Source organism: Neodiprion lecontei, chromosome 6 (assembly GCF_021901455.1).
Source record: "Neodiprion lecontei isolate iyNeoLeco1 chromosome 6, iyNeoLeco1.1, whole genome shotgun sequence".
NCBI lineage: Eukaryota > Metazoa > Arthropoda > Insecta > Hymenoptera > Diprionidae > Neodiprion > Neodiprion lecontei.
Genome location: NC_060265.1, coordinates 451639 through 516945, shown reverse-complemented (window position 1 = coordinate 516945; position 65307 = coordinate 451639). Strand labels below are relative to the sequence as shown.

At 39.8% G+C, this 65307-nt stretch overlaps 14 protein-coding genes across 22 annotated transcripts; 12 read left to right on the top strand and 2 right to left on the bottom strand.

Annotated features, from left to right (window-relative positions):
• Positions 1 to 8841: 8841 nt before the first annotated feature.
• LOC107219498 (myrosinase 1) lies at positions 8842 to 11914 on the top strand. Of its 2 annotated transcripts, XM_015657740.2 has the most exons (8): positions 8842 to 9452; positions 9524 to 9630; positions 9707 to 9840; positions 9905 to 10238; positions 10299 to 10635; positions 10747 to 10903; positions 11234 to 11475; positions 11566 to 11914. In XM_015657740.2, the coding sequence occupies exons 1-8, from the start codon at positions 9409 to 9411 to the stop codon at positions 11720 to 11722; spliced, it is 1512 nt and encodes a 503-aa protein (XP_015513226.1). In that variant the 5' UTR covers positions 8842 to 9408; the 3' UTR covers positions 11723 to 11914. The 2 variants fall into 2 exon arrangements, with proteins under 2 accessions (XP_015513226.1, XP_046598895.1); XM_046742939.1 differs by lacking the exon at positions 9524 to 9630 and having other exon boundaries at positions 8845 to 9452; positions 11566 to 11909.
• Positions 11915 to 12075: 161 nt separating this feature from the next.
• On the top strand, positions 12076 to 14607 carry LOC107219668 (myrosinase 1). The gene is made up of 8 exons (XM_015657963.2): positions 12076 to 12250; positions 12331 to 12431; positions 12511 to 12644; positions 12731 to 13064; positions 13178 to 13514; positions 13595 to 13745; positions 13827 to 14068; positions 14184 to 14607. The coding sequence occupies exons 1-8, from the start codon at positions 12204 to 12206 to the stop codon at positions 14341 to 14343; spliced, it is 1506 nt and encodes a 501-aa protein (XP_015513449.1). The 5' UTR covers positions 12076 to 12203; the 3' UTR covers positions 14344 to 14607.
• Positions 14608 to 16054: 1447 nt separating this feature from the next.
• On the top strand, positions 16055 to 18555 carry LOC107219660 (myrosinase 1). Its single transcript, XM_015657949.2, has 8 exons — positions 16055 to 16135; positions 16362 to 16462; positions 16532 to 16665; positions 16766 to 17099; positions 17225 to 17561; positions 17653 to 17803; positions 17875 to 18116; positions 18215 to 18555. The coding sequence occupies exons 1-8, from the start codon at positions 16089 to 16091 to the stop codon at positions 18381 to 18383; spliced, it is 1515 nt and encodes a 504-aa protein (XP_015513435.1). The 5' UTR covers positions 16055 to 16088; the 3' UTR covers positions 18384 to 18555.
• A 580-nt stretch (positions 18556 to 19135) lies between these two features.
• Positions 19136 to 21710, top strand: LOC107219438 (myrosinase 1). Its single transcript, XM_015657666.2, has 8 exons — positions 19136 to 19227; positions 19291 to 19391; positions 19463 to 19596; positions 19681 to 20014; positions 20128 to 20464; positions 20559 to 20709; positions 20795 to 21036; positions 21136 to 21710. Exons 1-8 carry the CDS (start codon positions 19178 to 19180, stop codon positions 21299 to 21301), a joined length of 1515 nt encoding a protein of 504 aa, XP_015513152.1. The 5' UTR covers positions 19136 to 19177; the 3' UTR covers positions 21302 to 21710.
• A 920-nt stretch (positions 21711 to 22630) lies between these two features.
• Positions 22631 to 25656, top strand: LOC107219543 (myrosinase 1). Its single transcript, XM_015657797.2, has 8 exons — positions 22631 to 22830; positions 22904 to 23004; positions 23070 to 23203; positions 23309 to 23642; positions 23767 to 24103; positions 24190 to 24340; positions 24419 to 24660; positions 24757 to 25656. The coding sequence occupies exons 1-8, from the start codon at positions 22781 to 22783 to the stop codon at positions 24914 to 24916; spliced, it is 1509 nt and encodes a 502-aa protein (XP_015513283.1). The 5' UTR covers positions 22631 to 22780; the 3' UTR covers positions 24917 to 25656.
• Positions 25657 to 26195: 539 nt separating this feature from the next.
• LOC107219505 (myrosinase 1) lies at positions 26196 to 28736 on the top strand. Its single transcript, XM_015657748.2, has 8 exons — positions 26196 to 26335; positions 26410 to 26510; positions 26588 to 26721; positions 26799 to 27132; positions 27228 to 27567; positions 27658 to 27808; positions 27908 to 28149; positions 28247 to 28736. Exons 1-8 carry the CDS (start codon positions 26283 to 26285, stop codon positions 28407 to 28409), a joined length of 1518 nt encoding a protein of 505 aa, XP_015513234.1. The 5' UTR covers positions 26196 to 26282; the 3' UTR covers positions 28410 to 28736.
• A 5355-nt stretch (positions 28737 to 34091) lies between these two features.
• Positions 34092 to 36601, top strand: LOC107219449 (myrosinase 1-like). 2 transcript variants are annotated; one of them, XM_015657676.2, is made up of 8 exons: positions 34092 to 34245; positions 34309 to 34412; positions 34491 to 34624; positions 34692 to 35025; positions 35113 to 35449; positions 35540 to 35690; positions 35778 to 36019; positions 36124 to 36601. In XM_015657676.2, the coding sequence occupies exons 1-8, from the start codon at positions 34196 to 34198 to the stop codon at positions 36251 to 36253; spliced, it is 1482 nt and encodes a 493-aa protein (XP_015513162.1). In that variant the 5' UTR covers positions 34092 to 34195; the 3' UTR covers positions 36254 to 36601. The 2 variants fall into 2 exon arrangements, with proteins under 2 accessions (XP_015513162.1, XP_046598461.1); XM_046742505.1 differs by having other exon boundaries at positions 34126 to 34245; positions 34312 to 34412.
• Positions 36602 to 37157: 556 nt separating this feature from the next.
• On the top strand, positions 37158 to 39579 carry LOC107219675 (myrosinase 1). 3 transcript variants are annotated; one of them, XR_006904818.1, is made up of 9 exons: positions 37158 to 37292; positions 37352 to 37452; positions 37531 to 37664; positions 37728 to 38061; positions 38138 to 38474; positions 38556 to 38706; positions 38795 to 39036; positions 39111 to 39306; positions 39378 to 39579. XR_006904818.1 is itself a non-coding variant. In XM_015657976.2 (8 exons), the coding sequence occupies exons 1-8, from the start codon at positions 37246 to 37248 to the stop codon at positions 39250 to 39252; spliced, it is 1488 nt and encodes a 495-aa protein (XP_015513462.1). In that variant the 5' UTR covers positions 37158 to 37245; the 3' UTR covers positions 39253 to 39579. The 3 variants fall into 3 exon arrangements, 2 of the variants coding, with proteins under 2 accessions (XP_015513462.1, XP_015513472.1); XM_015657976.2 differs by having other exon boundaries at positions 39111 to 39579; XM_015657986.2 differs by having other exon boundaries at positions 37174 to 37292; positions 37361 to 37452; positions 39111 to 39579.
• A 987-nt stretch (positions 39580 to 40566) lies between these two features.
• Positions 40567 to 43838, top strand: LOC107219525 (myrosinase 1). Its single transcript, XM_015657774.2, has 8 exons — positions 40567 to 40716; positions 40782 to 40882; positions 40959 to 41092; positions 42038 to 42371; positions 42449 to 42785; positions 42868 to 43018; positions 43092 to 43333; positions 43405 to 43838. Exons 1-8 carry the CDS (start codon positions 40649 to 40651, stop codon positions 43541 to 43543), a joined length of 1506 nt encoding a protein of 501 aa, XP_015513260.1. The 5' UTR covers positions 40567 to 40648; the 3' UTR covers positions 43544 to 43838.
• Positions 43839 to 43969: 131 nt separating this feature from the next.
• Positions 43970 to 46730, top strand: LOC107219510 (myrosinase 1). Its single transcript, XM_015657756.2, has 8 exons — positions 43970 to 44499; positions 44560 to 44660; positions 44742 to 44875; positions 44940 to 45276; positions 45352 to 45688; positions 45762 to 45912; positions 45996 to 46237; positions 46319 to 46730. Exons 1-8 carry the CDS (start codon positions 44453 to 44455, stop codon positions 46455 to 46457), a joined length of 1488 nt encoding a protein of 495 aa, XP_015513242.1. The 5' UTR covers positions 43970 to 44452; the 3' UTR covers positions 46458 to 46730.
• Positions 46731 to 47166: 436 nt separating this feature from the next.
• On the top strand, positions 47167 to 50308 carry LOC107219484 (myrosinase 1). Its single transcript, XM_015657723.2, has 8 exons — positions 47167 to 47662; positions 47743 to 47843; positions 47939 to 48072; positions 48155 to 48488; positions 48579 to 48921; positions 49000 to 49150; positions 49221 to 49462; positions 49534 to 50308. The coding sequence occupies exons 1-8, from the start codon at positions 47610 to 47612 to the stop codon at positions 49661 to 49663; spliced, it is 1488 nt and encodes a 495-aa protein (XP_015513209.1). The 5' UTR covers positions 47167 to 47609; the 3' UTR covers positions 49664 to 50308.
• Positions 50309 to 50963: 655 nt separating this feature from the next.
• LOC107219637 (myrosinase 1) lies at positions 50964 to 55884 on the top strand. 4 transcript variants are annotated; one of them, XM_046742504.1, is made up of 8 exons: positions 50964 to 51095; positions 53081 to 53183; positions 53313 to 53446; positions 53518 to 53775; positions 53837 to 54020; positions 54108 to 54502; positions 54573 to 54820; positions 54994 to 55325. In XM_046742504.1, the coding sequence occupies exons 2-8, from the start codon at positions 53090 to 53092 to the stop codon at positions 55202 to 55204; spliced, it is 1524 nt and encodes a 507-aa protein (XP_046598460.1). In that variant the 5' UTR covers positions 50964 to 51095; positions 53081 to 53089; the 3' UTR covers positions 55205 to 55325. The 4 variants fall into 4 exon arrangements, with proteins under 4 accessions (XP_046598460.1, XP_015513408.2, XP_015513416.2 ...); XM_015657922.2 differs by lacking the exon at positions 50964 to 51095 and adding an exon at positions 55383 to 55884 and having other exon boundaries at positions 52844 to 53183; positions 54994 to 55246; XM_015657930.2 differs by lacking the exon at positions 50964 to 51095 and adding an exon at positions 55380 to 55884 and having other exon boundaries at positions 52844 to 53183; positions 54994 to 55246.
• A 2795-nt stretch (positions 55885 to 58679) lies between these two features.
• LOC107219630 (UDP-glycosyltransferase UGT5) lies at positions 58680 to 61461 on the bottom strand. The gene is made up of 5 exons (XM_015657909.2): positions 60958 to 61461; positions 60512 to 60879; positions 60165 to 60387; positions 59618 to 59837; positions 58680 to 59531 (listed from the first exon to the last, which is right to left on the bottom strand). Exons 1-5 carry the CDS (start codon positions 61421 to 61423, stop codon positions 59234 to 59236), a joined length of 1575 nt encoding a protein of 524 aa, XP_015513395.1. The 5' UTR covers positions 61424 to 61461; the 3' UTR covers positions 58680 to 59233.
• Positions 61462 to 62143: 682 nt separating this feature from the next.
• On the bottom strand, positions 62144 to 64557 carry LOC107219457 (UDP-glycosyltransferase UGT5-like). Of its 2 annotated transcripts, none has more exons than XM_046742503.1 (5): positions 63834 to 64557; positions 63364 to 63734; positions 63045 to 63267; positions 62702 to 62888; positions 62144 to 62625 (listed from the first exon to the last, which is right to left on the bottom strand). In XM_046742503.1, the coding sequence occupies exons 1-5, from the start codon at positions 64315 to 64317 to the stop codon at positions 62331 to 62333; spliced, it is 1560 nt and encodes a 519-aa protein (XP_046598459.1). In that variant the 5' UTR covers positions 64318 to 64557; the 3' UTR covers positions 62144 to 62330. The 2 variants fall into 2 exon arrangements, with proteins under 2 accessions (XP_046598459.1, XP_015513171.2); XM_015657685.2 differs by having other exon boundaries at positions 62702 to 62921; positions 63834 to 64554.
• Positions 64558 to 65307: the final 750 nt, after the last annotated feature.

Genomic DNA, 65307 nt, shown 5'->3' with positions numbered 1-65307 from the left:
GGTGCATGGTTCGTTTTTGGAATTCATTATTCAAGCTCCCGTACACAGGCGTGTGTTCAGACGCTTGGAGGCGCGAAGGCGGGCCCATGCAGTTCGCTTAAGTAGCGTAATCCGGGCGAAACAGCCAAAGTTGAGTCTCGACGAATTATTATAGGCGAAGGAGAGGCGAGTCGACGCCGACTGAAGCAGGTACGACAAAACTTGGCTGAACTAGATGTAAATAAGGTTTACATATTCCGGTAATGCGCGCGGTACACAGAAGCACCCTGCCACAGTTGACTCTGCACTGAATTGTAATTATGCAAAGAACCGGTTCAGGGGAAACGCCGCTTCGGGATACGACGAACGCTCGACGCGTAAGTGTCGAATACCACGCAGAGAGACCTTACCGACTCTCTCTTCATTCTTATCGAACGAGCCGCACTCCGGTCATCGGGAAATTCATCCCGTTGATCAAAATTCACCGCCATACGATCCTCCGTTAATTTGGGAAAAGTGACTGGCCGAGAAGTTGCCAGATTCGTGCAGACGAGCGGGGAAGGTTGGTTTCTCGTATCTGAAAATATCGGCGGTAGTCAAGATTGGTAGGAGATAAAACGGCAAATCCAATTTAATTCGAATTCCCGTGAGACGAATATATCTTATATACCCTCGGCTCGATGACGGGAACGGCATAAAATCCAACGAAGCAAAGGCCGGTAGGGAGCTGCTGCAGGCAGTCCCTGAACGTTTGACGAGGTAGCGGAAGATCCTGATCGGATGACCAGAAAATATGATCGTTTGAACTATAGACTCGAATGAACAAAGGTGACCCCACTCAGGGGAGGGCTGATCCTGCCTTCCCTCGTCCTTTCGCCTCTTACTGCGTGCCGTACCTTTGCCACCATTGACCCTCCGGTCCCGTTTCTTCTTTTTCCTCTTCTTCTCCTTCTCCTTCTTCTTCTCTTTACCCTCCGCTAGGTCTGTCTAGGATGGCCGACTTGGTCACGATAGAATGAACACTCAATATAGGCGAGGCAATAACGCGCCAGTTGCTGTTCCGCTCTGAGATTAAAACGATCCTCCCCAGTTCTCCTCGACCACCATCATGCCGGCCATCCCGGTCCTCGTACCTCGCCAAAGACCGCCTTCGTATGTGCCGCGCGTGTCGCCATGTGCCGCAAACTCAAAGGAAAAACCACACCTAATATCTTCTTCTTTGTTTCTTTTCTTCTTCTTTTTTTTTGCTCTCTCGTCTGTCTCTCTGTCTCTCTCTCTGTCTCTCTTCCTCTCTCTCGATCTCGCTACCTTTTTCTTTCTTCGTCGTCGGACCGTCTCTCGCAGAACATATTTGCAGAACATGTGGTCACCGAGTGGTTTATTTCTCTTGACGAGTACAACGAGGAGAGTGCAACCTGCATTTTGAATTGTGCAAGTGAAAGTACTCGGGCACCGATTGATATTTTCATCGAATTGTATTGGAAAAACTTAGATATCGATATCAAGCTGTAATTTCGATTACCACCTTCAGCGTAAAGTTCATTATTGCGTTTTAATAGTGAAGTAGATGATCGTGCTTGACGCGAATCGACTGAGCAGTCATGTCGTGTGATATTGAGGTGTCAAATCCCATTAATAGCAATTCCTGCACGCACTTTCCATTACCAGAAATCCCCCCCCTCCCCCCTGAAGTCAGGTGAAATTATCTGCAATGGAATTGGAGGATTTTTTCAGCGGCGTACCTGTAACGAAAAAAGTTATTTCACACACGGGTGGATCAGCAATAACAGTTTAAAAATCTGAACAATCGTCGATCCAAACCCGTATGTGTGTGTTAAATTTCGAAACGACGAAAGCAGAGAAAATTTATCGATGTTAAACGTTGCGATGTATGTCGGGTTGAATTATAAATTCTCACGCTTAACGTCGGCGTAATTTAATAGCCGTTCCGGCAGCTTGTGCCTGCGAATAATACCCACTGTCATATAATGATACGAGGACGGTTATAACTGTGAAATGAAATTTTCGTCAATGTCTGCATGCGGCAGCCAACGTCGCAGACATCTCATTGACGTTAGTCAAATGTTAGCGAATATGCGGTACGAAACGCTTCACCATCAGCCGCAGGTTCGAATTTCCTTATGAACGATCCGTCGGCGTCATCCCTAGCATATTCCTTATAAAACAATTATGCCGACTGTTCCATAGCTTTGACGAAAGGTTTCGATTTTCATTAAAACAATTTGCATTGCTGATCGGTTATACCAGCGAGGCGCGTGTGCCACCGAAATATGATTAGATTATTCAGTAATCTCGTCAAGACTTATGACCCGGCTCTGTTATCAAGTTTGTTTGTTTATTCCCATCTCGAATACCGTTCTTGAGATTTTATTATATGACGCCACCGTAAAATAAGCAAGATTAATTGGTACCCACTTAAGATTTTGTACAACGATCGCGAAATCTCGAAGAAAAAAACAAACAAACGAAAAAGCTGATTAACGTAATACCGGCAATAAGGTCAACCCAATTTTCGATCGACGTAATCTGATACTGCTCGATAAGACGCAGCGTGTTATCGAGGAACCGTGGGGCATAAAAGTGTTAACGGATACACTTCGTTTATATTCATTTATTCGTTATTGTTATCGCCCAATTGGTTTTTTCTTTTCCATTGTCATTGCCCCGGTACATAATTAATACTAAGTCAAAGAGCGTAACGTAATTTTAAGAGATAATAATTCAATCTTGGTGAAACTGCAAATCCGATTTATCGATGAATATACTGTTTATCGAGTGATATTTATTTGATATTGAGATAAGATGGAAACAATAACCAGGTGCTCAACCTCAGCCATGTGCGACAAGAAAAGGGGACTATTTTCGGAACCTGGGACGACATCCTTCAAATTGTCACCCTCCCTACAAATCAACGCGTCGTAAGAGCGTTGAGCTTGAAGCGGCATCCGGTGACAGATTCGGGTCAAGTTCACGGTTGGTACACATAAACAAATGTAAGCCCAAAGTGTTAAATGTACTCGAGAAACGATGTAACTTGTGAAAAAAAAACTGCGAACGTTCATGTAAATGTTTTTCACAACATTTCGTTTCAGTGAGTGATCAGCAAGCCACTTGGGGCCAGGATGACTAGAAAGGGTTGGCCTGGGTTTGAATTAAACGACTGATTTAAATTCCGTTCAACACTAATAGTCTCAATTTGCATACTGAGGTTGGCACGACACCTCATGGAGGAACGTTGTACAGGGTACCCAGTGCACGATGTGGACTCGGGACGCATTATATGCTGAAACGTGCGGATCTGCCGGTCAATCAAATTAGTGGCCGTCCAGATCCACGTGCGAGATCCAGGCTGCTTTATATCAGAAACGAGAATTCGGCCGTCGTGCGTAGATGTGCGGACACGAATAGTGCGCATTACCGTTTCATCACCGTTTTGTTTATCAAGGAAGCCGCCTCGTTGACCGCGACAAGTTGTTTCAATATGACGATCAACCGCTGGAGCTAGGGAGAATTAATTGCTTGATACACAAATATTGCCATCGATTTCTCAGCACGTGCCCGTTTACTGCACTGCAAGTAGTTTCTTTACGCGGGGGTTGTAAAGTGGGTTGAAAAGAAAATAATCTATCTCGATCCTAAGGGGAGTGATACAAGTTTTCAGAATGGCTCGAGCAGGACTTTACGCTAAAGGTGGAAAGACGCAGAATCGTTTTGCGTCCGAAAAGCGCTCTTTCACTTCATTTTTCACCGAGGAAACGCTGCACTGCGGATCTCGGAAAAGTTGGAAGCGTCGAACAGTTGTTTGTAAACCTCGTCGCGTATTTTCATATGGAAATCAGTGAAAGTAGGTACCAGGTCGGTATGACGCTCTGCTTCGAAAATGTCACTCGGTTGTGTCGCCGTGATGTATTCAGCAAATACGAGCAAACTTCTGCGACACACGATACGAAACGAACTCGTTTACATTATACTGAAATTGTTACTGTATTAGCACCTAGCACCTCACGTCAGGACGCAATCACCATTTTTCAACGCGTCGATTTTTCATCGCTCACTTTCGCACGCCGTTACCACCCTCGTCAGTTTGCTGTAGTGGCTGAAGAAAGTCTCCGGAAATCAGACTCGGCAATCACTCCTTGTACCAATTTGTTATTATTGGAATCTCCCGAGGACCGGGTCTTTTTAAAAATGTTCTTTCCTTCGATCTTCGGGCCGGTTTTCTCGTGGCTTAATGGTACACCTAAGCCTGTTTTAGATTCCCGGATTAGATTCTCAGATCAGATATTAGCGTGATTTTTTACTACCGTACCAGCAAATAGGATTTGAAAAATTTCTGATTCACAGAGCGATTCCGATTTTCCCAAATCTCTTCCCTTTTGCCTTATACATTCAGTTGGCCTCTGAAATTCAATAGAAATTACGAATTTCTCCAAATTCTAAACGATACTATACCCATCGATTCGGTTGGACGTAAAACGGAGCGAGAAATGAAAGAGAGACTCCCAATTCTACGAAAAATTTCATGCCGCGGAACTTTTTCCTTTGAAAGCTCAACGTTGCACTAGGTGATAAATGCTGGTTGGTCTGGGAGTATGGGGGATGAATTTTGATCCATGACGGCAGAAGGCAATGTATAAAGTTTCTGCGGAGCTTGAAATACTTTCAGCAATAGATATACGTAGTCACCGAATACTCGCCTACATGGAAGGAGATTTAGTTGCCGATAATTGTGTTTGATTTAATGTTGTTCGAGTTTCGTCGATTCCTCGTAAACGTAATATTGAGAACCAGCTCAAGTCTAAAGTTAGCGACCTACCTACGGAATGAACCGCAACCCCAGGCTGCACTGTAAATATATATATACCTGTTTGAACAGGGGGTAAAAGGCGATACCAACAAAAGTCGGTTCGTTATTGGTTTTCGGAACAAGCAAACCGCCTCGGCCAAAGTTTTCTCTCTAAAAACAACACTGTGTGTTGAACTCTCATCTGACGAGTAGTGACGGTAAAATACCGTACAGACTGTGCGGAAGTCGAACGGTGCATTATTCATTCAATGCTTGGTTCTCAGTGTCAGGTGGCTTTTCTGATTCGTAACCTTCGCATGTGGTCAAATGGCTGAACCACACGAAATGTTGGTAGTCCTTGCTGGACACGTAAATGGAATTTAAAAATGACGTGGCTAAAACCGTAGGCCGAATGTTGTGTTATTCGATAAAGTGTGAAAGTGTTGGGTATAACGAAACCCGGCATCGGGGTAAAATACGGGAAGGCTCTTTGATCAGAAATTCCAGGGTGTACATCCGAGGTACTTTAATGTGGTCCGGAGAGCAGTCATTTATAAAGGTAAGCCGACGTTAAACGCGGGTCCCATATGCACGGGGACTGGCATTGCTCCCCCAGCGGTGCATGATTAATACGTGAGCGTGAATCGCGTACATCGGATCGGACAGTTTCTTTTTCCATCTGGGAACGAAGCCAAAAAACTTCAGATCCACCGCATGGCGGTTCTGCAGTTTTTCTTCTCGCACATCGAACCCGGGATCGGGTTTTTCCTCCACCATCCGGTAACGGCTTCTTTTCTACAAACATTTGTTAGGGTCTCAGAACAAAAAATGGAGAGAGTTACGGGAAAAAAAAGGGGATGAATAAAAAGAATCGCCATGGTTCTCCGGAAATATCGTAAAGAATACGACGAACAAAACGATGCCATATCTACGCTGCTCGATGTTGAACAGCTGCAGGCATGTGTATATTTTCGGTGACGAGTGTTGCAAAAAAATAAAAAAAAATAAAAAAAAAAAGGAATCGTTTCGGTAGATTACAACGTTAACGTGAGTAACAAAATTGGCAACTCTATTAAACTGTCTCCATACCCATTTTAGTGTATCCGCCGGCGCCTTATTTGGCTGTGGTGAATTATCCGTCCAAAACTTTCTCTTGCACATTTCCCATGAAACCACACTACAGATGCCAAGGAGAAAAATCTCCAAACAACTAAAGAAAGAGGCAGAGCTCGGTAAAAGGGTGAAATTTTACAAGCTTGAAGCGATTGAACGGGGAATACATTTCAAAGAATTTAATTTTACAGCAATAGCGTCTATTCAAATCGAGGATAAAGCGGAACTCATAATATACCAGAATAGTCTAAAACTGTAGAAAACAATAACCAATTCCAAAATCCTAGTAGACGATTATCAGAGCATATTTGATCCTCACCGAACGAGACAGTATTTCAATTACCGCCAACGGAAGAACTTGGCGTAAATAGTGTAACGCAATTCTTGAACGGCGTACTTTAAAAAAAAATTTACGTTCTAAATTTTAGTCCAGAAAGTCAGCTCTGTTTCGAACTTGGCCGCAACTCGATAGTAATTCAGTGTCATTCCAAAATTTAGGTTTTTATTTTAGGTGTCGGTGTTAGATTTCACCTCAAAATTGTGTTGCGTATTAGTTTAAACTAATACCTCAACCCAGACCGTCATAATATATTCATGGCTGTTTGTACAAGGAGTTATGAAGTAATATGCTTATGATATTCGAAAGTAAGAGGAAATCGTGAATCTCCCATTTCTTTGTCTCAGAGCTTATTGGAATTAATTTCGAATCTGTTTATCCAATTACATCGAGAATAAGGACGATAGGGATGATAATTTCCTCCGCCTTTATAAAATTGTTTTCATTCCTCCCACGTTCGGTATCTCCAGGTAAGAACACACTGGCTCATATTATACTCTTGGTAATCCCTAATGTTCCGTACTGTTTGTTTTTTAATATAAAATCATAAATCCTTACGCGTCGCTACACGCTGGAGTTTTCATAAATTAGAAACGAGGGAACGTAGGTTGATACTATACGAGGCATTCCACCCAAACCGACCTACTTCTGAACTTCGTTTCATCATCGGCGATTTATTTATTCAATTTTTTTTTTTTTTTATGTATAGTGTAGTCTTCAAAAAATCATATTTGACCGAGTTTTAGATTTCTTTGGACGACAAGTATAATTCTACTGCTTCCAAAAACACGAAAACCCAATTATCGAAACGATGGCCAAAATCGATTGGCTTCAAATTTTTATCTTCAAGTTTTTGTGAAAATACAAAAAATTTTAGATAAAGATCAAAGTGGGCAAGCTATTGATTTAGAAGCTACAGGCGTAATAAGTAATTCAAAAGTGAGAGAAAACGAATGAATTTTTCTCAAATAGTTAATAGAATTTATATTTATTTTGATTTTTCTCACTTCCGAGTTATTTGTTTCGCCCGTAGATTCTAAACGAATATCTTGTCCACTTCCATCTTGGTCTTAAAATTTTCGTTTTTTACCAAAAAATTTGTAAGAAAAATTTAAACCCAATCGATTAAACCTGTTCATTAAAAAATTGGGTTTTTGTGTTTTTGCGAGGAGTAAAAATCATACCCATCGTCTAAAAAATTGAAAACTCGGTGCAAGATGATTTTTTCGTACACTCTGCACCATACTTAAATATAAATGAAATCCCTGATGGTCAGGGTCAGGCGTAGGTCGGTTTGAGGTGGAATGCCTCATATACATACATATACACCACTCCGTCTGCAAGAAAGCAATTTTCAGATCCCGCTTTTCCCCTCCGTTAAAATAAGGGAGAACAAGGTCTAAATCTTCGGTATTCGGCTCTGTTTCAACTCGAGGAATACAAAGAAACTGTTCTTTTTTCGTCCCGTAACGACTCTATCTATTTTTCAGCCTATATATTCGTTGCTTTGTAGAATGGAACGATCGTTCAGAAAATGATATCGCTCTAAACCATCTTCTTTCCCGACAATCGTAGACACTCGGTTGAAACTAATGCAAGTTTTATAAGTTGTAGTTGAGCGACTAAATAAAAGCAGCTTTGCCAATGAACCCCAAACATACTAATAATGTTAATGAGAAGATAAACCAATGAGTAAAAGGTTGCGCGATTTCACGTACTGGTATACAGGTATTTGAGCAAACTGATTCGATGTCACGTCGTCAAGGCAAGCTAGCCTCAAACTTCACCAAAGTCATCAATTTAATTCCATTATAAGTTTATGCGTAACATCATCGTCTTCTGATAAAGTATTTCAGATGTGGAATATTCACGACAGTGAGCAGGGTATCAGATTTAACGGTCAAAGTTCTTTTGGTGTCGAAGGTCAATAGATAAGTTATATAAGCATATATAAGCAGAAATTATTGGCTGCGGTTTCAATTCTTTGGCGGGGGATCTCCTCAAAGTTGTATTTTATTGCTAGAAAATAAAAGAATAAAATAAAAATAAACAGTTCTGAACACTAAAAAACAAGACTAAATTACAAGAGCAAGGAAAGAAGAGAGGAAAAAGGTATGACTTACTACGTTTCTTGGAAACTAAATTGTAATATAAGTTGCTTAGATTATACGGGTCCGATCTAAGGCTCTCACAGTGTTGTTACGAATCGCAATATTACACATCTCCAAAATCACCCTTTTTCTATTCTATCAGTTATCTACAGTCGGCGGCTTATCACATCTTCAGTGCCGAGGAAAAGCTATCACTATTATTCGGAGAAATCCTATCCCTGTCATATTTAAATTCGTGACCTCGAAGGGGCAAAGCATTTCATGTCAATGAATCACTACAAGCCTTGCTAGAAGCACTCGGCGATCATCACATCAATCATCACAGCTCTAAAATTCAATGATCTGAAGTTCATTATGAAACTCAACCTGCATCGCTGCATTGAAATAAAAAATCAGTCAATCAATATTCGTGCCACTCTCAAATACCTGTGAAGTGGTTGGCAAAAGAATTTATTGAATTAGTTATGGAACAAGATTTTGTTGGCCACTTGTGGTTCCCTCGTATCCTAACGGCATCAAACAATTCACCGAACTCCAGCATCAACTTTTGCAGGCAGTCCTGAGATGGAAAAGTCCTTCATTCGCTTATTGAGTAACTAACGAGGGAGTGGACAGCTGAAAATAGGCTAGAAGCTTAGCTAACTTGACAACTTTACCCCTCTCAAAATCTGCTTGAGAATGGGATGCTCTCTAGAATCAGCGAAAATTCACTGATTCCCAGCTATAAGTATACCACTGGAGAAACCAGTGCATATACCCTGGAAATCAGGGAAATATCAGTGAAAAGTTACTGAACCGTCAGAGCATATGCACTGATTCTTCCAGTAGTATACCAAACAGCTGAGTATCAGTGAATTTTCGTTGATGCAAGTTAAGTAAGTGGGATGCTGTGGTTGCATCATATTATCAAGGTACTGGTCGTCATTTGTTGGTTCGCTCGTGATAACTTATGTCGCACACAATCACGTGACGATTCATTCGTTCGAATGAAACAACTCGCCTATCGGAAGGTTTGTGATTAGTGAAAGGCGCATTCCGAAAGAGTTGGCGAGCTGTTCAACATGAAAAAGAGTTTCATATTTGTCTTCCTGGTCCTAACGCACAGGTGAGCAATCGTTGTGTATTCATTTCATCAGGATATCATATGGCGAATGAAGGATAATTCGGTTATTACAGATTGTCAACGCAAGATGACGAAAATGTGTATTTAAAATTTTCGACTGGATTGAAAATCGGCGTCGGCGGAGCAGCCTACCAAATCGAAGGAGCTTGGAATATCAGCAGTACCTACTTCAAATCTCATTGACGTTGCAAATTGGTTAATTTTTTCGCATATAACGTGATTTTCGTTTTCACCAGACAAGGGTGAGAGCGTCTGGGACAATTTTGTGCACAACATGCCATGGAAGATCGAGGATCAGAGTAACGGCGACACAGCCTCCAACTCCTATCACAAATACAAGGACGATGTGAAAATGGTCAAGAGGCTGGGTGTAAGTCACTAGAACGTTGGAAACTGTTGCGGCAAATTATCTCAAAGACATGTCAATTTCACAGCTCGACTATTACCGACTCTCGATAAGTTGGGCTCGCGTACTCCCGAATGGATCAGCAGACTCGATCAACCAAGAAGGTATTCAGTACTATCACAATTTGATTGATGAGCTAGTGGCCAACGGCATAGAACCTATCGTGACCATGTACCATTGGGACCATCCCCAAGTTCTGGAGGATATGGGAGGTTGGATGAACGAGTCGATGGCGACGTGGTTCGCGGAGTACGCGGAAGTACTCTACAGAGAACTGGGACCAAAGGTCAAGACTTTTCTGACCATCAACGAGCCGCAAATCCTCTGTTTCCAGGGATACGGCAGCGGCATTATGGCGCCAGGTACGTAAAACGTAAAAACATTTCCTGGAAAATTTGTACGGGCGCTTCTTCTAACTTTAGGTAGAGATTTGGGCACTGCCGGAACGTATACGTGCGGGCATAACATGTTGAAGGCTCACGCAAAGGCGTATCGTTTGTACGATGAAAAGTATCGCTCTATCCAAAACGGAAAGCTTGGCATTGTCTCCCATTGCGATGGATACTTGCCTGAGACTGAAGGTGAAACGTTACCCTTGGAATTAGCTTACCAATTCAGATGCGGCTGGATATCTCACCCTATATTCGTTGGCGATTATCATCAGGTAATGAAGAGTAGGGTGGCCCAATTGAGCAGGGATGAAGGCTTGTCGGAATCTCGACTTCCACAATTTTCCCCCGAATGGATACGATACATAAAGTGAGCAAAGATAGATAAGTCAAAAAAAAATGTCTAGACGAAAGTCTACGTTTTTCACGTACTTCACCGTTTACTTTTAAACTATTAATAATTTTGGGTCATTGGTTTCAGGGGCACAGCGGATTTCTTTGGTCTCAATCACTACACGTCATTCCTTGTGGGGTTTCCAACAACTACAAAACAAAATGGTTCGTTTGTGCTTCACGATTCGGGCCTATTAGTAAGAAGTGATCCGAGATGGGAGGCGGGATCGTTGAAATGGATTCATGTAATGACTCACTGCTCTATTAACCATTTGATATCAAACAATTTGCTACTCGAAAATGCCCGCATAGAAAAGTATATGTGCGGAAAATTCATGAACACATGTATTCTATTCTGCAAATTGCGTGATTCACGTAATTGGTAAATGCGGATCATATGATACGGATATGCATGTCGTATACATGATTAAATGTATGTGTCATAAGATGTATCGAATTTATGTCCAAAACATTGTTAAGAATATATTCAGTTGTCATATGCATTCAAAAACATTTCCGGAAATTTTATAGCATTGAGTAAAAGTCATTATAGAATGTTAATTTTCAAATTTCAGATTATTCCAGAGGGCTTCAGCTCGTTGCTGCGAAAAATTAAAAGCGAGTATAACAATCCACCTGTATACATTACAGAAAATGGATTTTCGGACAATAATAAAGTGCAGGATCACCAACGAATAAAATATCACTACTTGTACTTAAAGGAGCTCTTACAAGCCGTAAAACGTGACGGTTGTAACGTTCAGAGATACACGTTCTGGAGTTTATTGGACAATTTTGAATGGAGTAGTGGTTACCAGTGAGTGAAAATCAGTTTTGAAGTTCAGTACACCACCGAAATAGTGGGCCTATATGGATATAATGTCATTGAGGGTCGTCTCTCTTCCAGGCACACCTTCGGGCTTATTAACGTTAATATGACCAGTCCAGGGCGCGAGAGAACCCCGAAGCTTTCGTTCACCTGGCTGCAAAACGTGATGCGTATGAGACAACTGCAGCTGCCAATTCCGTCGCCCTCCGTCAACACGACGACGAATCATCAATGAATATGGTTTCGCAGCGCAAGAAAAAATACTGGATGATTCACTAAATACTGCCTTATATCTTTAATTAAGAATCCCGGGGAAAAAAATTTGAAGACGTGATTAAATAAAAAAACTAACGATCGTATTGGATTGCGCTTATGAAATAAATACAACGCTTAAAATCCTAAGGGAATAATAATTAATTTTATAATATTATAATTGTATTTCATCCTAAGGGAATAACAGTAATGAAATAATCATGAAAAATATACTTATCAGGCGTGTAACTCTCCAGCTGACGAATCAGAGATATCACAAAACCAAATCTTACCTCAAATATCGATCTCTTTTCACAAAATATATACGATATTATAGTGATACCGATCGCCTGTGATATGAACTAAGAGACGCATCGATACTATTTAAAGAGAACAATGTCGCTTGCGAAGCCAGTAAGTAATTCATTAAGTTAGACAAATCTACAAAAACGCTCCATTACACAATGGAGCGTTACTTGATCGTGGCGATTATCTTCGCGATTATACAAATGTGAGTATCCACGAAATGGATATTTTAATGTGCAACTTCCATATTCGGTAATTTTTTTTTTCGCTGTCCAATTCCCACAGAACATTTTGCTGCGATGTCGTGAAGCTCACGTTTCCAAGTGGATTCAGCTTAGGAACGGCCAGCGCCTCTTATCAGGTCGAAGGAGCCTGGAATGTCAGCGGTAACTAGTCGTGTTACGTGTAATTAGGTTTTGAAGTATTATTTGACCATATCTTGATTAATGCTTACAATTTTTGCAGACAAAGGGGAAAACGTTTGGGATTATTTCACGCACAATCGTCCAGAATTGATAACAGACGGACGGAACGGAGACGTTGCATGTAATTCTTACTACAAATACAAGGAGGATGTGCAGCTCATCAAATCCCTTGGAGTACGTTCTTGTGAGAAAAGAACGGCCGTTGATCATTAAAAAAAAGATGAAATTGAATGAATATTCTCATCTTACTATTCTTTTAGTTTGACTTTTATCGATTCTCCATCAGCTGGTCACGCGTACTTCCAACAGGCTTCACAAACGTAATCAGTGAAGATGGGCTGCAGTACTACAAAAATTTGACCGCAGAATTGGTTGAGAACGGTATCGAGCCAGTCGTGACGATATATCACTGGGATCACCCGCAAGTGATAGAGGACATGGGAGGATGGACCAATGAACTCATAGTCGACTGGTTCGTCGATTACGCTGAGGTTATATTTGAAGCACTGGGAGACAGTGTAAAGAGATGGATAACAATCAACGAGCCTGATTCCTTCTGTGTCGACGGTTATGAAGGCGTCCGAAAAGCACCTGGTATAGGAAAATCCTTGGTTCAGTTCGGATAGCTGAAAAACGACACATATATGACAAAAGTCTGTTTTACACCGACAAATAGCCATTCCCAATAACGTTTTTTCAAATTACAGGCAAACTATTAACAGGTGTCGGTACTTACCTTTGTGGGCACAACGTTCTGAAGGCTCATGCGAAAACTTATCGCTTGTACGACGAGAAGTTTCGAGATACTCAGAACGGGGAGGTTGGCATTGTACTTCCTCTTATTTCGTTCTTGCCATACAACTCCAGTTATTTGGACGCCGCGGAAACTGCGTTCCAGTTTTCCTGTGGGTGGATGGCGCATCCTATCTACTTTGGCGATTATCCGGAAATAATGAAGACGAGAGTGGCCTTGGTCAGTGAATATCAAGGTTACCCGAGGTCACGTCTTCCGGAATTCTCAGACGAATGGATAGCTATTATCAAGTCAGTTTCCAAAAATATATCCTTGCGTAAATGTCTGAACAGTTCAAGATCATCGTGACATAATCTTCTCCACTTCGCAGTGGGACTAACGATTACTTTGGTGTGAATCATTACACATCCCAGCTCGTCTATGATGATCCCGATGAGGAGGATGGAATTTACAACTCTGACAAGGGTCTAATATTCACTGTTGATCCGACTTGGGCTGCCACGGCTTCGGATTGGTTCTACGTGAGCAAAACTCAAGATTCTCATGCATCATTCCTCAATCGAATATCACTTTCAAATAGTTATCACAAGTTTTCACTGCAGGTGAATCCGTCAGGATTTGGTACTCTGCTTCGCAAAATCAGAGACGAATACAACAATCCGCCTGTGTGGGTAACGGAAAACGGTTTCTCTGATTCCGGTATTTTAGATGATTACGACAGGATTAGTTATTACTACGAATACTTGAGAGAAATGCTGATAGCTATCAAGCGAGACGGGTGCAATGTGCAGGGTTACGCGGTTTGGAGTATCTTGGACAACTTTGAGTGGCACGCCGGCTATACGTGAGTAAACGCGCTGTTTTATATACTTATACATGAAGTCAACGGCGGCCCTCTCTTCGTCTTATTAAAGTTGTGCGATTCATGATTATCGTTCGTTTTTTTTTTTTTTTTTCAGCGAACGATTTGGTATCACCTACGTAGAGTTCGATGATACCGATACGAACAGAACTGCCAAATTGTCTCAGGCTTGGTGGGCTAAGGTCCTTTCTAAGCGAAAGCTCCAGGCTGTCCCGACGAGCACCACGACTCGATACCTGCTACCTTGGCAGAAGTAAATGTTCATACTTATAAGCATTTGTAATTACCAATATTTTGAAAGAGTAACGCAATGAAACGACATATTTATTAAGCGTGCAAATGTAACTGCTGAAGTTCTTAAACTTATTTAGTTATTCTTCGAGGCGTCTGAATCATTGTTCAGTGTTCAAAAGTTTTCCAGTTCGTCAGTTTTGCAAATCATGACGAGGAAAAGTTTATGAAATAAAAAAAATAAACAACTTCAAATTTGGTTTCACCTATTGCATAAAGACTGTAGCAATCTTTTCTGGATCCTTGCGCGTGAAAATGGGCATTTCCAATCATTATTCACGCCATAAGTATTCGCTTGTATTTGATACGTTAGGTATTAACCTAACCGTAGTTCAAAATATGCATATATGAAGTATATAATGTGGCAATTCGTGCGTCGGGCCAACAAATGAATTCTCTAGGCTAATACGAGTTTGAATTTTGTACCTTACCAGCAATACTATGGAAATAAATCCTTTGCCGAATAGAGAAATCTCGTCAGGCTAAAAAATATACGCATACTATGTCGTATCGCTGAGTTCCGTTTGAAAATCTAGATGATACGATAATGTCGCATTCTATCTACAGCTGCAGAAACTTTTACGTAATAAAGATTTGAATAGTCCGATTTGACTGCGATTATAGCTTACCAGTGTCGGAAATTTCAGGGTTTATACATTGATAATATGTATGGGTCATTCAAACAGCTTCATTGGATTGTATTTAGGAACACTGAAGGACCAACTGATAGATTTTTCAAATTGCCAATTTTTCAAAAAAGTACAAGGACAATCATTCTCATCCCAGAAGATCAGATCCAAAAAATCTGAGTTTTGAAAGTTTTGAAAAATCTGAGGCTACGAAAGCACACAAATTGCACCGGGTATGATAAGGTCTTCATTCTAATATCAAAGGGTGAATTATTCAAATAACAAATTTACAAAAAATGAAATAAAAATAATGATGTCTTGAGAATGGGTAAACGGAGCCGAATAGAAATTGATATTGTAAGGCCGTTGAAGTCGCTGATGATGAATCTAAACTCACATTTGCAAAATTTGATTTTTGCGAATTCAATGTGCTAAAAAAAAAACATATCGATTATGATGAAAATTTGCACTTGAATTGGTTGGATCGCTGCTCACGAATCTGAATTTGTAGTTAGAATCCGAATTGGATGTTGATATTTTTTGGTCTGTGTCTGTCACGGTATGACCTTCCATTCAAGCTGGCCCACCACGGCCACAAGGTGGTACTGTGTATGGAGTTATTCAAATTTTCACCCACACTAGTCACTGATCATGTACTGGCTCAGCCAGTAGGTTCATTAAATTTCGTAAGTATAGTGTTCTGAGATGATATCTACAAAAGCTACAAGATTGTACGTAAGATCATAAAGTTTTAACATTGGTTCTTGCATTTGAATTAATTGAAGGTTGAGATAGATTGTAATGCTCTATTTATCATATTACATAAAATACTGCTGTGTATATTGCTGCCGACAACCGGGTCTACCGTGGCATTGCCAATGATGACGTAATATATTAAGATTCGATGATAAACCAGTCATTGAGATGGAAGAATTAATCTGTTGTCAAGATGTTATAATATTCCGATACCAACTTATTGGTACAATTGGTGATAGGTGCTATATAAAGCCAAAAGTTTTTCGTCGAAAGTCAACTGTTAACGTCCTATAGTGAATGTGCAGGTACCTTGCCACAGTGACACAATGAAACGTTGCTCGATAGCGACGATTATCTGTGCGATTATCAGTACGTAAGTATTTGGTGGACTTATGTGAAATAAATTTAAAGAAAAACTCGAGTAGCAACACCAAAATATCTGATTGACGAGTGTAATTGCATCTATATCTAGGTATACGAATTATTTGTAAATATAAAAGCCATTGCCAAACAAGGTGCTCAGATTCGTTCGATTAAAATAATACCAAGACTAGATGTAAGTATTTTATAAACTTGCTCCTAATGAAATCCTCTTATAGGGTATGCTGCTGTGATGTCGTCAAGCTAACTTTCCCGAGTGGCTTCAGTCTAGGAGCTGCCAGCGCGGCGTATCAAATCGAAGGAGCCTGGAATGTCAGCGGTAATTATCACTTATGCTTCACATCAATTGTCCGAATCACACCCCAATTTAACATTTATTTTCCTGCAGACAAGGGAGAAAACGTTTGGGATTACTATACGCATCACTATCCTGAAATTATATCTGAAGGACGTAATGGAGATGTTGCCTGCAATTCTTACTACAAGTACAAGGAGGATGTGGAACTTATCAAATCCACTGGAGTACGTTGATAATATCGAAAAAAATGTGCTCACTGTTCGTTTCGGTTATTAAAACATCACACATCGTGTAACGGGCATCTTGATATACTAAACTTTTCAGTTCGACTTCTATCGATTCTCCGTCAGTTGGTCGCGCGTCCTTCCAACCGGGTTCGCCAACGTAATCAGTGAAGATGGCTTGCAATACTACAAAAACTTGACCGCGGAATTAGTAGCTAACGGTATTGAACCTGTTGTCACGATATATCACTGGGATCATCCGCAAGTTATAGAGGAGATGGGGGGATGGACAAACGAACTGATAGTCGACTGGTTCGTAGCTTACGCCAGGGTTCTGTTCGAAGCACTTGGAGGCAGTGTGAAAAGATGGGTAACCATAAATGAACCTGATTCTTTCTGTGGGGAAGGCTATGAAAGCACGAGACTTGCCCCGGGTATGGGAGACTCCTTTTTGAGTTTTACTAGAATTTCAAGAGCTATTGATACAACGAAAAATAAGCAGATGAGTTTTTCATTTAGCTAACTGATTCTCATGTTTGAACCATGACTTACTTTTTAGGAAAAGTGATAACAGGTATCGGGAAGTACCTTTGCGGACACAACGTTTTGAAAGCCCACGCCAAAACTTATCGCATGTACGAGGAAGAGTTTCGAGACAGCCAAGGCGGCGTGATTGGTATTGTACTTCCTCTTTCGGGACATTTGCCATACAACTCCAGCTATGCGGACGCGGCCGAAACCGGGTTTCAGTTCAACTGCGGGTGGATGGCACACCCTATCTATTTTGGGGATTATCCAGAAATTATGAAGACCAGAGTAGCATTGGTTAGTGAATCTCAGGGATACCCCAGGTCACGTCTTCCAGAATTTTCGGACGAATGGAAAGCCATTATCAAGTGAGAACTTGGCACTGCATGTATGGAAGTACGTCCGATACTTCGAAAATTCTGATCATAGAACGCATCACCTTTTCTTGTTCTTTTATAGTGGTACGAGTGATTATTTTGGTTTAAATCATTACACGTCCAGATTTGTATATAATGACCCTGACGAAGAACTTGGAATTTACAACTCCGACAGTGGTTTGATAAGTGTTGTTGATTCGAGCTGGCCCATGGCGTCTTCATCTTGGTTTTACGTACGTTATTAATAGCATACTTGCTCCAACAGTACTGTATGAAGTACTAATCAGGAACGTTTCCATTATAGGTATATCCTGAGGGATTCGGTTATCTGCTTCGCAAGATTCGGGATGAGTACGGTAATCCATCGACGTGGATTATGGAAAATGGCTACTCTGACACCGACAACTTAGAAGATTACGAACGAATCAGCTACTATTACGAATATTTGAAAGAGATGTTGATTGCTGTTAAGCGAGATGGATGCAACGTCGAAGGATACGCTGTTTGGAGCATTCTCGATAATTTTGAATGGTCTGATGGTTATACGTGAGTAAGCTCGCGGCTTGGTTAACTTTCCGTACAATCGATTCTCCGATTTTATGTAAAAAAAACCATATAACGGTTTTCCACCACCAATTTTTCAGAAATCGATTTGGTATTATCCGAGTGGAGTTTGACGACGCTGATACGAATAGAACCACCAAATTATCACAGGCCTGGTGGAAAAAAGTTCTGTCGAAACGCAAGCTTCAGTCGGTCCCTACATCAACCACCAGCACCAACACTCGTACCAGGCTACCTTGGCAGAAATGACTGTGAACACTTGCTGCCGAGATATTGCAATTATCAATAATATATTAAAAATCAGACCAAGAAAACGATGCTCTTCATACGAATGTTCCAGTGGTAAATGTGTCACATCGAAAATACATCACGAAGTGTCATACGCAACATGTATCAATAAATTTTTTTGCTATGTCTTGAATTTTATCAGTGTATTATATTATAGAGTATACTGATGTGATATCAGATAGGAGACACTATCCCATGGTAATAAAATTCTATTCTTTTCTATTCTACCATTACATGTTTTTCAGTGAATTTACGTTGTCAAATAGTAGCAAAGCATAGTGTTGTAATAATTTAAACTGCGAAATTTTTGTAGATATAGTGAACGGTACATTCACTTATAAAGAAACTAGCCTTATCATCAGTACATTTTTCAAGTCACCGACCAAGATCACATATCCGACAGCAGTCATGCATCACAGCTTTTGGCCTACGTGAACTATGATTAATGCAGGATCTATTGCATCAATTTGTAAAATTTGAGAAGAAGTTTCAGTCAGTTCACGTGCCTTGACTTGACTCAAGTCGGTCAACTATGTTATGCCAGGCGTCGTTAGGACTTACTTCGCTTCACTCATAATGAGCTTAGCCACATCTGATGAGGCTATGACACGTTAATACTATTACGACAACAATGAATTATCACGGCTGAACATACAAGAGGTTCCGATGGAAATAAAAGGCTGAAATTTCTAATTGATAAGGTAATTGCTGATGAACTAAGCCAGAGTGAGCTCGCCACACGCCACATTTCTGTTATGAAGCATTACTTTATCGCAGTGACTATTTTCTGCGCAATTATCACACGGTGTGTATTGAGCTATTCCTTTGTTTTTTTTTATGAATTTTTCATTACCTTTCATGTTTGCAGGATATCCTGCTGCGATGTCGTCAAGCTCACATTTCCAAGCGGATTTCGCATAGGAACTGCCAGTGCCTCCTATCAAGTGGAAGGAGCCTGGAATGTCAGCGGTGAGGGTCAATGCATCCACCGATTTGGAATTCTTTGAATATTTCGTGCAAGCATACGTTGATCATTCCAGATAAAGGGGAAAATGTTTGGGATCATTGGACACATAATCATCCGGAGTTGATAACCGATGGACGGAACGGAGACGTTGCCTGCAATTCTTACTACAAGTACAAGGAGGACGTGGCACTTATCAAAAATATCGGAGTATAATCTCGTCATCAATTCAAATGATAATTGTCGGCAAATTGATTGAAATGCGTCGGATTTCTGTATTCTCCTATTTTTCAGTTCGATTACTACCGGTTCTCTATTAGTTGGTCACGCGTGCTTCCAACCGGGTTTGCGAACGTGATTAGCGAAGATGGGCTGCAATATTACAAAAACTTAACAGCAGAATTAGTTGCTAACGGAATCGAACCCGTCGTGACAATATATCACTGGGATCATCCGCAAGTTATAGAGAATATGGGAGGATGGACAAACGAACTGATAGTCGACTGGTTCGTGGCTTACGCTAGGATACTATTTGAAGCACTAGGAGACAGCGTCAAAAGATGGATAACTATTAACGAACCAGACACCTTCTGCGAGGCTGGTTACGAAGGCACCACGAAAGCCCCAGGTATGCGAGAAAGTCTATAATTATATTTAAAGTATATGGATGAGAGTGACGTATTCTAGGATTGAGCCTCAGTTCTGCAAACGAATATGTGCTAGCTATGTCTCGCATTTTAGGAAAAGTGATATCCGGTATCGGGAAGTATTTGTGCGGACACAACGTTCTGAAAGCTCACGCGAAAACGTATCGTATGTACGATGAAGAATTTCGGGAAAGCCAGCAAGGTGAAGTCAGCATTGTATTAGCTCTCGCATCATACGTAGCCACAAATTCCAGCGATACGGAGTCTGTGGAAACCGCGTTTCAATTCAACTGTGGATGGATGGCGCATCCACTCTACTTCGGGGACTATCCGGAAGTTATGAAAACTAGAGTGGCCTTGGTCAGTGAATATCAGGGTTATCCACGTTCACGACTGCCAGAATTTTCCGACGAGTGGATAGCCATTATAAAGTCAGTCTCAGACGTTCACTCAGTATGAATCGCTAATGTGTCTACCCTCCAGCGAGTTTCAAAGGTCTCTGATTCTGTTATCATCATTTTACAGTGGAACAAATGACTATTTTGGCGTGAACCATTATTCTACCAATCTGGTTTACCCTGATCCAGCCGAAGAGCTCGGCGTCTATAGAATCGACAGTGGTGTAATACGTACCATCGATTTCAGCTGGCCAGCGACGGCTTCTAATTGGTTTTATGTAACGAAAAAATCTATTTACTGTACCTACTATTCTTGTAAAAATATGAATTCGGACATCCGATCAAGTACTGTTATTATCACAGGTATATCCCCCGGGATTCGGTGTTCTGCTTCGATGGATTAGAGATGAATACAATAATCCTCCGGTATGGATTACAGAAAACGGCTACTCCGACTCGGGACAGTTGGACGATTACGAACGGATTAGCTATTATTACGATTACATAAAAGAAATGCTGATAGCCTTGAAACGCGATGGCTGCAACGTCGAAGCCTACACTGTTTGGAGCATATTAGATAATTTCGAATGGCACGCTGGTTATACGTAAGACGATTGTTAGCCTTGCTTTGCTTTACGCTTGGCAATCCTTTTTCTGCTGATTTCACATCAATTTCTATAATTGTTGTTATGTTTCGTTTGCAGAGAACGATTTGGAATTACCCACGTGGAATTTGACGACGCAGATACAAATCGAACTGCCAAATTATCACAGAACTGGTGGATGAAAGTTCTTTCAAAACGTAAGCTCCAGTCTGTCCCGACGAACACGGCTGCAGCTGCTCGAACTCTACTACCTTGGCAGAAATAATCAACCAATTGTGTTCGCAACTTATTGTAGCAAGTATTTTCATTCGAAAGAATGACTATTCTGTGATCAAAGAAGTTTTGCGACGTTAATAATTACGCTAGTACATTTTATCAGTAGTATAGATATCATGCCAAACAAGTGATTGAAATATTCCACTACTACCAGGAATTGATAATCAATAGATAAATGCAATACAAAGCGAGATTTGATTTCGTGAAGCATATGGCTGAGTTGTTCTCATTTGTTGATTTCAATTTCTTAATCTGGTTGTTGAGTTTTTATCAACAAATAATTTAGTCGATCTTCCGATCTCACCGAATATATATCGCAACTTCAGCTATTTAGTCGTCACATGGCTTTGGTGATTTGTGACGAGATGATCTTTGATAAATAAAGAAAATAATTTTAACGTACGTATAAACACAAATCGTGGCCCCCTCTGCGTTCTTTGCGACCTACCTACAATAATTCGTTTCATCCCAGTGAAAAATATAGGATGATTATTTCGTATTTCAGCTTCTTACTCTCGGCAGGTAATTCAATACAAAGCATGAAACAGATGATATTTATGTACGAACTGAAGGGGGGATTTGCTTTTTTGTCGCAAAATTTACTTTCTGCTTTTTTCGAATTTTCTAGTGAAGAAACTATGCAATGAGTCAATTTAAAATTTGGCATGTAGTTTCATTGTTATTTCATGTGTGCGCAAAAAAATGTTCGATTGTATCCTCTCGAGAATGCGCCTCCCGCCCCCCCCCCCCCCCCGTTCACGACGCCGCAGTCACTGGTGTGCATGATTGCTCTCTTCTCAATGACCTAAAACAAAAAAATCAAATACCATTTTATTTCATGCACATGTAGCTATCGTTTGATGAATCAAAAAAGCAATAGGTTGGAAAGTTTTTTTCTTATAACGAAAAATCGGTAATTTTTTTTTAGCAGTCGTATCCTCAATTGTTTGTTTTCGATTCATTAAACGATAGGCTCCATGTGTATGGAGTAATATGGTATTTGATTTTTTGTTTCAGATCATTGAGAAGAGAGTAATCATGCACACCAGTGACTGCGGCGTTTCGCGGGCGTCGTGAACGAGGGGGAGGGCAGGAGACATTTTTTGTGCATACATGAAATAACAATAAAACTACATGCCGAATTTTAAATTGATTCATTGCATAGTTTCTTCACTAGAAAATTCTAAAAAAGCTGTAAATTTTGTGGAAAAAAAGCAAATCCCCCCTTAAGAAAAATAATTTTAATTCCGCGTGAATATATGTATACCTACCAGATATTATCTGATTGACTTCATCATCGAATGAGTCGTATCTGATTTACCAATGACTTATTGATATCACTAAAGTTATAGTGGCTTACAAAGTTAGATATGCAGTCAAGATATAAGGCTCAAAATGCTACTTAAAAAGGCAATTGCCAACCATCTAAGCTAGAGCGAAGTGGTTCAACCCTCTCAAAATTTATGTAATGGAGCGTTATGTGATCACAGTAACCATCTTCTGCGCGGTGATTACAAGGTCCGTAACTAGCCCGTCTTGCGTCGTACCACATAGATATTTTGTAAATTTTCTAATCATTGAATTTCTGCAGAATATCCTGCTGTGATATCGTAAAACTCACGTTCCCTAGTGGATTCAAGATAGGGACTGCCAGCGCCGCGTATCAAGTCGAAGGAGCCTGGAATATCAGCGGTAAAAAAACATGTTACGTACAAATAAGTTAAACAATATTATTACTTGTCATTCGATTTCTTCAGACAAAGGAGAGAACATTTGGGACCATTGGACGCACAATCATCCCGAGTACATAAGAGATGGACGTAACGGAGACGTTGCCTGCAATTCGTATTACAAGTATAAGGAAGATGTGGCGCTGATTAAATCCATCGGAGTAAGGCCATTTTTCAGAAACCCAGAATTACTCGAGACTCGTTTTGATCACCGAAGCATTTCAATAGATAGATCAAACAATTTTCACTTGCGGGTATCATTTCAGTTTGACTTCTATCGATTCTCTGTCAGCTGGTCACGCGTCCTTCCAACCGGCTTCACAAACGTAATCAGCGAAGATGGTTTGCAGTACTATAAAAACTTGACCGCAGAGTTGGTGGCGAATGGCATTGAACCTGTTGTAACAATATATCACTGGGATCATCCACAAGTTATAGAGGAGATGGGGGGATGGACGAACGAACTAATAGTAGACTGGTTTGTGGCTTACGCAAGGGTTCTTTTCGAGGCACTTGGAGGCAGCGTCAAAAGATGGATAACCATGAATGAGCCCAACTCTTTTTGCACAGATGGTTATGAAGACACTGTTAACGCTCCAGGTACTATAAAGTCTCTTCATTTAACTGTGAATAATCGTCGATAAAACAACGAGTAATTATACTAGAATTTGTTCTAATTAATGGTTGTCTAATAGTTATAGTTATATGTAATTAATTTTTTCAGGCAAAGTAATAACCGGTATTGGCAAATATCTCTGTGCACACAACGTTTTAAAGGCCCATGCTAAAACTTATCGTATGTACGACGAAGAGTTCCGTGATGCTCAGGGGGGCAAACTTGGAATAGTACTTCCTATCATAACGTACTTGCCATACAACTCTAGCTATACTGAGGCTGCTGAGGTCGCGTTCCAATTTGTCACTGGATGGCTGGCTCATCCGCTGTACTTTGGGGATTATCCTGAAATCATGAAAACGAGAGTGGCGTTGGTAAGCAAATCCCAGGGTTACCCAAGGTCACGTCTTCCCGAATTTTCAGATGAATGGATAGCAATCATCAAGTGAGTTTTACGAAATCTTAAATACACGCATTTATAAGTTGTGGATAATAATTATGGATCATCATGGTCATCATATTACATTGCAGTGGTACCAATGATTACTTCGGTTTCAATCACTATACATCAAGGTTAGTCTATGATGACCCTGACGAAGAGCTTGGAATTTACAACTCGGACAACGGTTTGATAGTAACTGTTGATCCAAGCTGGCCCCTTGGAGGTTCTACTTGGTTTTATGTATGTTATTGATTGGACATTTATGAAAAATTTCCAAAGTGAATATTTGTGACTACGTTTTATCACACGTTATCGTAGATATACGCGGCAGGATTTGGCGAGCTGTTCCGCCAGATTAGAGATGAATACAGCAATCCACCAGTATGGGTTATGGAGAACGGGATCTCCGATGCCGATGGAGTAGATGATTATGATCGAATTAATTACTTTTATGAATACGTCAGAGAGATGCTGATAGCCATAAAACGAGACGGATGCAACGTCGAAGGCTACGCTGTTTGGAGCATAATGGATAACTTTGAATGGAGCGCTGGTTACACGTGAGTGAATTCTCAACTGAGTCTGCTCCGTGCAAATTCAAATGCCTACTCTAGTTGTTTGGAAAATGTTATAATCCTTTCCAATTCATGTTTCAGGGAACGATTTGGAATCACGTATGTGGAGTTTGACGACGCTGATACAAACAGAACCGCTAAATTATCGCAAACCTGGTGGACGAAGGTTCTCTCTAAACGTAAGCTCCAATCTGTCCCCACAAGTACCTACACTCGTACCAGATTACCCTGGCAAAAGTAATCGATAAATGAATGTCAAACCTGAACTTGTGCATATCGTTAATACTGGTGTGCAGGATCGTTTTAGAATGTAGGCTTATTCTAAACTGACACTGCCTATTTTCTCGAGTAGCACTCTTCGTCAACTTCAATTAAAGTTGCATTTTGAGTGAACTACACTCGCGTAAAATACTAGGTTGTTTCCTTTCCACGCACTAATGGCTTCATGTATATTTTCTCATCAAGGTTGAATCGGAAAATTATACAACCGTTCATTGACTATACGCAATTGTAATCCTGATTACATTATTTTTGTAAATCGCACCGAGATCTACGTTTGTAAATAAAGAAAATAACCTTGAAATCAGCCTCTGCCGTGTGAATCGTAGAAACAGATGAAGATGTTATAACAATTTATACCAACGATGCGATCTTCGTCATTCGTGCACCTTGAAAATTCGTTGTTGGCGCGTGGAAATATTGATATTGCACCGGGCTACGTATACAGATAAATATTATACCTAAACGCACTTAAAAAAAGAAAGGAGGAAGTTTTACCGGCCAACATCCAACATGGTCTGCATAGTTATCGTCAAACTGGAAAGCCCAGTACAATCAACGATAACTGCTTCGATGTTATCCAACGAGTTCTCACGGTGTCTTGTAACCACCCCTGCCTTCGAGCGGATGAAACCTGTTAGACAAACTTGATCCGTAATTAATTTGTAAAAGAAAAATAAAAGCTCCTTCCCCCTTTTTTAACTCATTATGCTCTATCTGTCGAGTGATGTGGCAATTTCGACTTATCTGTTGCTTTTCATACTCCAAGACCCTTACCGGAAAGTGCAATCCGAAAATGCATTCATTTGCAGCGATCATGGATCAAAGCCATATGCGTTTATAGGTCTAACACACGTTTGAACATTTCTTAATAAGTTAAACGTTTCAGAAAACAATTTTTTTCAAAACTTTTACAACTTTAGATGGTCGATTCTAACAATACTTAATTGTAAGCCAATGACAGCGAGCAGTCATGAAAATAATAACTATATCACTAAAAATATCAGTATATGACTTTGAATGAAAACTGTAAAATATGCACTGTTTAGTATCTTATGTACTAAGCTATAAATTGATTGGCTTACCAGAAGTATGAGATTAGGAGACAATACTGAAAATAATCAAAACATTACTGAGTATCTATTTCTATATGAAATCATGAGTTAGTGCCGACTAGTCCTCATAATACCGATACGGCGATACCGGACATATCGGCTTAACATAAAAGATATCTATCTGAGTGGGATATAAGGCTCGAATTATTATTCTAAAAGGCTATCACTGATCGACCAAGGTAGAGGGAAGTAGTCACACGCTTCATTAATACAATGGCGCGTTTCGTAATCGCGGTGACCATCATCACCTGTGCGCTTATTACAAAGTATGTATTTGCTGAAACTTTTGCTTCGGAAAATTGTAATCACTATTATTTTTCCAACTACTGAATTCCCACAGGATATCCTGCTGCGATGTCGTGAAACTTACTTTCCCGAGTGGATTTAGCTTGGGGACTGCAAGTGCGTCGTATCAAGTCGAAGGAGCCTGGAATGTTAGCGGTGAGGGTCAAAACATTGTGCCGATGTGTTACAGGGAAATTGAATCTTATTCTGATTTCCCATTCCAATGATTACAGACAAAGGTGAAAACGTGTGGGATTATCTCACGCACAACCGTCCCGACTTAATAACCGATGGACGCAATGGCGACGTCGCCTGCGATTCGTACTACAAGTACCAAGAGGACGCAGACTTGATTAAAACACTCGGAGTTGGTTCTTTTAAGATTTCAATTTGAAAAATTGCACGAAACCGAATCAACATCTCCGTATTACCATTTTTTTCCAGTTCGACTTCTATAGATTCTCCGTCAGCTGGTCACGCGTCCTTCCAACTGGCTTCGCTAACGTGATTAGCGAAGACGGTTTACAGTATTACAAAAACTTGACCGCAGCGTTGGTAGCGAACGGCATCGAGCCTGTCGTGACAATATATCACTGGGATCATCCGCAAGTTATAGAGGAGATGGGAGGATGGACAAATGAACTGATAGTGGACTGGTTCGTGGCTTACGCTGAGATTCTCTTCGAAGCACTAGGTGACAGTGTGAAACGATGGATAACCATCAACGAGCCAGATGCCTTCTGCGAGGGCGGTTATGATGGAGTCTCAAAAGCACCAGGTGATGAGAAGTCTATAATCTTTTTCACAAATAAGAAACGGCGCAGGTCCTCGTATCGGATTCTTATTTAAGGCCCGATTGATACGCTCTTTCAGCGAAAGAGATACCTAATAGTATCGGCAAATATCTTTGCGGACACAACGTTCTGAAGGCTCATGGAAAAACTTTCCGACTGTACGACGAAAAGTTCCGTGAAACCCAGGGTGGTGAAGTTGGCATAGTACTGCCTCTTATGGCATACTTACCGTACAACTCCAGTTATGAGGCAGAAGCTGAGACTGCGTTTCAATTCACTTGCGGATGGATGGCTCACCCAATATACCATGGAGATTATCCGGACATCATGAAGACTAGAGTGGCTTTGGTTAGTGAATACCAAGGCTATCCGAGATCACGACTTCCAGAATTCTCAGATGAGTGGATAGCCATCATCAAGTGAGTTTTTCAAATAGACTACCGCGATCCTTGCTACAAACCTCACTCATTTCAATACATTATATTATCGTTTTGTAATAATTCTTGTAGCGGAACAAATGATTACTTTGGTATTAATCACTACACATCCAAACTCGTTTACCCTGACTCTGGTGAAGAGCAAGGAATTTACACTTACGATCACGGTTTGATAGTAACCGTGGATTCTAGTTGGGCTGCAACAGCTTCGAATTGGTTTTACGTGAGTGTATCCTCAAATTTCAATTTCGCATTTTCCATTCAAATATGATTACTGGGATGTGAATGTGTATGTATATGCGCTCGCACGTTACCATTGCAGGTGAATCCTTCAGGATTTGGTTACCTACTTCGTAAAATCAGAGATGAATACAACAATCCTTCAGTGTGGGTTACAGAGAATGGCTACTCCGATACCGGGGAACTTGACGACTACAACCGCGTCAGCTATTATTACGAATACCTGAGAGAAATGCTGATAGCCATTAAACGAGACGGGTGCAACGTTGAGGGTTACGCCGTTTGGAGTATCTTGGACAATTTCGAATGGCAAGCTGGTTATACGTAAGTCGACCTTCGGCCTTCATTCTTTCACGTTTAAAAAGTCATGAAACTTTTGTTCGAAATGAATATTCTAATTGTCACTCGTCTTTTCCGACAGGGAACGATTTGGAATTACCCATGTAGAGTTTGACGATGCCGATACCAACCGAACCGCAAAAATTTCACAGTCTTGGTGGGCCAAAGTTCTTTCCAAACGTAAGCTTCAGGCTGTCCCGACGAACACCGCTGCTACTAGAACCCTATTACCATGGCAAAAATAATTAGAGAATATCCATTCACAACTTACTGTAGCTGAAAATGGTAGAAAATTACCTTCGTGCCGCACAGAAAGTTCCTTGGATTAAAATAGCGCATAATATCATTAGCCAGTTATTGTGAAAAAATTTACAATTAACAGAACACGCGTCGACCGCTTAGTACATATCAATACATGCTTACTGATTTGAACTTTTCATTTTTATATCTTCATTGCCACATACAATCACCAAATGTTCTTTACCAAATGTTGCGATTATTGTATTATACAATGTACACGCGAATCCACAATCATTTCTATTCTAAATTCTAATCGCGTATATTTTCACGAACCGAAAAGAATAATCTTACTATTATTTAATTCTGTAATGATTATAAAAATTATATTCCATTACCATAAAATGCTACTAGTGATTTATTATCATATACAAGGCATTCTACGAGGTCTTGGTTAAGATCGAAAAGTCACCGTTTCAGATCTACTCCACAATTTTTATACAGAAGCCACCGCCGAAAGTCAAACCTCCAATTACCCATACAAAAAATGAATTCCATTTACTGTACAGCCGGAATCTATTCACTTGAAACATATAGATATTTTTCAGCCGTGGTAAAAGCTGAACGTTTCATAACTGCAGAGGTTACGCTTGAAAATTGTAGATATCAGAGAAAATGCAAATAATCCATCTTCTAATAATGCTGAAAAATGAGCTATAATTTATTAGCGTACTATTAAAAGATGGATTATTTGTATTATATTTTTTATGGACATCAATTTACAATTTCACCTTTGCTGTTATGTAATATCCCACTTCTGTTAGGGCTCCAAGATTTTGTTACGGTTTGCTGAATTTTTTTGAATTCTCTAGGGCGATTCGAATAGGCCCTTCGAAATAACGATCTTAATCATATTTCAGACACGTTCGGTTAAAAAAAATTACAAAATGATGGGCGCTGTGTACAATGTTTGTGTAAGATAGTGATAAAGAGATTTGAAACATGATCTTTCGATCTTGATCGAGATCTCGTGAAATAACAGATATATTAATTTTATAGAACTGATATTTTTTATTCCAGTCATTGAAGAAAAACATCTGAAGCATAACCGAAGCCTCATTTTTGTACTTTAACTATATTGATACTTTTTTACGTCGTTAGGCTTCTATTTTAAGAGTCATTGTTAACTGTAGTAAACCGTTTGAAATTATGTCATTCGATCTCTATGCAAATATGTATTCGAAAACTGAACTTTTATGCAGAGACTCTCATGTTTTGAAATCTAATGTAATTTTTTTGGTACGAAAGCCCAGCAACCAGTATGCACAGCAGCGGAAATATTTTTTGCATTTTCACCACGAGTTCAGAACTGAGGAAATTGCGTACACGGTAATGAATTGAGTATTTCTACAATATTTTAATAATTTCTTAGAAACTTGATAGATTTGAAATACATAATACTAATTTTATGCTGCCCTGCAAACTATCGCACAGATTGAACTGGACTTCGTTCGTTAACGACAAAGTTCCCCCAAAATTAGTAGCTAACGTACAATTTTGGATATCGATAGATTGGCGGAAATATAGGAAATTGTCAAAGTCGGTATCTGGCATACTGCATACTTTTAAATATATCATGTACAGTGAATACGACATCAAAACACATGTTGAACCACAAATGTTATACCTGATAGTGATGTCTAAGAGTGCTTGACATTTTTTATCTATCACTTTTTATCACCTGCTTATTAATCAAAACCAATTTCTCACGTTTTAGGATTGCGATCAGCGCCCAGTTATCAAGTGAAAATCATGTTTGATCGAACTGCAGATAGCCTGCAATCGCACCAAATTGATTCATCTCGTATTGTTCAATATCCCTTAATCGAAATCGGGAAAATCAGATAAGAAACGTGAAATGTAAATATTCCTGCACGTCATAGTCAGCTCCAGAATTTTATCAAGTATTATTACCGGTACTAATAATAAGTGACCTTTGATACGAAGTGTTGTTTGTTACATATTCTTCTCAGCACCATTGTATAACAGTGGGATTATATTATACATCGATATGATTGTACCAATTGAAGGTTCATCACGATTTCGACGTCACGTATCAGCGAAATTATCCCAGAGTAAGATTCAATCCTCTTACGTAAGAAAGGTGGGACTATGTTCAGGTTTACAATTAATACACGTATATGACGGTTATGTAACGGTTTTGTATACCATGCTGCATAAGATAAAAATTCTTATATTTACGTATATACGGTGCGTGATTAATGCGCCGCATATACGTATATCTTTGATTGCGAGCAGATGTGTATTTATAAGGCTTAACCATAAATATCAGCCGATATCTTGGGGCGTGTTTCAATAACTGTAGAATATGACCATTATTGTATGTTTTATTACTTGTGGTCGTCGCGTAAACCTGATTCCCAACTTCATCATTTGACGTTTTCCGACGCTTGTAACGTTCCATCATTTTATAAATTTTATAATTATAAGATTATGGTTCCGTTGCAATTACTTCCTGCGATACGGATCATTAAAATGTAGCATATATTGAATTATTGCCCTCCATTGAATAATAATTATTTCACTGATCTATTCGGATTTACGGTAACCGTGAAAAATTCTTGGATTACTGTTATCATCAGCTGTATGATTAGCCAAAGATCAGTATTATCTGTATTTCAGATTATCTGTAATATTTTTTACCATAAATCGCATCCTTGTATGAACTTTTATTGCAACGCATTACTGGCTAACGCTGAACAACGCATTATATCGTTTTACAGCTGGGATGACTGAAAAATTGTGAAAGGAATGGGAGAATGGAATCCATTTAGTTGAATTTTGACTCTGCGGTGAAATACTTTTGACAACCGAGTTACATTGACTGATGACATGTAAAGAATCGCTCCAACAGTATTCGATAATTGGGTGGTACTTGATTCCATACAGTTCTCACACTAAACTTAGGTCAAAATCCCGATAAAAACGCTAAAAAAAACTAACGGAACAAATTAAAACATGGTCCAAAAAAATTTAGTAGTGGGTGAGGTTGTGTCGATCTTTGGGGCACTGTTAGAGAATCAATATAAAATAAAGGATTTTGATTGAATCTTGACTTTGATCGAATTGTATTGCTGAAATATATGAATAAGAAAAGCAATAGACACTCATAAAATTCGACAAATCCAATTTATTATAGCTGATGCCCATTATATTAAAGTTTTTGCAAGATCTTGCCTGTAATTTGTAGAACAGAATACAAAGACGATGTGTGATGAATTAAGGAATTAGGCACGAGCTGGGAATTACGATGTTTCGTTCACGTTAACAGTCCCAAGTATTTGCTGAAAAGTCTTATTTTAAGTTTGTAAAGTAGAGTACAACCGATTATTCCAATGCTTTTTCGATATTGACATTTCTTCTTAGAATCAAGCTAGAAACTGGGGAACAGAAGATTATATTTGTGTCTGCAAAATAACGTAAAATCTGATGTCAGAGTTTATCGTGGCAGCGACGAAGAGCTAGGTCCAACTTCGTTGGACTTCATTGATATGATTGCTTTGTACATTTTTCATTACACAAGTGCAATCAAACGTTACTTTTATTAACCACAACCATCGATGGATTAACTTGGCGTAAAAGCTCGATTGACTTAAGAATCGTTGCGACTCACTGAAAATATTCCACTCTGTGCTTGAGTAATGCGCGACACAAAAAATAAAACTTAATTCTTATCGCAATTGGCTTGAAACAAATATGTTGTATCAGGGTATCATTCAGGGTAGTATCTGAAGATTTTCGTGACTGACAATGAGTTTTATTAATTTTTTTATTGAAAAGTAATATAGAAGAACTTGACAGCGGTGCAAGCTCAACTTATTATTCTATCGTGGCAATCGGATGTCTCAATAAGGGAAGGAGTGACACTAACTGACTGGAAAAATTGATTTTTGATTTTTATGTTAATATTAAATGTAAGAATATTCATTATTCGTAAGTTATCAACTTTTCACGCCGTTTTTTTAAACATATTCCGCTGCAATGAAATATGTTTAATATTTTTATGTTGACAGATATCCATGTAAGGTACGAAAAAGTGTGTAATTTAATTAATCGCAACAAAAACCGTCTTGATCATTGTTAATAACTGTATGCTTTTGTGAAATGAGTATCAAACTTACGTAGACAATGCTAACAGTATTTCCTGAAATAATACAGTATGCGTACAAGATAAGATTTTGTAACTAATTGAGATATATAACAATGGATTATCCCACAATAATGTAACGATTCCAATGTCATCGCCAAAACCAAAATAACCCTTGATCGGCAAAACTTGACGTGCGTCCTGCCATCTCTCTCTCGCTCTCTCTCTCTCTCTCTCTCTCTCTCTCTCTCTCTCTCTCTCTCTCTCTCTCTCTCTCTCTCTCTCTCTCTCTCTCTCTCTCTCTCTGAGTGCTTTCCAAAAAGGTTTATAGTCTATTGAGAAAAACTTCACATACACCAATTCGAGAGAAAGAAACTACTTTGTAAAACTTAAAGCAGAAGAGAAATACCGAGAGAAAAGGAAGAATGATTCTTAAAACAAGTAAATTTAACCGATAGCCCAAGAGCTAGTGACGAATACGGGCAAGGTATTTTAGGCAATATGAAATTATAAAAACCAGTACTATATCAATGTTAGTGAAACTGTAATCGAGAGTCTGAAAGGGCGTCTGCTGTTGTTGCGCTAATGCGCAGCACATGAGATTAGCAAATTATTAATACCAAAACATAGTCTTTATGTACTTTGGAATTTTTTTAATTTGGTAATTTAGCATTTATATAGAATCCAAAAGTAAAAATCCCAGACCATTTGGACAATTCTGACGTATGACGCGACTGTCCCAAATTTTTTATTAACATATTCGAAAAATTTACTTTAGGGACTTTGTAGTCTTCATAGCAGATTTATTAATTAATATTGTAAATATGTGCAAAAATCCTGATGAATACGACGGTTTTAAATAATTACCTGACACGAATAAAGATTTTATGAGCATCAAATGAGCGTGACAAAGAAGTCTTATGCATGGACACAGATACGAGAAAGTAAGCTTATTGGCATCTGCCAGCAGCTGCTGGGGCCCGGGCTCGACGGGCTGTGATTGGTTGCTGAAAGACTACGTGAGTCAAGTTCAAAATGTACCTCTGTTCACAGAGCATTTTGGAGCAGTTTGTTTTTTCGAATGATGAATACAAAAATTTACCAGACTTTACACTCGACAATTTATAATATTTATACCTATGTTTCAATTAGTAAATGAACCTGTCTTAGAGTGAGAAAAATATCACCATTTCATAGTCAATTAACTATATTATTAAGTAAAAGACGATATAGCAATGCCGCTTCATCTAGGCATGGGATAGTTGTCACTTGGTCGTACCATTTTCTTCCAGGCACAGCAAGGAATACGAAAATATGTCAAGTCGTGACGAATATACCGTTAAACTTTAGCAACTACAGGTGATATAATTGGTTGAACTGCATACGTGCCTCATGAAAAAATAAGCCTGTGTCACATGGGTGCCATAATTCAACTTAACATTTTAATCGATGGAAATCGAGCCATATTAACTATATGGCACGCGATAAGTTAATCTGAGATATTTGCTAAAAATATTGGATTACATTTTATGAGAGTCGATGTCCCTTGTGGCAACTTCAGTGGGGGTTTAGCATTTACGAATATAAGTTGCAAATTACTGAGGATTGCCATCCGGGAGTTTCGTCATGAAGGGGTTCGTGAATATTGTTGTCATCTGTGCGATACTCATTTGCAGGTAAGTTTCGTGAATAAAGTCACAATAAGTACAATTCGTCTAACCCAATTGTCTGATTGCCAGTAGAGTGCCTGAGGCGCAAGTCACAAATCTCACATTTCCCGAGAATTTCACTCTCGGGTCAGCAACCTCATCCTACCAGATAGAAGGAGCGTGGAACATTAGCGGTGAGATAAATTTCTGTGTCTTCATCTCCTGAATACAAGCGTTTCAAATCCATGATACTAAAAAATAAATCATTTTAGACAAGGGTGAAAACATCTGGGACTGGTGGACACACAACTATCCCGAGAATATCGCAGATGGAAGCAACGGGGACATTGCCTGCAATTCTTACTACAATTACAAGGAGGATGTGCAGATACTGAAAGATATAGGAGTGAGTCTATCAGTTGCAGCATGCGTAATTTAACTCACATCCAATTAATGCGTAATTCGTTTTCCAGTTTGATTTTTATCGATTCTCGATCAGTTGGTCTCGCGTGCTTCCAAACGGGTTCGCAAATGAGATCAGTGAGGAGGGGATTCAGTATTACAAAAATTTGACTGAAGAACTCTTGGCCAACGACATCGAACCAGTTGTGTCCATTTATCACTGGGATCATCCGCTGATCTTGGAAGAGTTGGGAGGATGGACAAATGAACTTATGGTGGAGTGGTTCGCAGATTATGCAAGAGTTATTTTCGAGGAACTTGGACCTCTCGTAAAAACATTTATCACGATCAACGAGCCTTCGGTTTATTGCTCCAATGGGTACAACAGCACAAGACATTCTCCAGGTCTCTGATGAACTCGATTCATTGTCTTATAACTGGGTGAACGATGTGATGAAAACTCAATTTTTACAAAACAATATTTCAATTCAGGGAAGATATTGGAGAACATGGGGCATTACATATGCATTCACAACACATTAAAGGCTCACGCGACAGTCTACCACATGTACAACGACGAATTTAGATCAGAACAACAGGGTCAAATAGGCCTAACAACTGCTTGCGATGGATGGTTCTCGAATGATGACAGTAACGCGACTTTGATCAACCAAGCTTTTCAGTTCAATTGCGGTTGGGTCGCGCATCCCCTGTTCGTCGGAGATTACCCAGAAATCTTGAAAACAAGAATAGCCATGATCAGCGAACTCGAAGGTTACCCCTTTTCGCGTCTGCCGGAATTTTCGGATGAGTGGGTGGAGTACATCAAGTTCGTATCCCGTTAAACATCACTTTAAATAAGACTCCAAATGATCGCATCCGTAAGATACCTATAAGCTTATTTCTCACCATCTTGCAGTGGAACAGCCGACTTCTTCGGTTTGAATCACTACACATCTTACGTCGTAAGTGCTGATCCAGACGAAGAGTCTGGTATATATAATATCGACAGTGGTATTATAAAATCTGTAAATACGAGCTACCCGCATGGCAGTCTTTCCTGGATGTATGTAAGTGTTGAATATGAAAAACAGGCCCGATTGAGCATAAAGCACTCATTGGGACAATACGATAGAATTAACTGATTGATCATTCAGGATACACCCGAAGGATTCGGCAATTTACTGCGCATGATCAGAGACGAGTACGATAATCCCCCAGTTCACGTATACGAAAATGGGTACTGCGATCTTGGAGAGCTGAACGATTATGCTCGGATCACTTACTACAATGGTTACATGACGGAGCTATTATCGGTCATTCAGAACGACAGCTGCAATGTTGTTAGGTATACCGCTTGGAGTCTACTGGATAATTTCGAATGGTCGGATGGATATACGTAAGTCAATAAAAAAAACATGCTTGTTTATTGGAATATGATAGAAGCGTTCGCCGCTCTGGTCTAAGCGTGTAACTGAAGATTAAATGACCTTTTACTTTCAGAGTAAATTTCGGTATCGTCAGTGTGAACTTCACCGATCCAGATCGGGCTAGATCATCAAAATTATCAACATCCTGGTGGAAATCAGTCATGCAGACACGAACGGTTCAAGATGTTCCTACCAGTGTATAACACTCACCGTCAATGAAATTTTGAAACTACGGACAGTGCACGACCTGCAATGTCATCTTTCAACGGCGGCACTTATTCTCGAATGCGTCACGTTTGCTTGAAATATTTTATTCATTTAGACGCAATTCAAATTAAATAAAACTCTGCATGTTTCCGTTCAGATGTTTTACCTTATCTTAAATGCAGCCGCAAACCGGTATAAGCCGTATCAATAGAACGCACGAATAAAACTTAAAAACCTGTATGGTACATGTTTTTGTAATAATTTCAGCGAGTTGATGAAGTTTGCATTCATTACGACTGGAAAATAAAGAATACTTAATCTAAAACTAGGTTTAAAATGTAAAATAAAAAATTATATATGCTCGGAGTCAGGATTCCATGTTATTCATTTATTCGTATAATAATTGTGGTGGAAATACTGCTTGCATGATACTCGAAAAACAATCGGAAACTAGATACCCATCTAACTTGACACGCGTTTCCTTCGCACAAGTTTACCGACATTCAGTTCGTCGAAATATCTTTTACAGTCTGTCATTGCCGAACGTTGTGCTACTCTTATTTTTCTCGTGCAGTGATAAATAACTCAACCCGTTCTCGAACACTGAAATACGTTTAACACTTAATACCGGCAATAAGTTATTAACCGGATCCAATGTTGCGATGCGGGTACAATAACACTCACGATATTAAAGTAGTAATTGGCAATGGCAAGGTGCTACAGTTTGAAATGAGGAACCGTTGACTATATGACGTCAATTAGGTGGCTCTTCGCGGCACGAGTAAGAAAGCGAGATTACCATCTACAGCCACTTGAGATGACCGATCAGTTAATCTTTGAAAAGTTTTATTGATGTTAGAATGATAATATTACACAACATGATAGGGCCAAATTTATGTGATAATAAAACCCAGTGGGTGTCGAAAACAAGCCATTCGCCGATTACTAACCTGTTGAGACACCGCGAGAGGTCTCCACAATTTTCACAATGAAATATTTGTGGATAAGTGTCATATGCTGTGTAATTCTTACGGAGTAAGTTATGTGATATTGTTCAATTTGGGACATGGTTTTAATTCCGGCACTTTTCATAGAATTTCCAGATGTCAGGCGGCAAATCTCACTTTTCCCAGCAATTTTTCAATCGGCGCTGCAACAGCATCCTATCAAATAGAAGGAGCATGGAATACCAGCGGTAACTACTAAGCTTTTCCATAATAAATCTTGGTAATAATTTTTCTACCAAATTATTCGATCATCTGCATCGTTACAGATAAGGGAGAAAATGTTTGGGATTGGTTCACCCACAATTACCCCGATAGTATAGCAGACGGAAGTAATGGAGACGTGGCTTGCGACTCTTATAATCAGTACGAAGTAGACGTGGCGCTGTTAAAGAATATGGGCGTAAGTTTCGATACGCGCAGTATAAGCAATTCAAGAACTCTCTTTTAACGATCACTTTTCCAGGTCGACTTCTATCGGTTTTCAATCAGCTGGTCACGCGTACTGCCAAATGGTTTCGCAAACGAAGTCAGCGAGGATGGGATTCAGTACTACAAAAATCTCAGCCAATTGCTAATCGCTAACGATATCGAGCCAGTCGTAACACTATATCACTGGGACCATCCGGAGATTCTTGAGGAGTTGGGCGGATGGACCAACGAGTTGATGGTGACGTGGTACGCCGACTACGCTCGAATAATTTTCGAAGAATTGGGGCCCTACGTTAAGCGATTCATTACAATCAACGAGCCCACGTCCTACTGCCTAAATGGATATAACGCAACTCGCTTTGCTCCAGGTATGAGAGCTCGTGATCAATAACATTGGTGATTATTATTTTCAGAGGAACTTACCGCAGTATGATTTTTGTACAGCAAAAATTTTGGAAAATATGGGGCACTACATTTGCATACACAACACCTTGAAAGCCCACGCTACAGCTTATCACATATACGACGACGAATTCCGAGCAACCCAAAACGGTGAAGTAGGTTTAGTCGCATACTGCAGAGGATGGGTCTCGGGTGACAACGTAACCGACGAAACCATAGAGCAGTATTTCCTATTCAATTGTGGTTGGGTAGTGCATCCGATTTTCGCTGGGGACTATCCGGAAATCATGAAAACTAGAATAGCCAACATCAGTGCGCTCGAAGGTTATCCATTCTCGCGTCTTCCGGAATTTTCGGACGATTGGGTAGAGTACATCAAGTACGTATCGAATACTCTGTCATATACGATTATTCGTCATTTAGGCGGAAGACATGACCTAGTAGCGATTTTATTCCACAGTGGGACGGCAGATTTCTTCGGTCTTAATTACTACACCTCTCGGTTACCTGTATTCGATTCAGATGAGGACCTTGGTATATACACCATAGACAGTGGTGTAATCGAAAATGTTAACAGCAGTTGGTCAGTTGGAGCTTCGGATTGGTTATATGTAAATATCAATGGATTTGTGGATTATTGTATTGCGATTCCTTGGGTAATTGACATCATGCCATTAAATGAATGTAATTAATACATAGGTAGTACCAGAGGGATTGGGCAATCTGCTACAAATGATTAGGGATACGTACAGCAACCCGCCGGTATGGATTATGGAAAATGGATATTCCGACGAAGGTGAATCTGACGATTACGATCGAATCAGCTACTATTATGATCACCTCAGCGTAGTACTCTCAGCCATCAACGACGATGGCTGCAACATTGAAGGTTACACGATTTGGTCACTCCTCGACAATTTTGAATGGGCTGATGGTTACACGTGAGTTTAGTATTCGGTTTATTTTGAAGAGTAACCTAGGCCACATCTATTTCTTACATATTTTCAATTTGCAGAAAACTGTTCGGTGTTCACCAAGTGGACTTTGACAGTTCCAACAGAACAAGATCGACCAAGCTCTCCGCTACCTGGTGGCAAGACGTACTTAGCACGCGAGAACTTCAGGCGGTTCCAACCGCGAATAGTACTCGCCGTTAGGCAAATTTATCATCGTGCATGATCCCTTGGCATGAATATATCATATATATAAATGTAAGTGGTGAGAGTTGTGTCGTATGATCTTCAAATGTAAGCATTTAGATGTAAAAATGTCATGGCTTTAGCCTAGCGCGACGAAGCGCAAATAAATATCAACGCCCGCTGGACGCCTGCTCCCTCTGCTCTCTCGTAAAAACGTGCCAAGTGACGAATGTTTTTTCGAGTCCAATTTAACTCAACTGATCAATTATTACGTAAAAATAAAAAAATCAATCCATCACCAGCATCAGACTTCACACTTATGCTTCTGAGGAATTTACTCGAAAATACTTTTTTTCGAATCAAAAATTTTTCCCTTTCTGCATCCTTTATTTCTTTCAATGTTCTAAATTTTTCAAGATCAATTTCTATCTAACTGACCAAATTCGAAGCTTCAAGAGAGATAGATTTCAGTGAACTTTTACGCACAAATCGTTAGCGAAAGCGGCTTGGCCTAACAATAAGTCTTTACTGCACTACTACAATCCTTACGTTTTAAATACCTGATTAGATTATACAGATAATGCCAGTAAAGCGGCACGGTTTTGACGTTAAATGAATGATTTTAAATAAAGCCATCACTCGGAAGGCTTTGACTCCATTCTTATTCATACAGGATTACGAACTATTTTCACCGTGGTTAAGATTTCTGCATCTGCAAAACTGAACTTTATCATGCTGTAGCACGGGACAATCATTCAGAGGACAATGTCTTGCCGAACCTTTTTGTTCCTCGTTCGAATATGTAGGGGTGATATTTATTATTTTATTTTTAAGACTAATTCAAAGTTTGTTTTTTGACAAATTAATACTTTACCAAGCCGGAACTTCGGAACGATCAACCTGACAGCAAAGTTTCACTGGACGAGTATGTTCGTCATACCTTATTTAATTATCAGGTGGCGGTATTTTCTTTCTAAACGAACTTCAATTCATTTTCGCAGATGCAGAAATCTTGAAGCTTATACTATTTATCAAGTGTGATACTTCTTTGTCACAAAAATTAATCATCACTCACGGCCGTTTGACGATAACATTTGACAGGCCGATTTATCACACAACATTTTTGACATTTATCATTTATGCAAAAACTATATTGAGTTCTCACATTCAGTATCGATTCCCAGATAACAACAGTGATATAAAATGATTTCTAGCGAAGTATAGAGATATATATGATAGCAATCAGTTGCCATTTAAGTCGACAAATTTTAACGCCTTATGTGATTAATGGTGTCAATTTTGGTACTGATAAGATGGAAAACTTGGGGAGGGGAATTTCCAAGTGTTAATGAAAACATTTTGAACTCAAGGAAACGAGCCATTTGCTAACGAATAATCATCTTGAATTCTATTGATGGAACATTACATTTCAATAATGAAACATACGTGGAAAATTGTGATTTGCTGTATAATCTTCACAGGGTAAGAGCAATTACTGCATTATGTCCTAATTAAGATGAAGTCTTTCAATCTGGCAGTTTTCCCAGGTTAAAAGAATGCCAAGCCGCTAATCTCAGTTTTCCTGGGAATTTCACAATTGGTGTTGCCACCTCATCCTACCAAATAGAAGGAGCCTGGAACGTAAGTGGTAAGTATTCGGTATTTGTTTTCGGGAATTCAAAACTGTTTTTCACGCATAATGTTTTTTTGTGCCATGAATCTAGATAAGGCAGAAAGTATTTGGGATTGGTACACACACAGCTATCCGGAAAACATCGCAGATGAAAGTAATGGAGATATAGCCTGCGATTCCTACCATAAATATGAAGAAGACATACAGTGGCTGAAAGAGCTGGGAGTAAGTTTAAATACTTGTGATCACCGATGTACTGTTACAATCGAGCCTCCAGTTCCATCACCAAGCGACCGCGGATGTCCCAATCATCCCTGTGCCGCGTCAACGAATTCTATGGGCAATCAGGGCCAACTTTAGCAGGTGAGTTGGAAGGTGGTCCATTTAAGTTACCGAACTTGCGCCTGGTTGAGCACTGCCATGCCAAGAGTGTATAGTGCCCGATTGCTCAATAACTTCCACCAAAGTCAAAATTGCACCGTGACATGCTGATCGGCTTGACCTACGGAAAACCTTGACTGCCGAAAACCAGTCAACGTCGACGAGGCGGCTGACAAAAGTTCTCACTAAGGCCGGCTCACAAGCTCGTTCGCGCCTTGTTCCTGGAGTGAAAAAGGGATCCACGTGTTCACCAGCCTGGGACAGGAGAGAATTGCCGTGATCTTTCCCGCCAGAACACCCAACGGACTATACGGTAAATCAAGTGCTGGACTCCTTGGCTGCAGGCTTGTAAAAATCGACGGCCAGGCTGCAGACCACCTTCTGACTTACCCACCTAAATTCCTCTTTACCCAAACACCCGTTCGCTCATTTACTATCTGCTGGTCAAACATTACTTAAACCATTTCATTGTCTTTAGACTACCAAACTTCTGTGCATCACATTCAACATTGTATACATATCTTCATCAAATGAATCGATATTGGAAAATGTAATCTGAACTCCAGTCTTAGCCACGAGAATTGTCTCGGTGCTAGTGTTTAATGATTAATCTCAGGAAGCGGAACTCAAGCTGTGCTTTAACACTTGAGAAAGGCGAATAACACGCAACCAGGTACTTCCATTCGACATTCGGGAGGTACCTACCAAACTTGTGTTGCAAACAATGTCAAGAGACGGCCGTCTCCACATAACTTTGCTATTAAATATTTCAAAGAATAAATCTTTCAGGTGGATTTTTACCGGTTTTCGGTAAGCTGGGCACGCATACTTCCAAACGGTTTTGCAAACGAAGTCAGTGAGGATGGGCTGCAATATTACAAAAATTTAACCCAAGCTCTGATCGATAACGGTATCGAACCAGTCGTAACTATATATCACTGGGAGCATCCAAAGATTCTTGAAGATTTGGGAGGATGGACCAACGAGTTGATGGTGACGTGGTACGCTGACTATGCCAGAGTCATTTTTGAAGAACTGGGGCCCCTGGTTAAAACCTTCGTCACAATCAACGAGCCTGAATCCTACTGTGCAGTTGGATACAACACCACTTATTTTGCTCCAGGTAAAGTGCTCGTCGCCAGTAACTTGGAATAATATATTAGGTAATGGACGGCCTTCTACAGTAACATATTCAAACAGGTAAAGAGTTGGAAAACATGGGGCACTATATATGCATGCACAATTCCTTAAAAGCTCACGCGACAGTATATCATATGTACGACGATGAATATAGATCAACACAAAATGGTCAAATAGGCATCGTGGCACAATGTTATGGATGGGTGGCAGGGGACAACGTGACTGACGATTCCATTGAGAGATATTTTCAATTTAATTGTGGTTGGGTAATGCATCCAATATTTGTTGGGGACTACCCAGAAATAATGAAGACTAGGATAGCCAACATAAGCGCTCTCCAAGGTTATCCATTCTCACGATTGCCAGAATTTTCAGATGATTGGATAGAGTACATTAAGTGAGTATTTGATCAAATACTTGGGCAATTAATGTGGTTAGTTATTCAAGCAGATTGATTCACGAAAGTTTCAATTCAACAGTGGAACCGCAGATTTCTTTGGCCTGAATCATTACACGTCTCGCATGCCTGTGTTCGATTCGAACGAGGATCTTGGTATATATACAATAGATAGTGGTATAATTGCTTCTATTAATGAAAGTTGGTCACTTGGGAGTGCTGCGTGGTTACACGTAATTATCTTTTTAACGATCCTATGAAACACACTTCCGATTATAAGACCGTACTGATTAAATCCATTTTCAGGTTGTACCAGCCGGATTCGGTAACCTATTACGCATGATTCGAGACCAATACAATAATCCTCCAGTATGGGTCCTGGAAAACGGATATCCTGACACTGGGGAATCAGATGATTACAGCAGGATCAGTTATTACTACGAATACATCACCGAGTTACTCACAGCCTTTCAGGATGACGGCTGCAACGTTGTGAGATACACAATTTGGTCACTTCTGGACGAGTTCGAATGGACAGCTGGTTACACGTGAGTACTTTTTCAGGATAATTTTTCATCATGGCATAATTGAGCAAAATATTTATACTGTTAATTCACAGACAATTATTTGGCATCGTCGGAGTGGACTTTGACAGTTCGGACAGAACAAGGTCGGCAAAGCTTTCCACGGCATGGTGGCAAGAAGTCATCAGTACTCGGACACTTCAAAGTGTTCCAACTGCCAACAGTACCCGTTAGCCTACTTGATGAGCACCGATGCATCTCAACTAACAAAATAGTTACACTGATTTTTATCTTTACTTTGCCTCTTTGTTACACGTGTTGGTTTCGTCATGTGCAAAGACGATTTGTCGAACCTGAATTGCTTATGTTCATAGGTATTACGCTCTTATGTATCCAGAGCGACAGGTACGAATGAATAACCGATTCTTGTTCAGCGCCTCAGTTCCTCAGGCTTGACGAATATTTACTAGGAAGAAGACGTACCAAAAGTGTGGAATAAAATCACGAGAGAATCATCTCTAGAACCAGATAATATTTTTTTAATAACCTGTTTCCTATAACACGGACAAACGACAATATCAAAACTCAATTTTCCAGCACTTTTTGTTTACAGCCGCGATCTATTCTATTAACTACAGAGAATCGCGTCTATCTTAGACGACAATTGCGATTGAATTAGTATTTTTCTGAAAAAATTTTCTCCTTTTCAGTGTACGGTGATAACAGCAGAATTACAGTACTGAATTTGAACTCAGGGTTACAGAGATAATTGTAAAAATGAGTCCCGCAAATTCTACGAGTCATAAATGCTTCGGAATTACAGTATGAATCTAATAAAAAGGTAGTGATGCCATATCGTTGGTACTGGTAGTTGTTGGATACCATCAAAGCTCTCATAAATGTACGGTATGAAAAAATGGTTGCAACTGATGGTATGATACCCATTATCTTATAAAAAATGTGATTGACTGAATTCAACGGTTATCAAAGAGTTGACAATGTCAAGAGTTGGCTTACATACGATATATACTATTATATATGTATATACAATTTCACTATCGGTCCAGTTAAATGCCCCTCCTATAAATGCGAATGTTGAATTGAGTGTGCTGCATACTGTCAATGTGATACCGCAGCCTAATCATGAAAGAATTACGGAGAATTGTTATTTGCTGTGTAATATTCACAAAGTAAGTTTTTTCAATATTCTTTGACCCTAGCACAGTATTCTAATTTTAAAATTTCCACAGACTACACGAGTGTCAAGGTGCAAATCTTAGTTTTCCGGAAAATTTTATCATTGGTGCTGCAACCGCATCTTACCAAATAGAAGGGGCCTGGAATGTCAGCGGTGAGTATTCAACTTCTGTACCTACGGCAATGTCAGGTTGTTATTCATTATAAACTAGAATGTTACATCAATTTATTACAGACAAAGGAGAAAATGTTTGGGATTGGTTCACACACAACAAACCGGAAAACATAGCAGACGGAAGTACGGGAGATGTGGCCTGTGACTCTTATCATAAATACGAAGAAGACGTGCAGTGGGTGAAAAATCTAGGGGTCAGCATCAAAACAGTCGGAATAATGTGTGAAAAGAAATTGATTCGACAATTAAACGTTCCAGTTGGATTTCTACCGTTTTTCGGTCAGCTGGTCACGCGTACTTCCAAATGGTTTTGCGAATGAAGTCAGTGAAGATGGAATTCAATACTACAAAAATCTGACCACGTTACTAGTGGCAAACGGTATCGAGCCCATCGTAACAATATATCACTGGGACCATCCTCAGATTCTCGAAGATTTGGGTGGATGGACAAACGAATTAATGGTGGAGTGGTATACCGATTACGCCAGGATTCTTTTCGAAGAATTGGGACCCATGGTGAAAACCTTCATCACAATTAACGAGCCAAAAGTATATTGCGAACAAGGATACAACTCGACTACTAAAAAAGCTCCAGGTACGATGACTATTCGTTATTAAAAGGGAGTTAGAACCCAGTGCGAAGTACTGATGTAATTGAATTTCAATTCAGGAAAAATATTAGAAAATATGGGCCATTACCTGTGCGTTCACAATACTCTGAAAGCTCATGCGACAGCGTATCATCTGTACGATGACGAATTCCGTGCGATTCAAGAAGGCCAAATAGGAATAGTGACGCCCTGTGCCGGTTGGGTGCCAGGGGACAACGTAACCGAAGAATCCATCGAACGACACTTTCAGTTCGATTGCGGTTGGATTATGCACCCCATTTATGTCGGAGACTATCCAGAAATTGTGAAAACGAGAGTGGCCTATGTCAGTGCACTCGAAAATTACCCATTTTCACGTTTACCCGAATTTTCACAGGATTGGATAGAGTACATAAAGTTCGTATACCGTCAAAACTTTGCCGTAATTAACGTGCTTGAGTAATAACGTTTCGGCGCAATTATTTTACAGTGGAACAGCAGACTTCTTTGGTCTCAATCACTACACGTCAAGTATGCCCATATTTGACACAGCCGAAGAGCTTGGCATATATACCAGGGATAGTGGCATAATTAAAAATACCAATTCCAGCTGGTCAGCTGGTAGTTCTTCATGGTTATACGTACGTGTTGGAAAAACTATTAGAATTATGAATTTGAAGACGCTTGAATTCGGTTTCGCTGAAGTAATTTAATTGGTTCACAGGTATTGCCAGAAGGATTCGGTAATGTTTTGCGTATGATTCGAGACCAGTACAATAATCCACCGTTGTATGTATTTGAAAACGGATATTCCGACACCGGCGAATTGGAAGACTATCGACGAATTAATTATTATTACGAATACGTCAGCGAGATGCTCACAGCCATCAACGATGATGGCTGCAATGTCGTGGCATACACTATTTGGTCCCTTCTTGACAATTTTGAGTGGAATGCTGGCTACACGTGGGTATATTTTCTTGTATATGAACATTTATCTGAATTATATTACAATATGGTCACATCCTTGGTTGTTTTAATTTACAGAGAATTATTCGGCATTATAAGTGTTGATTTCAACAGTTCAAACAGAACAAGATCAGCTAAACTATCTACGTCATGGTGGCAAGAAGTCATCAGTACACGTACACTTCAGGATGTTCCCAGTAACGGTACTAGACGTTAGGAATTTGGTTGATAAGCAGCTTGACTGAAGAACGATCGTATTTGGAAAGAAGGTTATTTATTACCGAGTTCTGTGATAATCGATGTATTTCAAACATTTACTGACCAATTGAAGTTAGAATAATTTGTTAACGTCGAATATTCACACGAATACGTGATGTGTAAATAACTATTATTCACTAATTGTAAGACAGCAGACTTTGTGACCGGACATCAAGAAGATATTCAAAAAGCGAAATGAGTCTTGCGAGATACGAATACATTTCTAGAGTGATTCGTTTGTATTATCTTCATTGGTCAATTACCACGTATGGTAATCTCGACCGAAAGTAACTTTTTTCTCCCAATACTTTGAGATAAATAGATTACACACGGAAGGTCCAAGCATTCATTATCAAAAATTATAAATTATAAATTTAATATTATCAATATGCCGAGGATTTGATAATATAACTGGTGCAGGGTAAATGATCTTTTGTATCACGACAATACTTAATCTTCAATTTCCACTAGAGATAAATAAAATACATACATCATTACTCCCATTCCTGTTTGTAGCATGATATCGTTATCATATTGATATAGAGATATTAGTATGTGAATGTTGGATTATCTTGAGTTTCATTTCTCAAATAAACAGCGTGCATACAATATACAGGCACACTTATTTGATGCTGAAAACAAATGCGACGGACGCAGCCTGTTCTCTCAATGAAGTTCTCAGCAGCCAGTAAATGACCCTGTAGACATCCCAGTAAGCTAAGGGAGAAAATTTCGATCATCTCAACAACATTCAGACGTTATTTTCAACCGGAATTACTCAACCTAGTAACTACAATGGACAAAGCTGTGGTATTGGCGATGCTCCCAAATGGAATAAATTATTGCAGCGGGCTTATTATCCTCCCGTTGTGAAATGAATCACTCCACTGATATCAAGTACCGTCCGCGAACGAACGAGATATGCTCAGTTTCTCAACTCACTTTGTAAGTGATGGTTGATTAAGAATCACGTTCCATCGATTTGAAAAGGCAATTCCATAGAGGTCAAGCGGACGACGAGACCGGTACTTGATAATCGAAAGAAAAAAGAAAAAATACGATCAGTAAAGTTGAACTGTTACCCCAACTTCAAAATAACTCGGTTTCTATTATGACGTCTACACTCTGCTGGAGTCTTTTGTTGTACTCCTTGCTGATCTCACGGTAAGTACCAACTGAACTTCAAGTTGTGATATCAACCGTGAAAACCTTATGCATAATCCTCATATTTGCTTTACTCTTAGCATTTTCTGTCACGACGATGATTATCTTACCTTTCCTGAGGGATTTCGTATTGGAGCTGCAGGAGCGTCGTATCAAATTGAAGGTGGCTGGAATGCAAGTGGTATGGAGCTTGCAAATTGCATGTGATTTTGAAAAACGTTCAATTCTCTTGAAATTTGATTTATTTTATAATTCATATTACATTACAATCCACAGATAAAGGTGACAGTGTGTGGGATAATTTCACGCACAGAGAACCATGGCGTATTGTAGATAATAGTAACGGTGACATTGCTTGTGACTCGTACCACAAATACAAGGAAGATGTTAAATGGCTCAAGGAGATTGGAGTTAGTACACGAATACTGATTTCACCTGAAAATGTGTATCCCAAACACGCTTCACTAAACTTTTTATTCATTTCACGCTCAGCTCGATCACTATCGATTTTCGCTCAGCTGGTCTCGCATCTTGCCAACTGGCTACGCTGACAAAGTCAGCGAGAATGGAATTCGTTACTACAAAAATCTGATCGACGAACTACTCCGCAACAACATTGAACCCTTAGTCACTCTCTATCATTGGGATCACCCACAGGTGATCGAGGAACAAGGTGGTTGGATGAACGACATGATAGTCAAGTGGTTTGGCGACTATGCAAGGGTGGTATTCCGGGAGCTTGGACCGAAGGTGAAAATATTTGCAACGATAAACGAGCCAAATTCATTTTGCACGGAGGGTTATGAGGATGGGTGTAAGGCTCCAGGTATTTTAGGATGCGTTCTTTCTTCTTCCTTTTTTCTTCTTTTTTCTTTCTTCAGGCAGAGGCTCTTTCATTCAAGATGACAATTTTCAGGAAAACAACTCGCTCCGACGGGGGGTTACATGTGCGGCCATAACGTGTTAAAGGCCCACGCCAGAGCGTATCACATTTACGACAGAGAATTCCGGAAATCCCAAAATGGAAAGATCGGCATCGTGATACCTTGCGGAGGTCAAATAGCCAAGAATCCGGGAGACAACGCGTCTGTCGAAACATCATTTCAATTCGGCTGCGGATGGATGGCTCACCCAATTTTTTCAAAAACCGGAGACTACCCTGAAGTTATGAAGCGTAACATCGATCGTAACAGCAAAAACGAAGGTTACCCTAGGTCAAGGTTACCGAAATTTTCGCCGAACTGGATCAAATACATCAGGTTGGTATCGACCAAATAGATTGGAATCCATATAATTCCCATGCGCATTTATTTCAAAGTCTTATTCTTTGTTTGCAGAGGAACTTCCGACTACTTTGGATTGAATCATTACACCACCTTCGAGGTATCACGTAGAACAAAAAAACCAGACGACGTATGGGGTCTTGACTCTGGTCTGGAGAAAAGTGTGGATCCAAGCTGGCCTCGGACAGCTTCTGCCTGGCTAAGGGTTGGCATATAGTAAATTTGAAAACCCATTGGTATGGACCTTCCTCACTGATTGTCACTTTTGATTTCAGGTAACTCCGTTCGGCTTCGGAGATATTCTCAGACAGATTAAAGACGAGTACCAAAACCCACCTGTTTATATTCTCGAGAACGGTGTTTCGGACTCGGGAACACTGAACGACCATCAGAGGATCGGTTACTTCTACTCGTACCTGAAGGAACTCATTACAGCGGTAAAACGGGATGGGTGTAACGTGCCACTTTATACCATGTGGAGCCTTCTCGATAACTTCGAGTGGAATAGAGGATATACGTGAGTGAAACAGAGCGAACTTTCTCCTGCAGGTAGATTTGAGCTTATAATTTTGGGAAATCACTTTCCAGAGAGCGTTTTGGCATCTTACATGTGGATTTCAATAGTTCAAACAGAACTCGAACACCCAAGCTGTCAGTGGATTGGTGGAAAAATGTTTTAAGAACTCGAAAGCTGCAGCCTGTGACTGAGTACTGGTAGATGAACGATATGCCGTTACTGATATATATTATTTCATATCATACCTATATTTTATACGCGTTATAATTTTCATTTCCTCGATTTTCCTCCAGTGTATTTCTCTGTATTCTCGTTCAAAATTATTTTCTGTGATACCTTCTAGGGAGAATTAATACTGTGCAAAGAGAGACTTAAAAGATAAAGACTGGGCAATTTCATTGGTCGATAAACGCTAAGAGAAAGCCCAGAAAAAAATTTTGGATCTATGTATAAATTTTTTTGATAGATTTTGAATAAATTTGATAAACTTGGATCTAAATTTTAAAGAATCATATGTTTACCGAGATTTCCGTAGATATCAGTAGATTTACGTACCCTTGAGTTAGTCTAATATTGTGGCCAAACGCTTATGCTTCTTAGAGCTCCCTACATCTACTTAAATCTCAGTGCTGGGTACTTACCCGATTTTATTTCAATATATCTTTCTTAACTAGGTGTACTATATATAAACTAAATATGACATCTTGACCTCGTAAGATTACACACGATTTCTTTTTCTTTTTCTCCTCTCCGAGGTGTGTGGAAGGCAGTTGTACTTTGTCAGTGATACGAGCCGTTTGATGTACACGAAGAGAACGGTGTGTTACAATGCCAGTTATGTAGAAACCAGTATAAAATTTTGATAAATACTTTCTTATTACTATCTACATCAAATCCAAAAAGTGATTTATCTACCTCATAATCCAACAGTTTCCACCTGGCCTGCAGCTGGCACTACACAGCCATTCAGGTTTTTGTGGAATAATGAAGCTGCGGATAAAAACATCAAAAACAATAATGTAACAAGTTGGTGTTTCTGTCAATTTGCGTTATTCGAAAATTCGGTAGATATACTCGTTGTGAAAGTAACTATGCTAAAAAGTGCATGGACGATGTAAATTTTTACGAGAAAACACTCAGTTCCTCAATGGCAATCCCAAAAATGTTCATATTATAATCACATCTAGTTTTATACTTAGGATATAATCATATATCCATTATTTTGGTATAATTACTGTATCATGGGTTACAACGAAGTCATAGAAAAAGGTAATCAACAAAAAAATGCTAAAGTCATTGTGTATAATTCTACTTTGTAAAAATTGATATACTCCAGCTCGAAAAAACCCAGCTGCAGGGTAAAATTGAACGATCCTAACAGATATGCCGCCTAGGCTGTCGAATCCTGAAGACTTGGCGGAGAAAGAATGCCCCCAGAAAACAAACCCAAAAATAGACGAAGGGAGGGCATATTTTGTAACGGGAATAGAACAGGAAAGTGCTTGGGCCAAGCAGAACAGTTTAGTTTGGATTCCGGCGCGTCGCTGTCAACAGCCCTGAACGTTAAACTGGTGAATTAGTAAAAAAAAAGTGCAGTAACAATTTGCTTGTTCGTGATCCAAAAAACTGGGAGGTGAGTGGATGTGTGCCATAAAAATGATGACTTTATTAACCCTCTTGTAATTTGCTGGTATATTTTTTTTTCCTTGCAAACTTTAAATTTATCGGACTTATTCCACATGTAATCGCTATTTCGTGGCGAATATTGATAAATAGTTTTTGCTTCTGCTGATTATAACTAACTCGCTTCAGATAGTAAACAAATATTGAAGAATTACAAACATATATATCATCATTGTTCAAAATCCACTGCATCCTAATGTGAGTTTGCCACGTCAAGCGGGATGAATTTGGCCAAAAATATACCTCGATGCTTCTGATTCTCTCATGAATCAATAGCTTTTTACAAATAGTTTTCGTCGGAGTTCCACTTCCAGACTTAAAAATTTTTCAGAGAATGCATCAAGGAACATGCTCGGATTTTTTTCAAAATTTTCAGAGTAGGTTATCATCTTGAAAACCACGTTTAATTAATCTAATTGTTTAAAGTGAATCGAAAATCGTTGATTCTGTAAATTTCAAATAAATGAGATGAAAGCACGATTCAAGAGCTTTAAAATGAGTTTTTGCTGCAATCCGTACGACAAAGGGAACCGGAGATATCGACATTTAAACAAGTAGCTTTTCTTGTAGCTTTTGATCCATTCGGGTTAAGCGTAAGGAAAAAAAAAATTGTTCGATGCATCCATTTTGCTCAGAGAATCTGTAAGAAAAATTACGACAATTTATATAATAATTGTCGGATGACAGTACCACCTAAGCCCATTAGGGTTGACATTCCTGTTGCCACTGTGTTCAAAATTAACAAAAATTGTATTGTCGCTTATGCTAGCACAATTTTGTCTCAAGTTTTAAGTAATATCGACAAGTTAAAAGTGAGGGCGTTGTCACAAATCAGTAACCGATTATCTCATAAACAGATTTGATAAAGCGTAAGAAAAAATCTCTAATTACCGTACCTGTTCACGTATCTTACCTTACCGCAAGACTTCATCAATTTTACACCACTCATAGCACCTGCATAACGTAGTGCTTACCTTACGAGTTTTCTTTAATATGAATTAGGTTATGAGGCGTTCCACGCCGAATCAACCTGGGTCCTCAACCTATTCGATTCAGTCCAATATTTTTCATTATGTTATTTTTCTAATGGCAATCTTGCAAATAAGATTTAATTCGGTTGTAATTTTATAAAATTAAAATTTTGAGGAGAACACCAACCAGCTTGGGGCTTGGACTTGAATGTTTTGATATCTAATACTGGACTTTTAAAATATTTTTTAGATTTTAGAGTTTGGGCCAACGATGTTTTCGTTTCGAAAAATCGGAAATAAACAAAATTTTGTTCACAAAATCTGAAGAAAATCTGAGTAACTTTTATCGTTAGAGTTGAAAGAAGAAAATAAAAAATCTCGAACCGAATAGGAGAGGTCGGGGGTCAGACCTCGGTCGGATTGGCATAGGATGCCTTTTATGTATCTATGAGAGTTGGCTTCTGGATTAATCTTTCGAGTAGTGCGATAATAATCCAGGAAAGAACTGACTCACATCCGGCAACGACAAGCTTAAAGATGAGAGCATACAGATCTATTAAAAAAAAATCACTCCTCAAATAAACAAAATTAAGCGAAGTATCATATTTGTTATCGTTATCTCGCTACATACACATTTTCCTTGTGATAAATTTTCGATCAAACTGTCATGTGTGAGTTTATTATCGTCATCGGCTAACGAAGTCCACCCAGACAATTACAGAACTACTAATCGCTCCCACCACATAATTTATTAGTTACTCTTACTTATAATATCACCAATCACTTAATATTTGGCAGTTGAAGCAGTCGCTCTGTAAAATATCAGTTGGAAATTTTCAATCCATTCTCAAAGTGAACATCAAGGTGCTCGTTGAGAACTTTGGTTATCCAAACAATAATTGTATTTGCATAGTGTTCACAGCAACGGGCCTTACATTATTTTTTATTGTCCTGATGTTCTTAGTCTGAGACCATGGTTGGCACGGAAAAAACAACGTTTCCTACGGGGTTCAAATTTGGCGTTGGAACAGCTTCGTATCAAATAGAAGGTGGCTGGAATGAAGAAGGCAAGTGAACTCAATTTTTTGCAGAATGGTCTCTTAGTCGATTTATTCACGTTCAGTGAGTGACGGTTCAAAACTTCACCTGCTAATCTCAGTCTTGCGATTATTACCCGATAAATTTTGTGAACTTAGGCAAAGGCGAAAATATCTGGGACCGCATGACCCACTCCAAACCCGATACTGTCGAGAAGCGACACAATGGAGACGTCGCTTGTGACTCGTATCACAAATACAAGGATGACATAAAAATGCTGGAAGATCTTGGGGTGCGTATCTGCGCAAAAAACCAGAAATACGTAGCCGAATGCTGTTCAATTAGAAGACTCCATTTGCACAGGTTGATTTTTACCGATTCTCGTTCTCCTGGTCGCGGATCTTGCCAACGGGATTCGCAAACAAGATTAACCCAGACGGAATTCGGTATTATAACAATTTGATAGACGGACTGATTGCTCGAGGAATCGAACCAATGGGAACCATGTTCCACTGGGACCTGCCACAGCCCCTGCAGGAACTCGGAGGCTGGCAAAATGAAGCACTGGTCGACTATTTCACGGATTACGCGAAAGTCTTGTTCGAGAATTTCGGGGACAGGGTGAGTGAGCTGATTTTGATGGTTCCGTGAAGATCCTAATTAAAAGTATTGCATTCTCTAGGTGAAAACTTGGTTCACCTTTAACGAGCCCTGGGTAATCGCAGCACTGAGTCATGGCGGAGTTGGCTTAGCACCAGCGACACACTCGCCTGGCGTTGGAGTTTATCTCGTCGGCCAAACAATCCTCAAGTCTCACGCGAGAGCTTACCATTTGTACCAGGAAAGCTTCAAGAGTAAGCAGGAAGGTGCGATTACATGCCGGTTAGAAAATATTTCACAGGATCTATGAAACCTCGGAGACTAATTCACCGTGGTTGCATGGACCTGATTAGGTCGCCTATCGATGGTCATTCACTGGTTTGGTTACGTGCCGAAAACCGATTCCCCCGAAGACGTTGCGGTTGCCGAAAAGGCAAAGCAGTTCAAATTCGGGTGGTTCGCTCATCCGATTTTCAGCGCAGAAGGTGACTACCCCAAAGTGATGAAGGACGCCATAGCGAAGAAAAGTGCGGAGCAGGGTTTCCCAAGGTCTCGACTTCCGGTACTTGGAAAATATTGGGTCGACTTGATCAGAGGCACCGCTGACTTCATTGCCGTCAACACGTACACTTCGCTGCTCGCCGTTCCCAATCCAGATACCACAGAACCAAGCTGGGTTAACGACTGTGGCGTAAAATTAACGAATGATGGCTTGGGTTGGCCGGAATCCGTGTGCTTCTGGCACAAGGTGAGGAAAAACAGTTTGTTGAAAAATGACCTTCCTCGTTTTCCATTGACTCTTTTTTCACCTTTTGCAGGAGAACGCAGTAGAGTTTGGCAACATGTTCCGATGGCTAAGAAACGAGTACGGTGATCGAGAGATAATCGTTACGGAAAATGGTTGGCCAGAGGATGGTTCATCAAAACATGAAGACTGGGAACGTATTCGTTACACGCATCGTTATCTGGAAGAGCTGCTCACAGCTATTCATCGCGACAAGATAAACATCACTGGCTACACCCATTGGAGCCTCATGGACAATTTTGAATGGCTCCAGGGATACACGTGAGCTTTTTCACTCTTCCTAGCTGCCTTATTGCTTAAGAGCCTCTGACAGATCCCCGGAGAATTTTCGGGGTTTCGATAGAATAGATAGATACACGGGTTTTGGCTGGAGATAGAATACGATAACGGCCATTCGCGACCATTGGACAATTCAAGAAACTGTTATTTTTCAGGATGCGGTTCGGATTGTATTACGTCGACTTCGAAGACCCTTCCAGACCACGCACGATAAAAAAATCTGGAGAGTATTACCGTGAGCTGATTTCGAAACGACGACTGCCCGAAAAATTCAACGAGGAGCTTTTTGCCAGCGATAAGAAATTCGCCAAGCGAATAAATCTATGCGTCTCGACACACGGAAAAGAAACTTTCTTCTTATCGTAATCAGCATAATGTTAGATGGGAAACTGCACTTCACGAAAAATGGTAAGCGTGACATGTGTCATCACGTCCAATACGGAATCTAAGTGAAAGAATAAAATTGACTAATGGATGATGAAAAACATTGCAAGAATTTTCTTTACATTATTACCTCAAGCAATAACCCGCTATGTTTTAGTAGATTCAAGAAAGTGGACTAATCCGCGAAGAGCTGAAGAGCCGAAAAGAAACCAACAGCGGTAAAGTTGTGCCGCCGTGGTCCGTTCAGCTCTCCAGAGAAATCTCTCTAATGCTTTGTATTCCTCCGGCATTCCTTCCACCCCGGCTTAAACACTTACTGCCGAGCCGCATATGATGTATAATTCATTGACCCGCGACTTGGAATATGCTCCGAGTTCACTATCTACGGTGAACATAAAATATCAAGGGAAAAAACACCGTCATCAACTCTAGAATTCCGCGGATGATTCCTGCAGCGATATTGTTGAGTTTTGTGTTCGACGTTACAGACAGAGATAGCGTGTAAGTGAATCCCGACATTTGAAATGACCTTTAAAACTTGTCGAACTCTCGAGGTTAGTGTATTTTCGATTATGGTTAGTCCAAGGAATTATTTTCAATAAATTTCTGAGACGAGATGTAGCGGTCGCTGGAAGCTTACGCCGCAGTGTGATGATTGGATAAAAGTGATGCATCGATTGGTGTACGTGACTGTGAAAATATGGGCACAGATCGGTGTGGGTATCGCTTGATATTTCCTGCGGGTTGGGCCTGATTCGATTTAACGTCTTCTCCAAAGTTCATTACGGTCGTTGAAAATATAAAAGAAAAGAGTACGCGGCCAACGACAATGCCATTAGCAATCCAGCGGTAACTTGATTATTGTGCTCTGTACAAACGAAACCACCACTCAGAGTTACTCGGACGTGGACGACTTTTCCAAACCAGCAAGAATGACGAAGCTAATCAAATTGATAAGCATGTCCAGTTATTGATTGATGAGCCAGCCGCTGAACAGCGAATCGACAAATCGGTCACTCGAAAATTGTTTTCATTCGATCATTTTTCTTTGATGTTTTTTTCTGGAAAATTTGATGGTCACGTGAAATCACAGGACTGCAGCCGCTGATAATTAAAATTGGTCTATATATGTATATTCTCTGCTGTGGCGATAGTTTAGATGAAAGTATCGAGGCTTACTTGTTTCTGATTTTTTACACGAACTTCAGTATATTCTTTTACTCCCCGCGGGATTCCAGTAAGCAATTTGCCCGCAAATTTTAGCGAAGCCACGGAAAGGTGCGGGATTTACTTTTATCACTCTCCGCGGGTTTCGCAATATCTACCAGCTATTACTCGGCAGTCTCCTCCCGAGTCTTCGTGTACACATATATCTGTGCTAGTACATCACGCCACATTTTCGCCGCCGCGCAGCCTCTGCCCACCTTCTAGCATCAGCCATCTTTTAAAACAACCCCCGTCGCCCCCCCGTCAGTAAATCAGATTCAGGCACGAATTCAACGAAGTTTCTAATTTGAATGTGACAATATTAGCACACAGGTATGAGCATGAAAACCTAAGTTACCTTAGCTTGGCCATTGTCTAAAAATCAAGTGAAATTTTTAGGGCCGGGGGGGGGGGGCAAAAATCTTCGAGCACAACCTTATGTAATTTATGGCCGCTTGCAATTGGGTGTAGCTTTTGTTCACCCTTCGGAGAGTTTCGTCACTCTTCAAATCATCGTTGATCAACGCATTCTTTCCACCATCTGAAGCTGTCGTCGAATTCAGGCACTGCGATCGGTCTCAATACCCAAATCGAAAATTAGTTTCGACCACAGAAAATTGTGATAATTTATTTTGTTCCTCCGTACTCCGATATTTCGTGTGATGGGACCTTGCGTCATTTGCATACTAATCGGTAAGCTGCAGTATTACCCGCGTTTCGCACACCTCAAAAATTATGAGGTTGCAACTTTGCAAAATTCATAACTTCGGAAACCGCGCCCCGGAAAACAAGAATCCATCGGAATCCTCAGAGCAAGCGGAAGAAAAAGGTAAGTAGAGAAGGGTCCCGGTGGCCATACGGCCGTTCTGTAGTAATAGTTGCGGCAATGTGCTTCCAGCGAGAAGTTCGCGTGGCAGCTACGAGCCACCGCTTAATCGAGAGGAAAGTTAGCGAGGGGCAATTATACGACATCGCGATCGTTTACGTCCGAAACAAGGCGAGTATTATTTATAGATTTCGTGGTCCGATAAGAAATGGTATTGAGCATCAAATACGTTTCTCCTTCATGCGAGCAACTCGCAACCCTGGAATGGAACTCTGATATCGTAACCAAACATCCCCCTTTGCCCTTTATCAATTTGCTGTAAGTTATAATCCTGATCGTTGTATTGTGATTGCATGTTGGTCCGTAGTAAACGTTTTTCGTTATCGTCGTAACATGTAATACAATTCATCTCTTTCTTAAAGAAATGAGCAGAAAGAAATGAATTCACGTAATTAACCTCGATATGTTCCAACACACGAATCACATCGAATCTACTTAATCGTCAATGATGACCCAACTAATTAGGATTTATTTACTTTTAATTCAAGTCCCGTCAAGAATCAAAAGATTCAGTACCAGAGAATTTTATTTTATTTATTTTCGAAGCAATATCGAGTCACCGCAAGGTTCCTATTATATTATGTCTATTGTGCATAGCTGTACGATTCATACTGATTGTAGACTTTAACGATCCTTGTCGTCCATAGAGAGAATATCCAATACTCATTGCATGGTCTGGGGTCAAGAAACATTGTCTCGATACGACGAGCCTGATATCCTGAACAATACAAGAGGAAAACATAGTGTCTGAGTACACAGTTGATAAGTACGTAAATAAAATTGTATCCATTCGATTAACTGACGCTATCTACCAATTGCCTGTCATTGGTGTATGTTCAAGATTATATTACCGAAATTCATTGCCAGTTAAAGAAGTCCGGTTTCTTAATAATATCCACTAACTTGCTTACGATAAAACGTGATTAACATTTATCTAACAGCACCTTTGGCTTGGCCTCTAGACTTTCACGCATGCGAAACTACAAAGTCAGATAGCGTAGTATGACTACTTAATTCCGAAGACGAATACAGATGTATCCTATAATAAATTGTCATATCGCAATAATAAAATACCAGAAATGTGTTTCGGCTATATATTTACTCATACTTCTGTTACGATACGAAGCTGTTGGAGAATTTTGTATCTGTCAGTCAAATGCGGTCTATGGATGTTTGATAATACCATTTCGATACCAAAGAGACAGTATACCTGAATCACCGCAAGTTTTGCGTTAGAAATGAAAGTAAACAAGGTATGCATGTACATTAGACCGGTACAAAAAAGTCAAATATTTTTTTTTTCTGAAAGTCACCCGTTTCATGGTTGTAGGAAGAAAGAATAAGAGGCCTGTGAAAATTTCAGTCTTTAACTTTGACACTCGATGGTTCCTGAACACCATTTTTTATTTTATAATTGGTTAATACATGAAAATAGTTTTAATTTCATTCCGAATTTTGTAGCTCAGTAACGAGGCAATATGTATACACATTTTTGTAGGGAATTCAACGCTCTACAAAAAAGGTCCCTTATCATTTTTTGATAACCCAACTCTTCCTAAGGTTATTCAAGATTGAGGTTGAAATCATGTAAAAATTCGCTCTTTTCGAGAATAATTGCGAAAATACTAGACTCATCACAAGATTATGTGGCTTTCTTTCGTAAAGCATTTCAACCACTATAAAATCGTGTCATTTAATTAATTCTCAACTTGAGCAGATTCATTCTTAGCTGAAACAACGGTGCTTCCAAAGTGGAATTACATCTAATACATTTTATTACTTGTAGTAATTACAAAATAAATTTGCTCAAGTTGAAAATGAATTGAATGTCATGATTTCATAGTGGTAGGAACATAGTCTACGAATCGTGATGAACTTAAATATTCGCATTGTTTTGACGCGAAAAACATGCTGTGAAATTATTTCCATTTTTTTTTCCTGTCCAGTGATGGCGATTTCCACGCACTGATAATAACGGTTAGCAGCTTGTGCGAGACGTAGCAAATGAGAATTAAAACTACGGTGGTACCAACCGAAATGAAAACAATTAGATCCATGTCCTGTCGACGGTACCACGGATCGTCAGCTGTGATGGAGTGCAAATGCGAGGTTCCTTTATGACGAAGTACTTGCTCCGTCCACCAGATGGCATTTTCCAGCAGATGTTGAGAATTTTCTTTCAACAGAGTGCTCAGCTTTACCATTTCATCCTTGTACCTGAAAGTTGACAATTACGAGGAAGTATACAGTGAAGTAATCACCGATGAGACTGACGCAATGTGCATAATTAATTGTATGTATACCTCTTGTTGGATGCTACAGTTCTAATCGCTTCTTCGATCTCATTTCTGTTCATCGTGCGGAGCTCCAATTTCTTCCCGACTCCAAGTGACACCATTTTGTCAATCTGCATTCTCTGGTCGCCCCAAGTTGGTATTCCAACAACGGGAACTCCATGAGACACGGTCTCCTCGGTGCTTTGGAGACCTCCTTGGTACACGAAGACTTTCAGATTCGGATGGGCTGCAAACAAGGTATGAAAGAGACCCACCTCGTTCTTATGTTCTCGTTTATATCGATCATCTCGTCGCGACAGCTGTGCTCATGTTGTTTCTATAGTGACTCACCGCATAATCAAATGATAAACAATTCCGTTAACGCGCAGAATCAATCATTGTACCGCACAATTATTTGTATTGTGACTGCAAGCCCGTATTTTCTGTTGTTGTGCATTTATCGTGATATTTCAAGTGCGGTGCAATGTTAATCAACGGATATTCTCAATTCGAATGAAACTTATTCTTAGATCAATAAGAGCCATTCGTGGCCGTAAATCAACTAAAGAAATACCCAGAACAGCCTGTTGCGGTGTCCATTTCAAGATGTGAACGTTTTTCGGCTTGTCCGGAAGAACATCGTTCTCAAATTTCCACAACACTTCGTACGGCAGCTTAGAGAATGCTGCCACCAACTCATTCCGCGTCTCATTCGACAGCATGCTGCTTTTCATGTTCGACCCAAGACTCATGTAAATAAACCCTTGCGTAGCCCCGTCCAAGATTTTTTTGATGTCCTATAAAACCGGCAATGCAACTCAATCAGATCTCTGAGAGTCATCGCGGTTCGACACGAATCGAATGGAATTGTTTCGGAATTATTTCATGCGATTGAATAGCTTGAACTGTTTGCGAAAATACCTTGGGTAAAGGTTTGCTTTGTGGAGAAACGTGAAAGCCGGCGATTTCAACAATTTTTCGAACCTCCGGCCTCGAGAAGGATATGGGTGTCTGTTGATTGGCGAAAACGAGACTGACATTTTTCTCCAATTCCTCGAGATCGGGAATATCTTCGCCAAAGTATTTTCGTGCAATTGCCGCTTGCTCCGTTACGTGATTGTTTTTATAATAGTGGAGAAATCTCCAGAAGCTGACGAAATTTCCCAACCTGTCCCAAAACGTCAGTGGTGGGGATTTCGAGTAGAGTTCCCAATTTGATGGATGCGACGTCATAATGGGATTGCCCAGCACGTACTGAACGTTCATCGTCAGTCCCATGGGTGACAATCCTTCAACAAATAAATGCGAATGTTGCTCCAGAATTCGAAATGAAAAATTGAATTGAACTCTCGAACGAATCAACTCACCGATAACCGGTGCATCGAATCTTTTACCCAGTACGAAGAGAGCAGGCCAGTATAACATCTCTAGTAGTACCATGTCAAAATTTTCGTTACTACCGGCTGTATATATCTTTCTGAACTCCGGATGCTGGAGAATTTGATCGGTTTGTAAATTCGCCATGCCGCTCAATTTGTAAAACGAGCCAAACCAATCCTTCACGTCTAGAACCGTGATGTAATTCGATTTGTAAAGAAAACTGATGTCAATTTCCGTGTAGTTTTTTAAAGTTGGATCATTCATGGGATCCGAGGTTACAAAGATAATTTCGTGCCCCCGTTTGTTCAAGGCCAAGGTAAAGCTGCGAAACACGACTTGATGACTGATTGAAGCTCGCGGGCAGATGCACAATATTCTGTAGCAATCTATGAACTCTACCGCACAGTTTAAAATACATATTATGGCAGCAACAATTGTACGCCGTGCAACCATCGTTCACTCGCAACTGTGACAGTAAAACTGAGCAATTTAACAGAAATACTTACGTGTTGTACTTGGTGACGATGTTTCACCGCAACCACATTATCGGCTGGTTTTCCAAATAGAACCTATTTTAATAAGCTACGTTCTTTAGATAAACAGATAAACTGGTAATTCTTTTAACCCCACTCGTAAAATGATTTGTAAATTTGTACAGCAGTTGAGGAAATATTCGTTGTAGAGTTTATATTAATAAATAAAATTCTGAATCGTTTCAACTTATCGTCAGTGCCAAAATTTTCACGGCAATTCATAGATACAGAAATATTCCCGAATCATATCACGGCCGTGAGTACCTTGATTTTTAAAAAGACTGGTTTTTCATTGCCAGTAGTTTCGAGTCTTCAATAACTATAAAACAACAGTATTTACGTACACACGTCAATTATGTTAGCGCAAATAAGTCTCGTGATGTTTTTAATTACCAGCGGTGTTACTTTATGTTTCCCGCGACGACCTGTTCCTGAACGTCATGAAAACGTAAGAAGAAACGGAAAATATTTACAAAACTCGATTTCAGACTCAATGTGAATATTATCTGCAAACGTAAGTTATATTCATTCAAAGCATAATAATTAACGCTACGAAAAGCTGTAAGTGATTCAGCAAAACTACAAGCGAGCTAGCCCGGCAATTATCTTCTTATCGTAGAGAAACAGGTATGCGATACGCTTAAGTTTAAATATTATGCCACTAATTTCATTTTGTACATATTGTGTACAATTTGCTTTTGTATATGTACTAACGGATAAGGTACAGTCATCTAGGTTATTACATCTAAGATTCCGAGTGGTTTGCTAAATAATATGTCGTTGCGTAACTTGAGTCAAACACTGAGTTACGCAAATAGAAAAAACAGTCAATTTCGCTTTGCCTTATCGAGTGGCGAATACGTCAACGCGTTGATAGTGAATATCAAGGACTTGTAGGAAATTAGTAATATTGTGACGAAAGTTATCACAGATGTAGCAGAAAGGAAGGCAACTATATCCATGTCCTGACGCTGGTACCATGGTTCATCAGCTGTTGCAGATTGTAAGTATGGAGCACCTCTGTGACGTATCACGTGCTCCGTCCACCAAACAGCGTTCTCAAGTGAATCCCTTGGCTTGTCTTTGAGCAGCGACCGCAAGTCAAGCATCTTTTTCTTGTACCTGAAACATAGACGAGAATCGGCTTGTATATTTGAGGCATGTACCAAGAATTTACGATAGTGGCAAGATATATTACTGGTCGTCGAGTGCAACGGTGAGTATAGCTTCCTCCAGATCATCCCTGTTGACAGCAGTTATCTCCAGTTTTCTGGCAACGCCGAGAGACACCATTTTATTAACAATCGCATCCTGGTCACCTATAACTGGAAACCCAACCAACGGAACAGCGTGCTCGATCGCTTCTTCTGTGCTTTGAAGTCCTCCTTGATAGATGAAAACTTTGAGATTCGGGTGAGCTGAATTAATATAAGAGAAAAATCATTATTTTTTCCATACTTGGGGTTAAATTTCTTTAAGCAAGAATTTATTTTTATCCGTATCGCTCTTATCAAACTGTATACGTATGTATGGACCGGTACCTAAAATCGCCTGTTGAGGAGCCCATTTCAAAATCATCACGTTATCCGGCTTGTCTGGAAAATTGTCATCTTCGAACTTCCAGATGACTTTGAAGGGTAACTTTGAAAAGGCAGCTACAAATTCACTTCTGGTTTCCGCAGACAACGTAATGCTTTTGACATTCGTTCCCAGACTCATGTATACGAATCCCTGTGTAGCTCTGTCCAAGACGTTCTGAAGATCCTATTTTCGAAGGTACGACCATATCATAAATCAACCGAATCTATTTCATTCTGATGGCAAACTATACCGAAAATCATGTAATAATTTGACAAAAACCTGCGGCAATGGTTTTTTATGCTTTGAAATGTGAAAACCATTAATTTCGATTATTTTCGGAACATTTGGCTTGGCGTAGGAAATGGGCCCCACTTGATTAACGAAAATTAAACTGATATTCTTCTCAATCTCATACAGGCTCGGAATGTCGTCTCCGAAATATTTCCGCGCTATTTCTTCTTGTCCAGGCATGAAATAAGTTCTAAAGACGTATATCGTTGACCAGATCTTACAAAAGTTCTTTAATCTCTGCCAAAATGTCAACGGATTGTTAATATTTTCTTGGAGTTCCCAATTCGCCGGATGCGAAGGTATTATGGTATTGCCTATCCCATATTGAGTGTTTGTAGATAATACCAAAGATGATATACCTGATTGGAATCCCGAAAGAATTTTTATCACACAATCCAAGTATAAGTGTAAATTTATTACAAACTAGAGAAAATACAGGTGTGGGTTAAAATACTCACCTATCATCGGAGCGTCAAATCGATCAGCTAAAGGCAACAAAGCGAACGAAAAGAGCTGTTCCATTATAACTAGGTCAAACTTTTCGTCACTATCTCGCTCGTACAAGCGCCTCAGTTCTGGGTAAGTAAGAATTTTTTCAGTTCCGAGGTTCATGTATGACGACAAAGTGCTCATCTGTGTCAACGAAGGTGGTGATCTACGATATTCTATCATATTCCTACCAAGCCGCTCATGCATTTCATACATGAAACCGATATCAATCTCGGTATAGTTTTTCAAGCTTGGATCGTTAACAGGATCTGTAGTGACAATTACCAGCTCGTGGCCTCGTTTATTCAGTTCCAAAGTAAGTCCGCGAAATACCACCTGATGGCTGAATGAAGGAGTTGGAAATACCCCCAGGATTCTTGCACAATTTCCATAATTCAACGGACCTACGACTGCTAAAGTCAGAATAGTGGAAAAAAAATATCGCGACAACATTGTGCACTTTTGTTCGAACTCAGTTTTCACCGCAAGAGATCATACTGAAAAGCTTCCAATACATGTCAACTTGACGCGACACCTTTCTGACGAACTGTTTGTATCAGTGGCCAAAAATGTTCATTCTCTGGGTCTTCGATCTAATCTCTTTAAGTATGAACGACGCGGTGGAAGGGATATCGACAGTGAATTTTCGTTACAACGGATTATCAACGAGCACCGAATACCCCAGATCCACCAGAGCTTATCTGAAATTATCTAAGCCGAGTGTAAACTGTATTATAGTTGTACATTTTATTTGAATATAAACCAAATCGTCTACCAGGTATGTCATTTTCATACATTTAGTACGCCATTTTAACTTTCCAAACAATAATTTGCGTGGTTTTTGCCATTTCATATTCGTCATTCGTTTTCTATATAATAATATATATATATATATAGATATATGTATATAGAGATATAGGATAATAGATCGTCCTCGTTAACACTAACACAATTTTCTTGACATTTGTGTCTAGATTACCTGATACCGGTGTTCCCGTCAGAGGAACACCATGCGAAATTCTTTTTTCTGTAAGCTGAAGTCCACCCTGCTATATGAAAACCTTTAGGTTGGGATGATCTTTCATGAAGTTATCCAGCTGCTGCCATGGCATCCACGATTCACAAGCTTTGATGTCCATTTTCCAATGTGATGGATGAGAAGGTAATATAGCATTGCCGATTCCATATTTCACAACCACGTGCAAACACGCACTTGCGATGTGTTCAATTAATGTCAGTTAAAACGAATGAATTTCATCGTGGAAAACATACAGTAATCCGATAGCATTGATAGCTTTGCGGGCAAACATCTACCATCACTTGGCAGTGATAAGAACTTCGAATTGTTCGGTTGGATACGTGAAGGCAGGAAAGAAAAATCCTCCAATATCATCAAGTCAAAGTTTTCACTGCTGGTGGCTGCATACAGTTTCATTATCTCCG

Excerpts from the sequence above, each read along its gene's own strand:
- LOC107219498 (XM_015657740.2), top strand. The coding sequence starts at position 9,409 with ATGAAAAAGAGTTTCATATTTGTCTTCCTGGTCCTAACGCACAG. Across the intron at positions 9,841-9,904 it reads AAATGGTCAAGAGGCTGGGT|CTCGACTATTACCGACTCTC; the intron begins GTAAGTCACTAG and ends TCAATTTCACAG. Across the intron at positions 11,476-11,565 it reads GAATGGAGTAGTGGTTACCA|GCACACCTTCGGGCTTATTA; the intron begins GTGAGTGAAAAT and ends TCTCTCTTCCAG.
- LOC107219668 (XM_015657963.2), top strand. The coding sequence starts at position 12,204 with ATGGAGCGTTACTTGATCGTGGCGATTATCTTCGCGATTATACAAAT. Across the intron at positions 13,065-13,177 it reads AGGCGTCCGAAAAGCACCTG|GCAAACTATTAACAGGTGTC; the intron begins GTATAGGAAAAT and ends TTCAAATTACAG. Across the intron at positions 13,515-13,594 it reads GAATGGATAGCTATTATCAA|TGGGACTAACGATTACTTTG; the intron begins GTCAGTTTCCAA and ends TCCACTTCGCAG.
- LOC107219660 (XM_015657949.2), top strand. The coding sequence starts at position 16,089 with ATGAAACGTTGCTCGATAGCGACGATTATCTGTGCGATTATCAGTAC. Across the intron at positions 16,463-16,531 it reads AGGAGCCTGGAATGTCAGCG|ACAAGGGAGAAAACGTTTGG; the intron begins GTAATTATCACT and ends ATTTTCCTGCAG. Across the intron at positions 17,100-17,224 it reads AAGCACGAGACTTGCCCCGG|GAAAAGTGATAACAGGTATC; the intron begins GTATGGGAGACT and ends CTTACTTTTTAG.
- LOC107219438 (XM_015657666.2), top strand. The coding sequence starts at position 19,178 with ATGAAGCATTACTTTATCGCAGTGACTATTTTCTGCGCAATTATCACA. Across the intron at positions 19,228-19,290 it reads TTCTGCGCAATTATCACACG|GATATCCTGCTGCGATGTCG; the intron begins GTGTGTATTGAG and ends TCATGTTTGCAG. Across the intron at positions 20,015-20,127 it reads AGGCACCACGAAAGCCCCAG|GAAAAGTGATATCCGGTATC; the intron begins GTATGCGAGAAA and ends CTCGCATTTTAG.
- LOC107219543 (XM_015657797.2), top strand. The coding sequence starts at position 22,781 with ATGGAGCGTTATGTGATCACAGTAACCATCTTCTGCGCGGTGATTACA. Across the intron at positions 23,204-23,308 it reads CGCTGATTAAATCCATCGGA|TTTGACTTCTATCGATTCTC; the intron begins GTAAGGCCATTT and ends GTATCATTTCAG. Across the intron at positions 23,643-23,766 it reads AGACACTGTTAACGCTCCAG|GCAAAGTAATAACCGGTATT; the intron begins GTACTATAAAGT and ends TAATTTTTTCAG.
- LOC107219505 (XM_015657748.2), top strand. The coding sequence starts at position 26,283 with ATGGCGCGTTTCGTAATCGCGGTGACCATCATCACCTGTGCGCTTATT. Across the intron at positions 26,336-26,409 it reads ACCTGTGCGCTTATTACAAA|GATATCCTGCTGCGATGTCG; the intron begins GTATGTATTTGC and ends GAATTCCCACAG. Across the intron at positions 27,133-27,227 it reads TGGAGTCTCAAAAGCACCAG|CGAAAGAGATACCTAATAGT; the intron begins GTGATGAGAAGT and ends ACGCTCTTTCAG.
- LOC107219449 (XM_015657676.2), top strand. The coding sequence starts at position 34,196 with ATGAAGGGGTTCGTGAATATTGTTGTCATCTGTGCGATACTCATTTGC. Across the intron at positions 34,246-34,308 it reads TGTGCGATACTCATTTGCAG|TAGAGTGCCTGAGGCGCAAG; the intron begins GTAAGTTTCGTG and ends TCTGATTGCCAG. Across the intron at positions 36,020-36,123 it reads GAATGGTCGGATGGATATAC|AGTAAATTTCGGTATCGTCA; the intron begins GTAAGTCAATAA and ends TTTTACTTTCAG.
- LOC107219675 (XM_015657976.2), top strand. The coding sequence starts at position 37,246 with ATGAAATATTTGTGGATAAGTGTCATATGCTGTGTAATTCTTACGGA. Across the intron at positions 37,453-37,530 it reads AGGAGCATGGAATACCAGCG|ATAAGGGAGAAAATGTTTGG; the intron begins GTAACTACTAAG and ends GCATCGTTACAG. Across the intron at positions 38,062-38,137 it reads CGCAACTCGCTTTGCTCCAG|CAAAAATTTTGGAAAATATG; the intron begins GTATGAGAGCTC and ends ATTTTTGTACAG.
- LOC107219525 (XM_015657774.2), top strand. The coding sequence starts at position 40,649 with ATGGAACATTACATTTCAATAATGAAACATACGTGGAAAATTGTGATT. Across the intron at positions 40,717-40,781 it reads TGCTGTATAATCTTCACAGG|GTTAAAAGAATGCCAAGCCG; the intron begins GTAAGAGCAATT and ends CAGTTTTCCCAG. Across the intron at positions 42,372-42,448 it reads CACCACTTATTTTGCTCCAG|GTAAAGAGTTGGAAAACATG; the intron begins GTAAAGTGCTCG and ends ATATTCAAACAG.
- LOC107219510 (XM_015657756.2), top strand. The coding sequence starts at position 44,453 with ATGAAAGAATTACGGAGAATTGTTATTTGCTGTGTAATATTCACAAA. Across the intron at positions 45,689-45,761 it reads GATTGGATAGAGTACATAAA|TGGAACAGCAGACTTCTTTG; the intron begins GTTCGTATACCG and ends ATTATTTTACAG. Across the intron at positions 46,238-46,318 it reads GAGTGGAATGCTGGCTACAC|AGAATTATTCGGCATTATAA; the intron begins GTGGGTATATTT and ends TTTAATTTACAG.
- LOC107219484 (XM_015657723.2), top strand. The coding sequence starts at position 47,610 with ATGACGTCTACACTCTGCTGGAGTCTTTTGTTGTACTCCTTGCTGATC. Across the intron at positions 48,073-48,154 it reads AATGGCTCAAGGAGATTGGA|CTCGATCACTATCGATTTTC; the intron begins GTTAGTACACGA and ends TTTCACGCTCAG. Across the intron at positions 49,463-49,533 it reads GAGTGGAATAGAGGATATAC|AGAGCGTTTTGGCATCTTAC; the intron begins GTGAGTGAAACA and ends ATCACTTTCCAG.
- LOC107219637 (XM_015657922.2), top strand. The coding sequence starts at position 53,090 with ATGGTTGGCACGGAAAAAACAACGTTTCCTACGGGGTTCAAATTTGGC. Across the intron at positions 54,021-54,107 it reads CTTCAAGAGTAAGCAGGAAG|GTCGCCTATCGATGGTCATT; the intron begins GTGCGATTACAT and ends GGACCTGATTAG. Across the intron at positions 54,821-54,993 it reads GAATGGCTCCAGGGATACAC|GATGCGGTTCGGATTGTATT; the intron begins GTGAGCTTTTTC and ends GTTATTTTTCAG.
- LOC107219630 (XM_015657909.2), bottom strand. The coding sequence starts at position 61,423 with ATGGTTGCACGGCGTACAATTGTTGCTGCCATAATATGTATTTTAAAC. Across the intron at positions 60,880-60,957 it reads ATTCGATGCACCGGTTATCG|GATTGTCACCCATGGGACTG; the intron begins GTGAGTTGATTC and ends TATTTGTTGAAG. Across the intron at positions 59,838-60,164 it reads ACCGCAACAGGCTGTTCTGG|CCCATCCGAATCTGAAAGTC; the intron begins GTATTTCTTTAG and ends CCTTGTTTGCAG.
- LOC107219457 (XM_015657685.2), bottom strand. The coding sequence starts at position 64,317 with ATGTTGTCGCGATATTTTTTTTCCACTATTCTGACTTTAGCAGTCGTA. Across the intron at positions 63,268-63,363 it reads ATAAAAAACCATTGCCGCAG|GATCTTCAGAACGTCTTGGA; the intron begins GTTTTTGTCAAA and ends CTTCGAAAATAG. Across the intron at positions 62,626-62,701 it reads ACCGTTGCACTCGACGACCA|GTACAAGAAAAAGATGCTTG; the intron begins GTAATATATCTT and ends TCTATGTTTCAG.